Genomic DNA, 72,089 nt, shown 5'->3' with positions numbered 1-72,089 from the left:
CACTTTTTCTCCACTTTTTCTCAACTTTTTTCTCCACTTTTTCTCCACTTTTTCTTCTCTTATGCTCCACTTTTTCTCCACTTTTTCTCCACTTTTTCTCCACTTTTTTCTCCACTTTTTTCTCCTCTTAATCTCCACTTTTTCTCCACTTTTTCTCCACTTTTTCTCCACTTTTTTCTCCACTTTTTTCTCCACTTTTTTCTCCACTTTTTCTCCTCTTATGCTCCACTTTTTCTCCACTTTTTCTCCTCTTAATCTCCACTTTTTCTCCACTTTTTCTCCACTTTTTTCTCCACTTTTTTCTCCACTTTTTTCTCCACTTTTTCTCCTCTTATGCTCCACTTTTTCTCCACTTTTTCTCCTCTTAATCTCCACTTTTTCTCCACTTTTTCTCCACTTTTTTGTCCACTTTTTCTCCACTTTTTCTCCACTTTTTTCTCCACTTTTTCTCCACTTTTTCTCCTCTTATGCTCCACTTTTTCTCCACTTTTTCTCCTCTTAATCTCCACTTTTTCTCCACTTTTTCTCCTCTTATGCTCCACTTTTTCTCCACTTTTTCTCCACTTTTTTGTCCACTTTTTCTCCACTTTTTCTCCACTTTTTCTCCACTTTTTCTCCACTTTTTCTTCACTTTTTCTCCACTTTTTCTCCACTTTTTTCTCCACTTTTTCTCCTCTTATGCTCCACTTTTTCTCCACTTTTTCTCCTCTTAATCTCCACTTTTTCTCCACTTTTTCTCCTCTTATGCTCCACTTTTTCTCCACTTTTTCTCCACTTTTTCTCCTCTTATGCTCCACTTTTTCTCCACTTTTTCTCCTCTTAATCTCCACTTTTTCTCCACTTTTTCTCCACTTTTTCTCCACTTTTTTCTCCACTTTTTCTCCACTTTTTCTCCTCTTATGCTCCTATTTTTCTCCACTTTTTCTCCACTTTTTCTCCACTTTTTCTCCACTTTTTTCTCCACTTTTTTCTCCTCTTAATCTCCACTTTTTCTCCACTTTTTCTCCACTTTTTCTCCACTTTTTTCTCCACTTTTTTCTCCACTTTTTTCTCCACTTTTTCTCCTCTTATGCTCCACTTTTTCTCCACTTTTTCTCCTCTTAATCTCCACTTTTTCTCCACTTTTTCTCCACTTTTTCTCCACTTTTTCTCCACTTTTTTCTCCACTTTTTCTCCACTTTTTCTCCTCTTATGCTCCACTTTTTCTCCACTTTTTCTCCTCTTAATCTCCACTTTTTCTCCACTTTTTCTCCACTTTTTCTCCTCTTATGCTCCTTTTTTTCTCCTCTTATGCTCCACTTTTTCTCCTCTTAATCTCCACTTTTTCTCCACTTTTTCTCCACTTTTTCTCAACTTTTTTCTCCACTTTTTCTCCACTTTTTCTCCTCTTATGCTCCACTTTTTCCCCACTTTTTCTCCACTTTTTCTCCACTTTTTTCTCCACTTTTTCTCCTCTTATGCTCCACTTTTTCTCCACTTTTTCTCCACTTTTTCTCCACTTTTTTCTCCACTTTTTCTCCACTTTTTCTCCTCTTATGCTCCACTTTTTCTCCACTTTTTCTCCACTTTTGTCTCCTCTTATTCTCCACTTTTTCTCCACTTTTTCTCCACTTTTTCTCCATTTTTTTCTCCACTTTTTCTCCACTTTTTCTCCACTTTTTTCTCCACTTTTTCTCCTCTTATGCTCCACTTTTTCTCCACTTTTTCTCCTCTTAATCTCCACTTTTTCTCCACTTTTTCTCCACTTTTTCTCCTCTTATGCTCCACTTTTTTTCCACTTTTTCTCCACTTTTTTCTCCACTTTTTCTCCTCTTATGCTCCACTTTTTCTCCACTTTTTCTCCTCTTAATCTCCACTTTTTCGTCCCTTTTTCTCCTCTTAATCTCCACTTTTTCTCCACTTTTTCTCCTCTTATGCTCCACTTTTTCTCCACTTTTTCTCCACTTTTTTCTCCACTTTTTTCTCCACTTTTTCTCCACTTTTTCTCCTCTTATGCTCCACTTTTTTTCCACTTTTTCTCCACTTTTTTCTCCACTTTTTCTCCATTTATTTTCCACTTTTTCTCCACTTTTTCTCCACTTTTTTCTCCACTTTTTCTCGTCTTATGCTCCACTTTTTCTCCACTTTTTCTCCTCTTAATCTCCACTTTTTCTCCACTTTTTCTCCACTTTTTCTCCACTTTTTCTCCTCTTATGCTCCACTTTTTCTCCACTTTTTCTCCACTTTTTCTCCTCTTATGCTCCACTTTTTCTCCTCTTAATCTCCACTTTTTCTCCACTTTTTCTCCACTTTTTCTCCACTTTTTCTCCTCTTATGCTCCACTTTTTCTCCACTTTTTCTCCACTTTTTCTCCTCTTATGCTCCACTTTTTCTCCTCTTAATCTCCACTTTTTCTCCACTTTTTCTCCACTTTTTCTCCACTTTTTCTCCACTTTTTTCTCCACTTTTTTCTCCACTTTTTTCTCCACTTTTTCTCCTCTTATGCTCCACTTTTTCTCCACTTTTTCTCCTCTTAATCTCCACTTTTTCTCCACTTTTTCTCCACTTTTTTCTCCACTTTTTTCTCCTCTTAATCTCCACTTTTTCTCCACTTTTTCTCCACTTTTTCTCCACTTTTTTCTCCACTTTTTTCTCCACTTTTTTCTCCACTTTTTCTCCTCTTATGCTCCACTTTTTCTCCACTTTTTCTCCTCTTAATCTCCACTTTTTCTCCACTTTTTCTCCACTTTTTTGTCCACTTTTTCTCCACTTTTTCTCCACTTTTTTCTCCACTTTTTCTCCACTTTTTCTCCTCTTATGCTCCACTTTTTCTCCACTTTTTCTCCTCTTAATCTCCACTTTTTCTCCACTTTTTCTCCTCTTATGCTCCACTTTTTCTCCACTTTTTCTCCTCTTAATCTCCACTTTTTCTCCACTTTTTCTCCACTTTTTCTCAACTTTTTTCTCCACTTTTTCTCCACTTTTTCTCCTCTTATGCTCCACTTTTTCCCCACTTTTTCTCCACTTTTTCTCCACTTTTTTCTCCACTTTTTCTCCTCTTATGCTCCACTTTTTCTCCACTTTTTCTCCACTTTTTCTCCACTTTTTCTCTACTTTTTTCTCCACTTTTTCTCCACTTTTTCTCCTCTTATGCTCCACTTTTTCTCCACTTTTTCTCCACTTTTTTCTCCTCTTATTCTCCACTTTTTCTCCACTTTTTCTCCACTTTTTCTCCATTTTTTTCTCCACTTTTTCTCCACTTTTTCTCCACTTTTTTCTCCACTTTTTCTCCTCTTATGCTCCACTTTTTCTCCACTTTTTCTCCTCTTAATCTCCACTTTTTCTCCACTTTTTCTCCACTTTTTCTCCACTTTTTCTCCTCTTATGCTCCACTTTTTTTCCACTTTTTCTCCACTTTTTTCTTCACTTTTTCTCCTCTTATGCTCCACTTTTTCTCCACTTTTTCTCCTCTTAATCTCCACTTTTTCTCCCCTTTTTCTCCTCTTAATCTCCACTTTTTCTCCACTTTTTCTCCACTTTTTCTCCTCTTATGCTCCACTTTTTCTCCACTTTTTCTCCACTTTTTTCTCCACTTTTTCTCCACTTTTTCTCCTCTTATGCTCCACTTTTTTTCCACTTTTTCTCCACTTTTTTCTCCACTTTTTCTCCTCTTATGCTCCACTTTTTCTCCACTTTTTCTCCACTTTTTCTCCACTTTTTCTCCACTTATTTTCCACTTTTTTTCCACTTTTTCTCCACTTTTTTCTCCACTTTTTCTCGTCTTATGCTCCACTTTTTCTCCACTTTTTCTCCTCTTAATCTCCACTTTTTCTCCACTTTTTCTCCACTTTTTCTCCACTTTTTCTCCACTTATTCTCCTCTTATGCTCCACTTTTTCTCCACTTTTTCTCCACTTTTTACTCCTCTTATTCTCCACTTTTTCTCCACTTTTTCTCCACTTTTTCTCCATTTTTTTCTCCACTTTTTCTCCACTTTTTCTCCACTTTTTTCTCCACTTTTTCTCCTCTTATGCTCCACTTTTTCTCCACTTTTTCTCCTCTTAATCTCCACTTTTTCTCCACTTTTTCTCCACTTTTTCTCCTCTTATGCTCCACTTTTTCTCCACTTTTTCTCCACTTTTTTCTCCACTTTTTCTCCACTTTTTCTCCTCTTATGCTCCACTTTTTTTCCACTTTTTCTCCACTTTTTTCTCCACTTTTTCTCCTCTTATGCTCCACTTTTTCTCCACTTTTTCTCCACTTTTTCTCCACTTTTTCTCCACTTTTTCTCCACTTATTTTCCACTTTTTCTCCACTTTTTCTCCACTTTTTTCTCCACTTTTTCTCGTCTTATGCTCCACTTTTTCTCCACTTTTTCTCCTCTTAATCTCCACTTTTTCTCCACTTTTTCTCCACTTTTTCTCCACTTTTTCTCCTCTTATGCTCCACTTTTTCTCCACTTTTTCTCCACTTTTTCTCCTCTTATGCTCCACTTTTTCTCCTCTTAATCTCCACTTTTTCTCCACTTTTTCTCCACTTTTTCTCAACTTTTTTCTCCACTTTTTCTCCACTTTTTCTCCTCTTATGCTCCACTTTTTCTCCACTTTTTCTCCACTTTTTCTCCTCTTATGCTCCACTTTTTCTCCACTTTTTCTCCACTTTTTCTCCACTTTTTCTCCTCTTATGCTCCACTTTTTCTCCACTTTTTCTCCACTTTTTTCTCCACTTTTTTCTCCACTTTTTCTCCACTTTTTCTCCTCTTATGCTCCACTTTTTCTCCACTTTTTCTCCTCTTAATCTCCACTTTTTCTCCACTTTTTCTCCACTTTTTTCTCCACTTTTTTCTCCTCTTAATCTCCTCTTTTTCTCCACTTTTTCTCCACTTTTTTCTCCACTTTTTTCTCCACTTTTTTCTCCACTTTTTTCTCCACTTTTTCTCCTCTTATGCTCCACTTTTTCTCCACTTTTTCTCCTCTTAATCTCCACTTTTTCTCCACTTTTTCTCCACTTTTTTGTCCACTTTTTCTCCACTTTTTCTCCACTTTTTTCTCCACTTTTTCTCCACTTTTTCTCCTCTTATGCTCCACTTTTTCTCCACTTTTTCTCCTCTTAATCTCCACTTTTTCTCCACTTTTTCTCCTCTTATGCTCCACTTTTTCTCCACTTTTTCTCCTCTTAATCTCCACTTTTTCTCCACTTTTTCTCCACTTTTTCTCCACTTTTTCTCAACTTTTTTCTCCACTTTTTCTCCTCTTATGCTCCACTTTTTCCCCACTTTTTCTCCACTTTTTCTCCACTTTTTTCTCCACTTTTTCTCCTCTTATGCTCCATTTTTTCTCCACTTTTTCTCCTCTTTTTTCTCCACTTTTTCTCCACTTTTTCTCCTCTTATGCTCCACTTTTTCTCCACTTTTTCTCCACTTTTTTCTCCTCTTATTCTCCACTTTTTCTCCACTTTTTCTCCACTTTTTCTCCATTTTTTTCTCCACTTTTTCTCCACTTTTTCTCCACTTTTTTCTCCACTTTTTCTCCTCTTATGCTCCACTTTTTCTCCACTTTTTCTCCTCTTAATCTCCACTTTTTCTCCACTTTTTCTCCACTTTTTCTCCTCTTATGCTCCACTTTTTTTCCACTTTTTCTCCACTTTTTTCTTCACTTTTTCTCCTCTTATGCTCCACTTTTTCTCCACTTTTTCTCCTCTTAATCTCCACTTTTTCTCCCCTTTTTCTCCTCTTAATCTCCACTTTTTCTCCACTTTTTCTCCACTTTTTCTCCTCTTATGCTCCACTTTTTCTCCACTTTTTCTCCACTTTTTTCTCCACTTTTTCTCCTCTTATGCTCCACTTTTTCTCCACTTTTTCTCCACTTTTTCTCCACTTTTTCTCCACTTTTTCTCCACTTATTTTCCACTTTTTCTCCACTTTTTCTCCACTTTTTTCTCCACTTTTTCTCGTCTTATGCTCCACTTTTTCTCCACTTTTTCTCCTCTTAATCTCCACTTTTTCTCCACTTTTTCTCCACTTTTTCTCCACTTTTTCTCCTCTTATGCTCCACTTTTTCTCCACTTTTTCTCCACTTTTTCTCCTCTTATGCTCCACTTTTTCTCCTCTTAATCTCCACTTTTTCTCCACTTTTTCTCCACTTTTTCTCAACTTTTTTCTCCACTTTTTCTCCACTTTTTCTCCTCTTATGCTCCACTTTTTCTCCACTTTTTCTCCACTTTTTCTCCTCTTATGCTCCACTTTTTCTCCACTTTTTCTCCACTTTTTCTCCACTTTTTCTCCTCTTATGCTCCACTTTTTCTCCACTTTTTCTCCACTTTTTTCTCCACTTTTTTCTCCACTTTTTCTCCACTTTTTCTCCTCTTATGCTCCACTTTTTCTCCACTTTTTCTCCTCTTAATCTCCACTTTTTCTCCACTTTTTCTCCACTTTTTTCTCCACTTTTTTCTCCTCTTAATCTCCACTTTTTCTCCACTTTTTCTCCACTTTTTCTCCACTTTTTTCTCCACTTTTTTCTCCACTTTTTTCTCCACTTTTTCTCCTCTTATGCTCCACTTTTTCTCCACTTTTTCTCCTCTTAATCTCCACTTTTTCTCCACTTTTTCTCCACTTTTTTGTCCACTTTTTCTCCACTTTTTCTCCACTTTTTTCTCCACTTTTTCTCCACTTTTTCTCCTCTTATGCTCCACTTTTTCTCCACTTTTTCTCCTCTTAATCTCCACTTTTTCTCCACTTTTTCTCCTCTTATGCTCCACTTTTTCTCCACTTTTTCTCCTCTTAATCTCCACTTTTTCTCCACTTTTTCTCCACTTTTTCTCCACTTTTTCTCAACTTTTTTCTCCACTTTTTCTCCTCTTATGCTCCACTTTTTCCCCACTTTTTCTCCACTTTTTCTCCACTTTTTTCTCCACTTTTTCTCCTCTTATGCTCCACTTTTTCTCCACTTTTTCTCCACTTTTTCTCCACTTTTTCTCCTCTTTTTTCTCCACTTTTTCTCCACTTTTTCTCCTCTTATGCTCCACTTTTTCTCCACTTTTTCTCCACTTTTTTCTCCTCTTATTCTCCACTTTTTCTCCACTTTTTCTCCACTTTTTCTCCATTTTTTTCTCCACTTTTTCTCCACTTTTTCTCCACTTTTTTCTCCACTTTTTCTCCTCTTATGCTCCACTTTTTCTCCACTTTTTCTCCTCTTAATCTCCACTTTTTCTCCACTTTTTCTCCACTTTTTCTCCACTTTTTCTCCTCTTATGCTCCACTTTTTTTCCACTTTTTCTCCACTTTTTTCTTCACTTTTTCTCCTCTTATGCTCCACTTTTTCTCCACTTTTTCTCCTCTTAATCTCCACTTTTTCTCCCCTTTTTCTCCTCTTAATCTCCACTTTTTCTCCACTTTTTCTCCACTTTTTCTCCTCTTATGCTCCACTTTTTCTCCACTTTTTCTCCACTTTTTTCTCCACTTTTTCTCCACTTTTTCTCCTCTTATGCTCCACTTTTTTTCCACTTTTTCTCCACTTTTTTCTCCACTTTTTCTCCTCTTATGCTCCACTTTTTCTCCACTTTTTCTCCACTTTTTCTCCACTTATTTTCCACTTTTTCTCCACTTTTTCTCCACTTTTTTCTCCACTTTTTCTCGTCTTATGCTCCACTTTTTCTCCACTTTTTCTCCTCTTAATCTCCACTTTTTCTCCACTTTTTCTCCACTTTTTCTCCACTTTTTCTCCACTTATTCTCCTCTTATGCTCCACTTTTTCTCCACTTTTTCTCCACTTTTTACTCCTCTTATTCTCCACTTTTTCTCCACTTTTTCTCCATTTTTTTCTCCACTTTTTCTCCACTTTTTCTCCACTTTTTTCTCCACTTTTTCTCCTCTTATGCTCCACTTTTTCTCCACTTTTTCTCCTCTTAATCTCCACTTTTTCTCCACTTTTTCTCCACTTTTTCTCCTCTTATGCTCCACTTTTTCTCCACTTTTTCTCCACTTTTTTCTCCACTTTTTCTCCACTTTTTCTCCTCTTATGCTCCACTTTTTTTCCACTTTTTCTCCACTTTTTTCTCCACTTTTTCTCCTCTTATGCTCCACTTTTTCTCCACTTTTTCTCCACTTTTTCTCCACTTTTTCTCCACTTATTTTCCACTTTTTCTCCACTTTTTCTCCACTTTTTTCTCCACTTTTTCTCGTCTTATGCTCCACTTTTTCTCCACTTTTTCTCCTCTTAATCTCCACTTTTTCTCCACTTTTTCTCCACTTTTTCTCCACTTTTTCTCCTCTTATGCTCCACTTTTTCTCCACTTTTTCTCCACTTTTTCTCCTCTTATGCTCCACTTTTTCTCCTCTTAATCTCCACTTTTTCTCCACTTTTTCTCCACTTTTTCTCAACTTTTTTCTCCACTTTTTCTCCACTTTTTCTCCTCTTATGCTCCACTTTTTCTCCACTTTTTCTCCTCTTATGCTCCACTTTTTCTCCACTTTTTCTCCACTTTTTCTCCACTTTTTCTCCTCTTATGCTCCACTTTTTCTCCACTTTTTCTCCACTTTTTTCTCCACTTTTTTCTCCACTTTTTCTCCACTTTTTCTCCTCTTATGCTCCACTTTTTTTCCACTTTTTCTCCACTTTTTTTCCACTTTTTCTCCACTTTTTTCTCCACTTTTTCTCCTCTTATGCTCCACTTTTTCTCCACTTTTTCTCCTCTTAATCTCCACTTTTTCTCCACTTTTTCTCCACTTTTTCTCCACTTATTTTCCACTTTTTCTCCACTTTTTCTCCACTTTTTCTCCACTTTTTTCTCCACTTTTTCTCCTCTTATGCTCCACTTTTTCTCCACTTTTTCTCCTCTTAATCTCCACTTTTTCTCCATTTTTTCTCCACTTTTTCTCCTCTTATGCTCCACTTTTTCTCCACTTTTTCTCCACTTTTTCTCCTCTTATGCTCCACTTTTTCTCCACTTTTTCTCCACTTTTTCTCCACTTTTTCTCCTCTTATGCTCCACTTTTTCTCCTCTTAATCTCCACTTTTTCTCCACTTTTTCTCCACTTTTTCTCAACTTTTTTCTCCACTTTTTCTCCACTTTTTCTCCTCTTATGCTCCACTTTTTCTCCACTTTTTCTCCACTTTTTCTCCACTTTTTTCTCCACTTTTTCTCCTCTTATGCTCCACTTTTTCTCCACTTTTTCTCCACTTTTTTCTCCACTTTTTCTCCACTTTTTCTCCTCTTATGCTCCACTTTTTCTCCACTTTTTCTCCACTTTTTCTCCACTTTTTTCTCCTCTTATTCTCCACTTTTTCTCCACTTTTTCTCCACTTTTTCTCCATTTTTTTCTCCACTTTTTCTCCACTTTTTCTCCACTTTTTTCTCCTCTTATTCTCCACTTTTTCTCCACTTTTTTCTCCACTTTTTCTCCTCTTATGCTCCACTTTTTCTCCACTTTTTCTCCTCTTAATCTCCACTTTTTCTCCACTTTTTCTCCACTTTTTCTCCACTTTTTTCTCCACTTTTTCTCCTCTTATGCTCCACTTTTTCTCCACTTTTTCTCCTCTTAATCACTTTTTCTCCACTTTTTCTCCACTTTTTCTCCACTTTTTCTCCACTTTTTTCTCCACTTTTTCTCCTCTTATGCTCCACTTTTTCTCCACTTTTTCTCCTCTTAATCACTTTTTCTCCACTTTTTCTCCACTTTTTCTCCTCTTATGCTCCACTTTTTCTCCACTTTTTCTCCACTTTTTTCTCCTCTTATTCTCCACTTTTTCTCCACTTTTTCTCCACTTTTTCTCCACTTTTTCTCCATTTTTTTCTCCACTTTTTCTCCACTTTTTTCTCCTCTTATTCTCCACTTTTTCTCCACTTTTTTCTCCACTTTTTCTCCTCTTATGCTCCACTTTTTCTCCACTTTTTCTCCTCTTAATCTCCACTTTTTCTCCACTTTTTTCTCCACTTTTTCTCCTCTTATGCTCCACTTTTTCTCCACTTTTTCTCCTCTTAATCACTTTTTCTCCACTTTTTCTCCACTTTTTCTCCACTTTTTCTCCACTTATTCTCCACTTTTTCTCCACTTTTTCTCCACTTTTTCTCCGTTCTTTTTCTATGGTCGGTCTACCCATTAGCTCTGCCATGCATACTGTAGCTCTACACCTACTGCACATGTTACTTTATGATTGACATCTCTTTCGTACCAGAGCTGTCTAAGTCTACTCTGACCCCATATTTGTCATTACTATATTGTCCTTGTACTGTATTATGACATTTGTATCATGTGTTTCATTTCTTGCTGTGTTGCAATTTTTTTGCTGCATCCCAATTGTACCTCTACATTGTTCGAGTTTATGTTATTGTTCTCTCACTCTTATGTGATACTGATTATTGTCATTTTTCATGATTACATGCAGATAAGTCCAATCTGACGAAGGCTCAGGCCGAAACGTCATTTGTAACTTGTTTTGGACAAAAACATATATGCTTATGAAAAAAAATGTTTTCTTAATACGGACCAATAAAGAGTGATTTTGCATTACTATCCGTTGTGACTTACTGACTTAGTATGGGAGATTTAGAGTGCCGAGGTTACTCACTAATTTTATCTATTATTACCTCTGAGCACCTATATACCAGTGAGCAGAGCTTCCTCTACAGTAGTTCTCCTGATTAGGCATGCCCTTACCTCATGAGCAGGGCATTGCAGCTTTGGTAGCAACCATTACGACATGGACTCTGCTGCTGTGGACCCGGGGAGAGTGAGTGCAGATTCATTGCACCCACACTCCTCACATGAAGGGTCCGCACTCCTAGAAAATGGGGGATACGTTCCCTGAGTGTCTCCCCTCCATATTCTAGACGGTCCAGAGTCGTCGTGGGACCCCTTTATTTTTTTTCTTACAATAAATTGGTGAAAGAGGAAATGTTTTGGGGACTGTTTTTTCAAATAAATTTCTTTTGTCGATTTTTTTTTTTGTTAGTACTGACAGTTTATGATGTTGGTTATCTAATAGACGCCATGACATCACAAACTGCTGGGCTTGATCTCAGGTGACTTTACAGCTAGTATCAACCTGATTTATTACCCCGTTTGCCACTGCACCAGGGCACGGGATGAGCTGGGGTGAAGCGCCAGGATTGGCGCATCTAGTGGATGCGCCACGTCTGGGGTGCCTGCGGCCTGCTATTTTTAGGCTGTGAAGGCCCAATAACTATGGACCTTTCCACCCTGAGAATACCAGACCACAGCTGTCCGCTTTACCTTGGCTGGTGATCCAATTTGGGGGGGACCCTACTTTTATTGTGTAATTATTAATATTTATAAAATAATTATAAAAAAGAGCCTGAGGGGACCTCCACATTGGATCCTCAACCACGGTAAAGCTGCCAGCTGTGGTTTTCAGGCTACAGCCGTCTGCTTTACCCTAGCTGGCTATCAAAAATGGGGGGACCCAACGTCATTTTTTTTTAACTATTTTTTAAATAGAAAAAATTAATGGGCTTCCCTGTATTTTGATTGCCAACCAAGGTAACGGCAGGCAGATGGGGGTGGCAACCCATAGCTGTCTGCTTTATCTGCGCTGAGAATCAAAAATACTGCGGAGCGCTACGTCATTTTTTTAAAGATTTATTTTTACAGCACTGTGATGTCCAGCAATCAAAATACAGGGAAGCCCATTTTATTTTTAGTTATTTAAATAAATAATTAAAAAAAATATATATGGGCTCCCGCTGCATTTTTTGTATTGCTAGCTAAGGGTAATCCAAGCAGCTACTGGCTACTAACCCCCACTGCTTGGTGTTACCTTCACTGGCAATGGAAAATCCAGGGAAGCATTTTTTATTTTTTTTGCCAAAAAACTACAAAAAAAGGACGTGAGCTTCGCCATATTTTTGTATGCTAGCCAGGTATAGCAGGCAGGTGCTGGAAGAGTTGGATACAGCGCTAGAATATGGTGCTTTTATGAAAATGCCATTTTCTGAGGCGGCTGCAGACTGCAATTCGCAGCAGTGGGGCCCAGAAAGCTCAGGCCAACCTGTGCTGCGGATTCCAATCCCCAGCTGCCCAGTTGTACCTGGCTGGACACAAAAATGGGGCGAAGCCTACGTCATTTGTTTTCTAATTAATTCATGAAATAATAAAAAAAGGGCTTCCCTTTATTTTTGGTTCCCAGCCGGGTACAAATAGGCAACTGGGGGTTGGGGGCAGCCGTACCTGCCTGCTGTACCTGGCTAGCATAGAAAAATATGGCGAAGCCCACATAATTTTTTCAGGGGGCAAAAAACTTCTGCATACAGTCCTGGATGGAGTATGCTGAGCCTTGTAGTTCTGCAGCTGCTGTCTATCTGTATGGAGAAGAGCAGACAGCAGCTGCAGAACTACAAGGCTCAGCATACTCCATCCAGGACTGTATGCAGAATTTTTTTGCCCGCCAAAAAAATGACGTGGGCTTCGCCATATTTTTGTATGCTAGCCAGGTACAGCAGGCAGCCACGGGCTGCCTCCAACCCCCAGTTGCCTATTTGTACCTGGCTGGGAACCAAAAATATAGGGAAGCCCGTTTTTTTTAATTATTTCAGTTATTTAATGAAATAATTAAAAAACAAATGACGTGGGCTTCGCCCCATTTTTGTGTCCAGCCGGGTACAACTAGGCAGCTGGGGATTGGAATCCGCAGCACAGGTTAGCCCGAGGTTTCTGGGCGCCTCTACTGCGGATTTCAGTCCGCAGCCGTCCCAGAAAATGGCGCTCTCATAGAAGCGCCATCATCTGGCGCTGTATCCAACTCTTCCAACAGCCCTGGAGCCGGGTGGCTTGTTGGGTAATCATGAGTTAATACTGGCTTTGTTTTACTAGCCAGTATTAAGCCAGAGATTCTTAATGTCAGGCACGTTTGACCCGGCCATTAAGAATCTCCAATAAAGGGTTAAAAAAAACACCACACAGAGAAAAAATACTTTAATAGAAAAAAATACACAGACACATTAGAGACTCCATCTTTATTACCCCCTGTCAGCCCTCCACGATCCTGCTCTTCTGTCTTCTTTCTTTCTAGTGTAGTAGTAGTGACGATTGTAGTGAGGATGAGGTTCACCAGCCCATCACTTGGGGCTGGGGAACCTCCATCCTCACTACAATCCTCACTAGTGTAGTAGTAGTGACGATTGTAGTGAGGATGAGGTTCACCAGCTCATCACTTGGGGCTGGGGAACCTCCATCCTCACTACAATCCTCACTAGTGTAGTAGTAGTGACGATTGTAGTGAGGATGAGGTGCACCAGCTCATCACTTGGGGCTGGGGAACCTCCATCCTCACTACAATCCTCACTACAATCGTGAACCAGCGTGCAGCCTTCACTCCGTGAGTGATCAGTGCTGGCTGTCAGCGGTAACAGCGGTAACGCTGACAGACGCGTTACCATAGCAACGGTGCTCTCGGAGCCGCGGTTAGCTCCGTTGCTATGGCAACGGTGATCTCCGTTAATGACCGGCTGTGTCAGCCGGTCCCTAACGGAACGGGGAGTCGACCGTGTGCTAGAGCATGTCGCCGGTACACGGCGATACACATATGTGCACCGTGTACCGGAGAGATGCACTCGCAGGTCCTACATGACGTGTCATAGTCATGTGACCAGTCTGTAGCCAATGAGATAATAGCCACGTGACTGGTCACATGGCTATTTTGACGTCACGATAGGTCCTGCATCTCTGCTGGCAGTGCAGGTCACCGGGAGGATTAAGCGATCATCGGATGGAATAGCGGCAGGAGACAGAGTGCAGAAGGGATCGCGGGGACCGGTTGGTGTTATGGCAATGTTTATTAACTGTTTGTGTACATTTATAATGCATTTTTATGTGTTTGTGATTGCCTCCCATTCTAGCCTATACGTTCGAGTTCGGTTCGTCGAACGTTCGACGAGCCGAACTCGAACGGGACCCCCGTTCGGCGAACCGGCCTCGAGCCGAACCGGGACCGGTTCGCTCATCTCTACTGGTTAGCAAGAGTAAAGACCCTCATATACATTCGATGAAAGTAGGTCAAGCCCACCAATACCGTTATGATCGGCCAACAATCTAATGTATATCGAGAGCCTCTTGATTGTCCTACAACAGATGATTTCAGGAGAGAGAAGGATCTTGACTGTTGGATTTCCAACACCCATTTGTTTTGTTCTCCCCCAAGATATGTGACTGCCAGAGATGTTTTGACAGAGGCTTTCTCAGAGAAGAAAGGTGTGCTTGGCCCAGGTGATGTTTATGGGGGAGTTGGGATAGATTGCTTGGCTGACAACTATGTTATGGAAATGAGGGAATAAAGGGGGCTTTACACGCTGCGACATCGCTAGCGATGTTGCTGGCGTTCGCACCCGCCTCCGTCATTTGTGCGTCACGGCCAAATCGCTGCCCGTGGCGGACAAATCGCTAGTACCTGTCACACATACTTACCTTCCTAACGACGTCGCTGTGGCCTTCAAACAGCCTCTTTTCTAAGGGGGAGGTTCGTGCGGCATCACAGCGACGTCACGCGGCAGGCGTCCAATAGAAGCGGAGGGGCGGAGAGCAGCCACATGAAAGTCATGCCCACCTCGTTGCCGGAGGGCGCAGGTACGGTGTTGTTCGTCGTTCCTGGGGTGTCACACGTAGCGATGTGTGCTGCCTCAGGAACGACGAACAACCTGCGTTCAAAATCAGCAACGATATTTGGGAAATGGACAACGTGTCAACAATCAACGATTTGGTGAGTATTTTGCATCGTTAGCGGTTGCTCGTATGTGTCACATACAACAACGTCGCTAACAAGGCCGGATGTGCGTCACGAATTGTGACCCCCAACGACATCTCGTTAGCGATGTTGTTGCGTGTAAAGCGGCCTTTAGTCTCACTTGCCAACTCGTCCAAAATGTCCAGAAGAAAAAGTGGAGACCTCCCAGATTGTGAAATTTACTCTAAATTTCAGAAACCTCATGGAAAGGAAGAGCCCGGACTGCTGACCCGAAGGGGCTTAAGGGAGGGCTACATGACTAGGAGGGATGCCAGGCCATAGGGTTAATAAGGGGTTAATGGAGAAAGTCAGTTTGGGCGCGAAATTTGGGGGTGGTGCTAAGGGGCAGTTAGGATCAGGGGTCAGTGTGATTGGTCAGGGGGTGGTGGCTATAGGGGGTCGTATATAGGGCAGGTCAGAGGGGGGTGGGCCATTCCTACCTGGACGTGACTGGAATCGTTGTGGCTGGATCCCGAAGATGGAGGACTTCATGGCACAGATGAAGAGAATGGCGGAGCAGCGTGGACAGCGTTGGATGGACGAGCAGCTCCTGCGATGGTCCGGCGTCGGCGAGGAAGAGGGGACCCCCCTGCCTCCGAAGCGGCAGCGAAGAACTCGGCCCCCGGAGCGCCTCAACCCGGAGATGACGCCGAGGAGCCGGCAGCGGAGACGGAGCCCGAGTGGATGTGCGGCGGTGGATCCGGGAGCCGGGACGTCGCGAGGCCCCGGCCGGAAGTCGGGCCGCGGGCGCCAAGGCAACGGGGCGGTGAGCGACACGGCCGGCCTCCCCTCCTCTTCCGGGTCGCGGCGCACGGCAGTGACGCGCGCGTCGCGGCCGCGTGACCCGGCGCGGTCACCTGACCCGGCGCGGTCACCTGACCCGGCGCGGTCACGGGGCCCGCTGCGCTCGCGTGACCCGGCGTCCCCCTGTGCTCCGGCGGCCTCACCTGACCGAGCGCGCTCACCTGACCCGCCGCGGTCACGTGGGGCGGCGCGGTCACGTGGGGCGGCGCGGTCACGTGGGGCGGCGCGATCACGTGGGGCAGCGCGGTCACGTGGGGCGGCGATGTCACCTGACCGGGCGCTGTCACCTGACCGTGCGCGGTCATGTGACCCCGCGTACTCACCCGTCCCGCCGCGTCCTCGCGATCCGGCAGGCTCGCCTGACCCGGTGCGGTCACCTGACCCGCCGCGGTCACGTGGGCCGGCGCGGTCGCGTGGGTCGGCGGGGTCGCGTGGGTCGGCGGGGTCGTATGAGCCAGCGGGGTCATGGGGGCCAGCTGGGTTGCGTGGGCCAGCGGGATCGCGGGGCGCAGATGAGGCCACAGTGGCGGCGGCGGCAAGGTCTAGGAGCAGAGCGGGGCCCATGCAGGAGCATGGGGTCCCAGTGGCGGCGGGGGAGTCCGTACGGAGACGGCCCGGATCAGCGGGGCCCGGCCTGGGATCGCAGCGGAGGGACAACGATGGGACGGCGTCGGGATCAGCTGGAGCACGCGGGGATGCCGGACGGCATGCCCCAGGCGGCGTTTATGTGGCGGAGCCAGCGTCTGGATCGTCGCGGAGGATGGATGGTGCTGCGGGCGGACGGGGCCTAAGGTCGAGTCTGCCGGACGGCGGGCTCCCTGGGCCTGGGTCCAGTGAGGACGAGGAGGCAACCCTGGAGGAGGACGTCGCGGAGGACGGCAACGGGGACCAGATCGTGGAGGTCGGCGAGGCGGCTGGAGTGCGACGCGGAGAACATGTGACGGCTGTTTCGGGATCTTCTCGGAGTCAGCCTGGTAAGACCACGGTTTCTTCTATTTCTCGTGCACCTGGTTTGGCTATGGATGGTGTGTCTGGTGATACGGATGGCGTGCAGGGCGTGAATGTGGTTGGTGGTACGGGTGGTTTACTTGGTGGCCCGAGTGGCGGGCGGGTCGTGAATGTGGTGACGGGTGACGGCAGTGTGGCATCCGAGTTGTTGAGGTTGGTTAGGGGTTTGTTTGCCCCTGTGGGGGGCCCTAGCTTGGTGTGGCAGGGAGCGACGGGGCAGGAGGTTGCGACTCCTGCGGTTGGAGGGGTTGCTAGTGGCAATGCGGTTGGTGAGCCGGTGGTGGCGGCTCCCGCGGCCCCAGCTGCGGCTCCCGCTGCCGCAGCTGCGGCTGCAGTGGACATTGTTCGATTGGATGACAAGGCGAGAGGGGAAGTGTATGTTTGCTTTGATGGCCCGTTGGGGGCGCATCTGAAGCAGGAGACCAGGGAAAAAATATGGAAGGATGAATATGTTGAAATATTCTCATTGCTTCCGTTGGAAAAGTTTAATCTGGATCGGGTTAAACCGGATGAGAGCAAAAAGGACGAGGAAGAACGGCGGCGTTATCGCCTTATTCCCCGCACTTTTCAGAACTGGTTGCAGGCCTTTGTGATACTGGCCGGTGTGGTGGGGGAAAAGGCTCCGGATAACTGTACAGCGCTTTTCTGTTATCTGGATTCTATCTGTGAGGCGTATAGGACCTATGGGGGGACTGCTTGGCTAAGATATGACGAGCAGTTTCGCCAGAGGAAGGCGGTCAGACCCAGTTTACGGTGGGACCACAAAGAAATTAGTCTATGGATGCGGCTGATGGCTGCGCCGAAGTCGGCATCACAGTCCTTTCCAGGGGGCACCGGCGGGGGATCATTTGGCACCTCGTCGGGGCCCAAAAAGGGCGTTTGCTGGCAGTTTAATGAGAAGGAATGCCGGTTTGGGTCTTCCTGCCGATTCAAGCACGAGTGTTCGGGCTGTGGTGGCGCCCACAGTCACCTTAAGTGCTTCCGGAAGGGAAAAGGAAAGGCCGCGGAGTCTTCGTCAAAAAGGGAGGACCCCGGTGAGGGTAGATCGGATGGCGCCGTTTCTAAGTAGATACCCGGACCGGGGATCGGCGGAATTGTTGAGTGACGGTTTTAGTTTTGGTTTCAAGATACCGTCAGTGGTTAAGACGGGAGAGATTCGTTTAAAAAATTTGCAGTCGACGCGCCTACATGGTGAGGTTGTTGCGGATAAGTTACGGAAGGAGGTGGAGCTAGGACGGATGGCGGGGCCTTTTGATGCCCCTCCATTGCCGGACTTGGTTGTGTCCCCGTTGGGGTTGGTCCCAAAAAAGGAACCTAACAAGTTCCGGCTCATCCACCATTTGTCCTATCCTACTGGCCGGTCGGTGAACGATGGTATTGATCCTGAGCTGGTTTCGGTTTCGTATGTCCGTTTTGATAAGGCTGTGGAATGGTTAAGGAAGTTGGGCTGTGGTTCGCTGTTGGCGAAAACGGATATAGAAGCGGCCTTCCGCCTGTTGCCGGTGCACCCGGACAGTTTTCACCTGTTGGGGTGTTGGTGGGAGGACAAGTTTTATGTAGATTGTTGTTTGCCTATGGGCTGTTCAATTTCATGTTCTTATTTTGAGAAGTTTAGTTGTTTCTTGGAATGGGTAATTAAGGAGGAGGCAGGTCTAGATTCAGTGTTGCATTACTTGGACGACTTCTTGTGCATGGGGCCTGCGGGATCCTCGCAGTGTTCCCTTTTGCTTCGGACAGTGGAGCAGGTTGCTCGCCGGTTTGGCGTTCCGTTGGCGCCGGAGAAGACGGAGGGTCCGGTTACGGTTTTGAAATTCCTGGGTATCGAGCTGGATACGGTTGCCATGGAGTGCCGCTTGCCGGAGGACAAGCTGGTGGATTTGAGGCGTTGTGTTCAAGGGGCCATTGAGGCCAAGAAGATTCGTTTACGGGATTTGCAGTCCCTGTTGGGGAAGTTGAATTTTGCGTGTAGAATATTGCCGATGGGGAGAGTTTTTTCCCGTCGCTTGGCTCAAGCCACCACCGGTGTGTTGCACCCTTTGCATTTTGTGCGTTTGAAGGTGGAGCATAAGGCGGACCTGAGAGTGGGGTCCCGTTTTTTGCAGCTGTACAATGGACGGTCATTGTGGCTTCGTGAGGTGGTGTCAAATGAGGAGTTGGTGCTGTATACGGACGCGGCGGGATCCAGTGGATTTGGCGCATATTTTGGGGGGAGATGGTGTGTCGGCAGGTGGCCTGATTCGTGGCGGGTTTGCGGTCTGACTAGGAATTTGGCCCTGTTGGAACTTTTCCCTATTGTCGTGGCCTTAGAGGTTTGGGGACAGGATTTGAAAGACAGGAAGGTGTGTTTCATGTGTGACAACCTGGGGGTGGTTCAGTGTGTTAACAAGTTGACAGCTGATTCCCCCCCGGTAGTGGATCTCTTGCGTCACTTGGTGCTGAAATGTTTGGAGTTGAACTTGTGGGTCTGCGCTGTACATGTGCCGGGGGTGCTGAATTCTGTGGCTGATGCTTTATCTCGCTTCCAGTGGGACCGCTTTCGAATGCTGGCGCCGGACGCGGAGCAGCAGGAGACCGTATGGCCCGTCTGGTTGTGGGACCTGGTTTGCAGCCGGCCTGGGAATTGATCCGACATTCGGTGGCACCCAGTACGTGGCGCAGCTATAATTCAGCGTGGGACCGTTGGCTCGAGTTGGTTGATGAGGTGGGAGGTCATGTATCTGAAGGTGACAGAGTTTATTTAGTTTTGTTTATGTTGGGCAGGGCTAAGGAAGAAGGCCTTTCGTGGTCGGCCGTGGCGGGCAGGTTAGCGGGCATTTCCTTCTTTTTCAAGTTATTGGGCTGGAAGGACGTTACGAAGGATTTCTGGGTGCGCCAGGTGATGAAGGGTTACCGGAGGGCGGGGGCGCGCCGAGACCTTCGGCGCCCGGTATCTTTTGAGCTGCTGGGCAAGCTGTTGTCGGTGTTGCCTCGGGTGTGCTGTTCGGAGTATGAATGCCAGTTGTTCGGGACCGCTTTTGTTTTGGCCTTCTTTGGGGCGTTTAGAATTAGCGAACTGGTGAGCAGAAACACGAGGAGTCACGGAGGTTTGTTGCTGGAGGACGTGGAATGCGGTATGGATGTGGTGCGGTGTTGCTTGAGACGGTCAAAGACGGACCAGCTGGGTAGAGGTAGGATGGTGGAACTATGGGGTGTACCTGGTTTAGCGGAGTGCCCTGTCAGATGGCTGTCGGCGTTTTTAGAGGTGAGGGGAGCTCGCCCGGGGTCCCTTTTGTCCCACCAGGACGGGTCAGCCTTGTCGAGTTACCAATTTGTCTGCATCTTTCGGAGGTGCCTGCAGTGTTGCGGTCTCAACGAGGCTGAGTTCGCGTCGCACTCCTTTCGGATTGGGGCGGCGACTCAGGCGGCTCGTTGGGGTCTGGGCGCGCAGGCTCTCCGTAAGATTGGACGATGGGACTCGGCCAGGTTTCGATCTTACGTCCGGCCGAACTTGTTGTGAGCTATGGGTGGGGAGGGGGGGGGGGGTCGGGGGCTGTATTGGTTTGGTAATCATTACCCATTTTCTTCCTTGTGCCCCCCCCCCCTCCCCCTCTCCCCTGTTGTGTTGTCACCTTTTGTTTTGTAGGTTTCCCATTGTTGGTGTGGGTGCTCGGCCACTCATACGTGTATTGGGGGGCGTTCCGTGCGGGAATACGACCGGACGGCCGCCAGTTGGGGGTTCCCAGAGAAAAGGCTACTGTGCGATGGATCGGGGTCAGGGGCATGCTGTGGAGTGAGGTGTTGCCTACCTGGCGCCACCATTCGCAGCTGGACAGAGCACCGGACGTGGTAGTACTACACGCGGGTGGGAATGACCTGGGTCTCCGGGCTTCCAGGGACCTGATACAAGACATAAAATGTGACTGCCTGCGGCTCCTGTCTTCCCACCCGGGTCTAGTAATTGTCTGGTCGGATATGGTTGCGCGGCTGACATGGCGGCACGCCAGGTCGGTGGAGGCAGTAAACAGGGCGCGAAGTAAAGTGAATCGGGAGATTGGGCGGTTCATTTCCCGGGTTGGGGGTGTCTCTGTTCGGCACCCGGAGTTGGAAGCGGCGTCCGCCGACTTGTTGCGCCGGGACGGGGTCCATTTAAATTCGGTGGGAAATGATATTTGGGCCTTAGGGCTGATGGAGGGGCTTGAGAAGGCTTTGTTGGTGTGGGAGGACTCGCGCGCACAAGGGGTCATGCGAGCTCGCGGTGGCGGAAAGGAGGGGGGTGTCTGAAGGTGGGGGTTTGCACAGAGGAGAGGACGGAACCCAGTGCCGGAGCGGGTTACCTCTAGCGGTGCAATTGTTTGGTAAACGGGTCCTTGCTGGGTTGAGTCTCAGCGGGACGTAGTGGGGGCAACATCTGGCTTGGGCTCTCGAGTCGGTGTGTTGCGGCTGAGGGTCAGGAGACAGGCTGATGTTGCAAAGAACATTTTGGTTAACCTTCAGGTACCCCCCCCTTCCTTTTCGGGTTCTTCAATGAAGAGTTGTATTGTTACATGGCTGATGTTTATGTTATGAATAAATGGGGCTGCTGTGGCCTTTATATTCCAACGTCACACAGTGTTTGTGTTTATTTTAGATAAGAACCCTAGGGGGTAGGGTGTTGTTGGGGAAGGTCACAGGCCTTCAGTCAGACATTCCGGAGTCAAGGAAGAGCCCGGACTGCTGACCCAAAGGGGCTTAAGGGAGGGCTACATGACTAGGAGGGATGCCAGGCCATAGGGTTAATAAGGGGTTAATGGAGAAAGTCAGTTTGGGCGCGAAATTTGGGGGTGGTGCTAAGGGGCAGTTAGGATCAGGGGTCAGTGTGATTGGTCAGGGGGTGGTGGCTATAGGGGGTCGTATATAGGGCAGGTCAGAGGGGGGTGGGCCATTCCTACCTGGACGTGACTGGAATCGTTCCCGCCCGCCCGCCCTAATTGTGGAGTCGACATCGATGAAGAAAAGAAGGAAGATCGTATTTGTCGCAGCGGCGGAAAGGAGGGGGGTGTCTGAAGGTGGGGGTTTGCACAGAGGAGAGGACGGAACCCAGTGCCGGAGCGGGTTACCTCTAGCGGTGCAATTGTTTGGTAAACGGGTCCTTGCTGGGTTGAGTCTCAGCGGGACGTAGTGGGGGCAACATCTGGCTTGGGCTCTCGAGTCGGTGTGTTGCGGCTGAGGGTCAGGAGACAGGCTGATGTTGCAAAGAACATTTTGGTTAACCTTCAGGTACCCCCCCCTTCCTTTTCGGGTTCTTCAATGAAGAGTTGTATTGTTACATGGCTGATGTTTATGTTATGAATAAATGGGGCTGCTGTGGCCTTTATATTCCAACGTCACACAGTGTTTGTGTTTATTTTAGATAAGAACCCTAGGGGGTAGGGTGTTGTTGGGGAAGGTCACAGGCCTTCAGTCAGACATTCCGGAGTCAAGCATCACTCCCAGGTTTCCTGTGTATAATGCTGGCATGCCTCCTCATCAGACGGAGCCGCCATATGTAGATGTAAGCTCAGGGAGAGGGACCTGAGAAGTGTCCTGTTAAAGGGCATTATTGTTTAGCCCTTTCACAAAACTATTTAAAAAAGTTTCAGAGTATGGAATAAGTGCAAAGCTTGTGAAGGCACAGAATGCACAATTTGTCATGCACACTTGCTTTGTTCAAAAACATGTCCCCCTAAGTCAATATAAAGGGCAACTTTTAGTTTAGTACCTCTCATTTCTTTGAGCAATTGTTAGACCTCTAGACTTGCCTCTGGCTGCATTGGAGTGATTCTATCACTGTATTTTTACTTTTGTAATGTTGATGCTCAATTTTAATGCTATATGTTCATCTATGTTCCCCTACCACATGCAAACTTTGGTGCAGCTTTATAAATACAGCTCACACTGGTGTTTTTCTGTATAAAAGTCTAATTTTGTAAGCTAAATGCCTACATACATAGAGAGTATTAGGCTATGTGCGCACGTTGCGTAATTACATGCAGTTACGCTGCGCTTTGTAGCGCAGCGTAACTGCATGCGTCCTGCGTCCCCTGCATAATCTATGAAGATTATGCAGGGGCCGTGCGCACGTGGCGTTTTAGAGCGCAGCGCTTCGGCTGCTGCCCGAAGCGCGCTTTCTAAGAAGTGACATATCACTTATTCCGTTCGCTTTGCCGGCAGCCCCTGCTCTGTCTATGGGAGGAGCTGCAGGCAGAGCGCATGGAATCGGCTTTTTTTTTTTTTCACTACGGACATTTTCGGCAGCGATTTGAAGCGCACGTGTGCTCTTCAGATCGCTGCAGAAATTTCTGCAGGGAAGTACGCAACGTGCGCACATAGGCTTATACTCCAATAATTTCAGTGGGACCTTCCATAAGACAAATACAGTCAGCTAGCTTTAGTTTGTCCCCTTTTATCTGTTTTATCTGAGAAATATACAGTGAAGGAAATAATTATTTGATCCCTTGCTGATTTTGGAAGTTTTCCCACTGACAAAGAAATGAACAATCTATGATTTTAAGCAAAAAGAATCTATGATTTTAAGGGTAGGTTAATTTTAACAGTGAGAAATACAATATCCAAAATAAAATCCAGAAAATCAATGTTGATTCCTCTCCCCACTCAGGACAACCTTCCTTGTTTCTGTGAAGCCCCACAGGTGGTGTGTCGGTGTCGGTGCGTTACCTTCAGGGACTCCACGTTGCTGGATCTCCGTCACTGGTAGGAAATCTTCTGTTTTGATCGTGACGCCACTCTCAGTATTGCGGTCAGTGGGGACCGCCACTGCAGGTTAGGGGACGCCTGGGGCTGATGGTGTGTGCAGTTAGTTGGAATAGCCCCCTGAGAGTGAGGCAAGCCCCAGGGCCCAGTGTAGGTTTGTAGTACCACAAGGCGCAGAATGACCACACAGGCAGGAATGTCTTTCAAGGGCTTTACTCACATTTGATGGCAGGGTGAGTAGCCCGGGCGTAGCTGAGATGAACCAGGTGGGAACCAGGTATCCTTCAGGCTGACTTTATGAGGGTGACTACTGACTCGCCTTCCTTAGCCCTTGGTGGTTTGGGGTGACCCCGACTTTGAGTCCCTATGGGGGTCACCCAGGGAAGATGCTGCAGCCTCTCTCCCCCTTTTGTTTGCCGTTTGCTTGTTCCCCGGACCAGGCCACTCCAGCTGCTTGCCTCCTGTGACCTATGGGCCCTCACTGCGGTTACGTGGCTGCGGCTTTTGTGGTGTTGTGGTGTGGGCTTTGAGAGCCCCACACCGGCAGGTTTAGCAGAAGAAAGCTGGATCTATCTTCGCTCCGGGATCTGCCGCCCGGTTGGGCCTGGTGCTCTCTAGCAGTCTCCTTACTTCCCACTCCGTTGCACTCCCTAGCTGAAGCTGGCTTTCAGGTAGCACTCCTAGTTGACCGTTCTCCCCCGTCTGTAGCCACTGCGCGGACGCTGTCAGATTGCACAGCTCCAGGGATCTGCTCCTCACTTGAGCTCCCTGGACTCTACACTGAACTGGCTCACTGCTCCTCCTCTCCTGTTCTTGCCTACGCCACCTAGCAACCAGACTCTCCACCACACCCCTTGAGAGGAGATGGAGGCTCTACCCCCTCCACTATTCCAGTGAAGGTGAAGGCTTGCCCCCTCCTGGGATCCCCAGGGGTCCTCTCATGGGTACATGTGTGAGACCTGATCACTATGCGCCTGTGTTCCACACCCCAGTCAGCCTTCTGGATTACCTGTATTGTACTGTCCCCAGCATGGGTGCAGTACTCAGTGGTGCCTGACCAGGTCAGGGGCGCCACATTCCCCCTTAGTTATCACCAGCACGTCCTCGGGCTGCAAGACAACATTTTAAAATGCATAAAACATTAAAACATGTAAAACATTTTTAAAACCACCAGGTATCAGACATCACCACCCTCCACCCACAAGTCCGTTAACCCACCCAAAACCCTCTCAGGAGGCAGGTCACCGGTCCTGTTGGTAACCAGGTCTGGGCCATCCGTTTCCCCAGACCTTTCCTCCAATCTTCCTCTCCCGTTGGCCGCGACTTCAGCCACTTCTGGCAGGATGTAGAGGCGGCTTTCATGGGCTGGTGGTTTCAGGGTATACCTGGCCTGGTGGATCCGCGCCGTCAGCCTCTTCTGGCAGGATGCAGAGGCGGCCTCCACAGTTGGTGCTGACCAGGTACCCTCTTTGTGGTGGTGAGCCAAGGCCCCATAAACAGGCGTGCTCTCTGGTCGCAAGTGAGCCAAGGCCCTATATACGGACGGGCCCCTCCTGGTTGCAGACGAGCCAAGCCCCTAAACAGGCTGGCCCTGGTGGTGGTGCCACTGGTGTAACTATTTACACTGCGAGAGTTTGTGGCTATAGCAAGTTCATAGCCTTAAAGTTTATTTCTCACAATAGTTTTTGTGGGCACATGCTTAAACAATAACGTTGCAACTTTTCAACTTGTCAAACTTTCGGTACTTCTTTCTTTACTTTACTCCTCTTTACCAGGGCTTTGGCCTATTGGGCTACGGCACCTGCTGCTTTCTTGCTCCTTGTCATCCTCTGAGGTAGTTTCATCTGTAGGCTCTTTGTCTTTTCTTTCTTGATCTTCATCTGTTTCCTTTTCTGCATCTGTTTCTTTATCTCTGTCTTGTCTTTCTTCTTTGGGACATGGTGCTACGTCTAAGGCATAGTAGCCCCTTTCTCCTTGATGCAAGGTGAACTGTACTGCGTCTCCAATTTTCAAATTTCTGCCTGAATGTCCTCTGGGCAGGTGGGCTTGAACATCTCTCCGATTCACAAATATGCCCTCTTTTATTCCTCTTGCTACAATAAAGCCGTATCCGCTTTTCAAATTGAAGTCCTCTACTACTCCTCTGCAAAGGGGTCCTCTGACCTGGGCTCTGGACTTTCTCAGTAACCTTTTCTCCCGTAGGTCTCTGGCTGTGACTTCTCTCTGCTCTGGAGACTGTGGTGCAGGGGAAAACTGGGTTCTACTGCGGCGCTGTGTCTTGCGGCCTGAACTCTGCGTGGTACAGCTTGCAAACTCCCAGGTGAGACTTTTAGGCAGATCTTCGTCAGCAGACGGTGTCAGGTCTTCCTCATCCCAACGTGAGTAGGGTAACATCTCCGGCTCTGAGTATTGCTCCACTGCTGGTGGCTCCGGAGTCAGCTCCTCAGCTTCCTGGCCTCCTCTCCCCCTTAGTTCTTCGCTGCACTCTGGTTGTGGCAGTGCTGGGGATGGGCTTTCTTCAGCTGGTCTGGGCGGTGGACTCTCTGGCGCGGCTGCAGGGGTTGCCGGAATCTCCTTGGGGGTATACGGAGGGAGCAGATACCGATCCACCATCTCCTGTGGAAACTGGGCCTCTAGGTCAGCCTTCAGCTTCCAGTATTCGGGGTCCTCTCCTATCAGGGTCTTCCTAGCAGGGACCTCCTTGGACTGGGGAGCGGTGTCTGCTCTGGCCTTGCAGGCCGGGGAAAATAGTGATGCAATCTCTTGGCGGGCCGCGCCCTGTATGGCGGCGGCCTGGTCTTGGCGGGCCGCGCCTGGCATGGCGGCGGCCTGGTCTTGGCGGGCCGCGCCTGGCATGGCGGCGGCCTGGTCTTGGCGGGCCGCGCCCTGGCTGGCGGCGGCCTGGTCTTGGCGGGCCGCGCCCGGCATGGCGGCGGCCTGGATCAGTGTCGCTGTTGCAGGGGGCTCTGTGCAGGCTGGGCTGGACGTCGCTGCAGCGATCGGAGCTTGGCGGGCCGCACCCGGCGGGGCTGCGGCCTGGTTCAGCATCTCACTTGCGGCGCGGACGAGTGTCGCTGCTGCGGTGGGGTCTTGGCGGACTGGGCTCAGCAGGGTGGCAGCCTGGGTCAGTGTCACACCTGCGGCACGGATCAGTACCGCAGTGGTAGTCGGACCTTTGCGGGCCAGGCGGGGCATGGCTGCGGCGGCCTGGATTTGGCGGGCCGCATCTAGCGTGGCTGCGGCCTGGTTCGGTGGCGCCGCGCCGGGCGCCTCTTCCGGGACCGCGGGCGTGGCAGCAGGGGTCGGGGCACTTGCGCTGGCCGGGGCATCACTCGACTCACCCATCTGTGGCAGCATCGGGGTCTGCGTCGTCGCCGCTCGGTCTGACATGCGTCGCGCGGCTCCCTCCTCGTAGGTCCGCACCGCCGCAGCCATCTCCAGGAGCTCCGTGCGTTCTTCCCTAAGCTGTCGCACAATCCCGGCCTCCAGCCGGTCGCAGAAGATGGCAAGCTCCCGGCACCACCAGGCAGCAGAGCCTGGCTCTGGGTATCCACGTCTGGACTCCATTTTCTCTAACAAGCTGCTGGCTTCTTCTCTGCTCCGCCGTCTCTGGACGCTTCCGCTTTCTTCATCAGCGAGGTCAGGACTCTGCAGGGGATCTCTGGGTAGCCACACCTCTTCGTGGGCGGTAACTTCTTCCAGCGCGGGCTGCTGTTGTTTTTCAGCGCGCTTTTCATGGTGGCAATATGGCGGCGCTTCCAATTTTTCAAGCGGACCGCCCAGGCACATGGTCACCTGTCTGAACAGGTCTAGTCCTTATCCTGTTCGTGACGCCAGATGTGAAGCCCCACAGGTGGTGTGTCGGTGTCGGTGCGTTACCTTCAGGGACTCCACGTTGCTGGATCTCCGTCACTGGTAGGAAATCTTCTGTTTTGATCGTGACGCCACTCTCAGTATTGCGGTCAGTGGGGACCGCCACTGCAGGTTAGGGGACGCCTGGGGCTGATGGTGTGTGCAGTTAGTTGGAATAGCCCCCTGAGAGTGAGGCAAGCCCCAGGGCCCAGTGTAGGTTTGTAGTACCACAAGGCGCAGAATGACCACACAGGCAGGAATGTCTTTCAAGGGCTTTACTCACATTTGATGGCAGGGTGAGTAGCCCGGGCGTAGCTGAGATGAACCAGGTGGGAACCAGGTATCCTTCAGGCTGACTTTATGAGGGTGACTACTGACTCGCCTTCCTTAGCCCTTGGTGGTTTGGGGTGACCCCGACTTTGAGTCCCTATGGGGGTCACCCAGGGAAGATGCTGCAGCCTCTCTCCCCCTTTTGTTTGCCGTTTGCTTGTTCCCCGGACCAGGCCACTCCAGCTGCTTGCCTCCTGTGACCTATGGGCCCTCACTGCGGTTACGTGGCTGCGGCTTTTGTGGTGTTGTGGTGTGGGCTTTGAGAGCCCCACACCGGCAGGTTTAGCAGAAGAAAGCTGGATCTATCTTCGCTCCGGGATCTGCCGCCCGGTTGGGCCTGGTGCTCTCTAGCAGTCTCCTTACTTCCCACTCCGTTGCACTCCCTAGCTGAAGCTGGCTTTCAGGTAGCACTCCTAGTTGACCGTTCTCCCCCGTCTGTAGCCACTGCGCGGACGCTGTCAGATTGCACAGCTCCAGGGATCTGCTCCTCACTTGAGCTCCCTGGACTCTACACTGAACTGGCTCACTGCTCCTCCTCTCCTGTTCTTGCCTACGCCACCTAGCAACCAGACTCTCCACCACACCCCTTGAGAGGAGATGGAGGCTCTACCCCCTCCACTATTCCAGTGAAGGTGAAGGCTTGCCCCCTCCTGGGATCCCCAGGGGTCCTCTCATGGGTACATGTGTGAGACCTGATCACTATGCGCCTGTGTTCCACACCCCAGTCAGCCTTCTGGATTACCTGTATTGTACTGTCCCCAGCATGGGTGCAGTACTCAGTGGTGCCTGACCAGGTCAGGGGCGCCACATTTCTCTCTGTACTCCAACCATTCAATATATAAGACAGAAGTAAAAATGTAGATGATCCCATACACTGACTGATTGGCTACAGTTATAAACCTCATGACTCACAGTAAAGGGTGCTTTACATGCTGCAACATCGCTAGCGATAGCTAGCGATGTCGTGCACAATAGCACCAGCCCCCGTCGTTCGTGCGACATTTGGTGATCGCTGCCGTAGCAAACATTATCGCTACGGCAGCGTCACACGCACATACCTTTTCAGCGACGTTGCTGTGAACGCCGAACAATCCCTCCTTCAAGGGGGAGGTGCGTTCGGTGTCATAGCGACATCACAGCGACGTCACTAAGCGGCCACCCAACAGCAGAGGAGGGGCGGAGATGAGCGGCCGGAACATCCCGCCCACCTCCTTCCTTCCTCATTGCCGGTGGTCGCAGGTAAGGAGATGTTCGTCGTTCCTGCGGCGTCACACATAGCGATGTGTGACGCCGCAGGAACGACGAACAACCAGCGGCATGCACTACCAATGATATTATGAAAAGGAGCAACGTGTCAACGATCAACGATTTTTGACGTTTTTGCGATCGTTGATGTTGGTGTCACATGCTGCGATGTCGCTAACGGCGACAGATGTGCGTCACTAACGACGTGACCCCGACGATATATGGTTAGCAATGTCGCAGCATGTAAAGCACCCTTAACTATGTGCATAATCTCTAGTGTATCCTATGTGATGCATCTTTACACTGCAAGTCCTGCCTCCTGCATGGTAGAATTGACAAGGGGAAAGCTATCACAAGCAGGAGCCGGTGAGGTTGACACTGAGTTGACACTTTATTTATGTAACACAGCAAAGAGTGTAAATTTTAAAGTGCTAAGAACCCCAAAATAATGTCACTGAGCAATACAAATCATCTTGAAAAAAAAACACATAATGACATAAATATAGAAATACACATATATATTCTAAAACTGGATGGAGACGTTGCAGTAGCCTTGAAGCTTTCAAGCACCCAAATGAATCTCCCGTCCTATGTGATCAGACCAGAGCTATAAGTTGCATGATTGATGGGGGTGTAAATATGAAAACAGGTCAGTCAGGACTTCTATGGTAGATTTGGAAAATTATAATAGTAGATTACTGTGGAAAGTGTCATCTGTCAATAATTTTGGATTTAAGGCATTTTTCAGATACCACAACAGTTGTGTTTTCAAGGCTTATGACCAAAATGTCACAAGTGTCTCACAGCTTGATGTGATCTCAGGGTGACCTGGGATCAGAAGGTGACTGTGCATTGCTGTTCACAGATAAGCTTTAGTGCCCGCCCATCATTTATCCTGAGTTGGAGTGTAATTAATTCCATCCATTATTGAAGGGGTTAAGGTACATTTCTATCCTGCAGTGATCTAACAGGTAGTTGCAACCTCAGCTGCAGCCACTGTCTTCTGGTATAAATATCCAATCCTCCCTCCTCTTTATGCTGGCTACAGCTCATTCCTATGCTGACCATGTGAAATGAGCTTATCGCTGCATAGCTGTGGTGCAGTTACTATTGCAGCTGCAAAGTTTCCTATGGAAAATCCAAAGAGTGCTTTTTGTTGTGCCTTTGCCCTCCTATTTGTCTTATCTTCCACGTGTAGTCCTATTTTAGTAGCCAGACTAGCATCTCATTGGCCTTCACTATTCAGGGTGAGTTCAGGGCCAATGAGGGCCCATGCACCTGATCGGCGTATGAGGGGAAGGACCCATCTAGGGATGTTAGGGAGTGCAGGGATCAGCCTCAGGTGAGTGTTAGGAGGTGACTCCACTCCCTTTCCCTAGCACCAGGGCCTACCATATAGTTTCCCTGGTGTACCCATTATGTTGTGTCACTCGCCGAGGGTCCTCTCCTTCCCTGGCGTGTCATTACCCACTGTGTTCACCGCTCACTGGAAGTCCACTTGTACCTGGCTTGACAGCTGTAGTAACATCGTAACACAAAAGTGGTTTGTCGGAGCTTGGCTGAAGAAGAGGGCAAGTTAAAAACCTAGACTTGCTTGAAAAATTCCACATTGTGATAATGGTTACTGAATTGTGATAGAACTTCACTCAAGGAATGAAAGTTAAGAGACAAGGGTGAGTAAATACTCCTTTACTTCAATTGTTCCAATCACAATAATGGTTTCCATTTGACCATGTTTCGAAGTTTTCTGGGGAAAAATTAGTTATCTATCCATAGGTCCAATAAACACAAATAATCAGCAGTACGAAGGAGAATGGGTTCTCCGATAAGTTCTGTAGGGCTGGTAAAGTGTATTTAGGGGCAGTGATACAGCCATATATGCAGTGTTGTCTTTTATTGCTGCTCAGTCACTTCATTTTGCAGATCATTGGGGCTTCGGAATCCCCCAGAACACACCTATATGAACAATCCGTAACATAGGCCACCAATGTTGTCTCTCATAAAATGTTTTCGACTTTCCTTATATTTTGAGCAGTGAAGAAAACAATATCATTAAAGTATTCTTCTGTGTAGTAAACTCGTGGTAGCTGATTTCTTCCATTAAACAGATAAATACCGTATAAATGATCAATAAATAAAGAGGAAACCGTTCTCTTTTCTACAATCTCCATTTATTGGTGTGAAAGTATTATTTGTCAGCTTGATTACTGGAGCTTTCAAGAGATCACAGAAAATGCCTGACAGAGCATTATATCTGACAGCATGAAGGAGACGGGAGAAGCCATCAATAGAAAACATTGTTAGACTATTAAAAAGTACAGCAGCCGAGACAGAACAAGTGTCACATAGTTTGATTAGTTGGTCGTCAACAACACTAGCTCGCCCGAAGTTGGGAAGCGTTTCCTGATCAAAATTTAGGTCAAAAAGTAGGATTGGAGAAGTACAGATCACAGACAACTGAAAGCAAAAGTAAGCATGAAAGGAGACCAAACTCTTTGGAATAAGAGATTATATACCACCTTTAAAGGGAACCTGTCAGGTCCAATATGGAACCAGAACCGTGAGCAGTTCTGTGTGCATATTGCTAATCCCTGCCTAATTGTCCCTGTATCTAGTTGTATACATAAAGAGATCTTTAGAAAATGTATTTCTAAAGATCCTTTATCATATGCTAATAAGGCCATGGACTAGTCGCAAGAACGTTACTTCCCCCAACTAGTCCACCTTCTTAGCATGGTATACCCACAGGGACGTGCTAACATGCTACTCAATGCAGCATTAACAGTGGTGATTTGAGTACCTATATCCGCTGTTTCCGATGTTCAGAAGTCCCTGCCACTTCTGGTCAAGCGCACTAGACCTCGTTGAAGCCAGGACGCATACTGCGAATGACCGGAAGTGTCCGGGACTTCTGAACAGCGGAGATAGCGGACACAGACACAGGTACACACGTCACCACTGGTGATGCTGCATTAAGTAGCATGTTAGCCCGTCCCTGTGGGTGTACTACCATGCTAAGAGGGCGGACTAGTCGGGGGAAGTAACGCCCTTGTGACTAGTCCCTGGCCTCATTACCATATTATATAGGATTTTTAGAAATAGTTTTTCTAAAGATCTCTTTATCTATGCTACTAGATACAGGGACTGTTAGGCAGGGATTAGCAATATGCACACAGAACTGCTCGTGGTTCTGGGTGCAAATGTGCCACCCCTGACCTGGTCAGGCACCACTGAGTACTGTACCCATGCTGGGACAGTACTTCCAGGTAATCCTAAAGGTCGGAATGAGGTGTGTACACACAGACACATAGCAACCAGGTCTCCAACACCATTAGATGGGGCCCTTGGGCAGTCCCTGGAGGGGTCTGGCCTTCAATTCTTGTCAAGGGGTGTAGTGGAGGGCCTGGGAGCTAAAATGCAGAGACAGAAAGGAAAGGAGTGGAGCGAGCCAGTCTGGTAGTGGTTAGCGGCGGTTGCTATGAGACGCAGACGCGCGCTCAAACTAGTCAGACCCTCCACGTGAAGTAGCCGTTAGCAGGGGAGAACGGTTACCAGTCAGTCAGAAAGACAGAGAGAGAGAGAGTCAGTCGAGTACGGAGACTGCCGGTGACTAGGCACGTACAGGGTACAGGTCCCTTGAGTAGACCAATTTATTTGATCTGCTAAACCTGCCGGGTGAGGGTACTACAAGTACCTTACCAACCAACAGAGTCCAAGGCTCAGCAGCAACGCAGGGACCCATAAGGAGGCAGAGCCAAAAGCCATCTCACCTGGTCCACGCTGCCGGCAAACGGTCAAAAAGTGGAGAAAAGGCAGTAGCGACTTTCCTGGACAGACCCCACGGTACTTTCAGGGGTACTTAAGTCAGGGGTTATCCGAACAAAGAGTGCTAGGAAGGCGAATTAATGGTTGCCCTCAGACCGGCCTGAAGGAGCTCCTGGTTCTTACCTGGTTTATCGTAGCATCGCCCGGGTTACCTCACAATAACATCATCAGTGAGTAAAAAAGAGTTGAAAGACTTTCTGGACTGAGACTGAGTTATTCTGGGACAAATTGTTTTATACACCTGAGCCTCTGGGGCCAGCCTCACTCATGGGAGGCCACACCACCTGACTGCAGACCTCCATCAGCCCCAGACGCTCATTAAAACTGCAGTGGCGGTCACCCAAATTCCTGACCGCAAACCGTGAGTGGCGTCATGATAATAAAAACTTACTTACCCTGTTGCCATATATACAGAAGAAGGTCCTGTGGCGTCCCTGAAGCTGGAGCGGCATGCCTTGGGGCGACACACATATTGCACCTCACAGGTTCACTTTAAGGACTCACTCCCATGAGCGTATAATGACCAAGTGCTATCCAATGTTTTGTCAGATAGCCCTCTGATCAATATTAAACTATGAGGCAGTGCCGATTTGGCATGAGAAAAAAATTGCTGCATACTGCGAGTGGCAACGTTTATCGGACAGCATGCACCCATGCGTATGTTCAAATCATAGTACTGTAGTCGTATAACATCTTAGTGCAGTCTGATATAGAAATGGAGAAGATGGAGAAATTAAGTTTCCATCTTCTCAGCACCTGTGATTTAGAATCAGATCATGGTAAATTACTCTTGGCTCACTCTCTGGTCAGTGTCTGAGCCGAATGTCATTGCCATAATCAAGCTGATTCTCTTGCATGAGAAATATATGGCCGTCTGACCTCACCCTGAGGGTATGATTCCACTAGAGTGTGACTCGTGTGAGTCTCGCATTGGTATCACCCGGCACGGTGCACACTCTCCCGACAGGAGCGCCTCAGCTGCATAGAAATACATGCAGCCGACCTGCTCCTGTCAGGAGATTGTGCGACATGTCGGGTGATACCAATGCGAGACTCGCATGAGTCATACGCAAGTGAAATCATACCCTAAGAAGAAGAGTAGTACAAATTTCTGGCTAGTTTCATTTTTTAACCTGTCACCTTGAAATAGGGTTAATCTGAAGGTAAATAGCATTACAAGGCTGCCTGGATGCCAATGGGTTGTCATGACAGAGCAAGATCAGCTGATGACCCCTGGCGCCGTCACGATTTACTTCCTGTGAATGCTGACAGAGCACTGACACTCACAGGAGATCAGCAATTCTGCTGATCAGAGGGCTGCTGAAGCATCTTCTGATCAGAAGCGATCAAACAGAGCAGGCATAATGTTCCCTAAGGGGACTAGTAAAATGAATAAAAAATATAAAGAAGAGTTTTAAAAAATATTAAACAAAAAAAAGTTTAAATCACCCTCCTATTGCCGCATTGAAAATATAACAATAATTATAAAAAACGCACATCGCCGAGTTCAGAAATGCCTGATCTATCAAAATATAAAACAAATTAATCTGATCGGTACACGGCATAGCGAGAAAAAAAAATTACAAACACCAAAACTACGTTTTTTGGGTCGGCACAACATTGCATTGAAAATGCAATAACAGGTGATCAAACCATTGTATCTACACAAGTATGGTATAATTAAAAACGTTAGCTCAAAACGCAATATATAAGCCATCACTGAGCCTCAGATCCCGAAAATTAAGAACGCTACGGGTCTTGGAAAATGGTGACAAAAGCGCTATTCATTTGAAAAACTTCAGAATTTTTATTGCAATTTTTTGCAATTTTGCAATTTCACAGCACTTTTTTCCCCGTTTGTAAGTACACTGTATGGTAAAATGAATGGCGTCCTTCAAAAATACAACTCATCCCGCAGAAACGAAGCCCTCATATGGCAATATTGACAAGAGAATAAAAAAAGTTATGACTCTTGGAAGAAGGGGAGGAAAAAACGGGTGAAGGGGTTAAACTTTTGCCCTGGGCCCCACTTTGTCTAAAACCTACACTGATTGTACTGAAACTATAGCATACAGCCTAATAAGTGACACAACCCTATATATATACACCGTATATATATATATATATATATATATATATATATATACAAATATATATAATCTGAGCGCAACATAACATAGGGCACAAAAGCCTGTAATCAGGCTTTTGTGCCCTGTTATGTTGCGCTCAGATTATATATCAAAAGCCTGCTGACTGATTCCTTTTAAACTCTACAGTAGAGCAGGGAGACCTGCTCTTGCTGCCCAACTGCTTTCTGTTCTGTAGACCACATGTCTTTTTAGGCCTGTGGTCTTCAGAGTGGCACGGTGGGGCACTGGACACATTCCTGGGAGATTTTATATATATATATATATATATATATATACGGTGCGACAGCACACTGTGATTAATACATACATCAAATATTGCTGAAAACGTTAAAAACATAAGTTAGAGATTTTTTTATCAAAGAGTGCAAAAGCAATCCAATCGCATCAAGGTGTACCTTTTATATGGGTGGTCCTTCAACACTATTGCCTCTCCATGTGCCAAAACAGCCTCATCTGAATGAAAAGTGAACCACGCATGGATCGCAATTAAAACCTTAGTACTTTACATTTTTGAACGCTTATAGCAATATTTCATGTATTTATTAATCACAGTGTATATATATATATATATATATATATATATATATATATAATATACACATACAGTGGAACCTTGGATTAAGAGTAACTTGGTTTGAGAGCGTTTTGCAAGACAAGCAAAGCTTTTTACAAATTTGTAACTTGGTTTAAGAGTAGAGTTGAGCGGATCGGTCATAATCCGGGTCCGGCGGATCCGGATCGGGTTGCCGCCGAAGTCCGGATCCAGGACGAGAGAGAGGACAGAGGACAGAGGAGGGAGGACAGAGGAGGGAGGAGGGAGGAGAGAGAGGAGGGAGGACAGAGGACAGATTGCATTGTTGGGTCTGGTGTCTCATGTTCCTCTTGACAAAACACATGAATTTGAGGCTTAAATCACATTTTTTGTTCGGCTTTACAGGCTCTTTGTTTTCTTGCAGATTTAACCTCCATGCGGTGTATGATTATGAATCAGCTAAGATGAGCTCAGAATAAAGCTGAATAAAAGAGTTTCAAATTCCATGTCAGTTCGTCATAGCAATCTGACTGACAGATTGTCAGTTAAAAAAGCACACCCATCAAAATATTTATCCTCTTAATGTATTGAAATCATCATTGTCACGTCCTCACCAGAGTCCGCTGTTTTGCTTCAGTCCCCAGGCGCCACCGTATTCCCGCCGTGGGCAGTGCTGGTGATAGGGGAGGAGTCGTACTAGGGGCTCTGGTGGGCATAGGCTTCGCCCATCCACTAAGCTGGGTTTCCCTGTGACCTGCAGAACCACTGGCTGACTGTGGTGGCATATGCCTTGCAGCTGAAGTTACCACCTTTCAGCCACAGGCAAAGGATGGCACCACACCCTTCTTATTCCTTCTCCTGTCTGCTAGTCGCTGCCATATATAGTCTTATAGTATTCTGCTGGTCTCTGGTTCACACCCTGCTCCTGAATTCTGATTCCCGTGTTTTCGCCTGTTCACTGACGACTCTTCTGCCTGCCATGTTTTGTACTTTGCTCCTGTCTCTAGTTTGACCTTCGCCTGGTTTCTTGACTACGCTCTTGCTTGCCGTTTTTGATCCTTTTTGTACCTCCTGGTTTTGACCCTGCCTGACTACTTCTCTTCTCTGGATTGCAGTCTTCTATAAGTAGCGATTTCTTGGACCCTGTAGTAAGTCCAGATCCTTGTATAGGGGTTAAAGGGTTTTGGGGTTCTCGGGATTCTGTCGACTGGGTAGCTTACCTTTAGTCTGTCTGTGACAGCCATCCTGAGGCTGTAGTTCCGGGCAGACATCACAATCATATTATGTAGCACTGTATACTTACATTTGCTCATTTTGCCTTTCTACCAGTTAATTCTTCTCTTTCCATTAGGTGTATGACATTACATGATTAAGAACAGACTAGTTGAATCCTTTTAAGCTCAATGTAGAAAGTAAAAATCTTTTTGCATGAGACATAAATCACTGCAAAAGTCAATGGCATGGGGAGGAGTGGAGCAACTAGGTCAGGAGTTGATGAGGTGAATGATGTATGCAAGGACAAGAGACTTCCTATTTCTATACTGAGCAAAGAAAAAAGAAGAAATTACTGGGTAGAAAGGCCAAATGAGCAATCGTAAGTACACAGTGCTACATAATATGATTGCAATATATTAAAAGGATAAAAAAATATTGATGGGAGTGCTTCTTTAATTAATTCTGGAGCCAGCAGTAGACAGTGCTACCTGGAGGCTGGAACAGGCAAATGGTGCAACATTTTTCGTGAAACCCAACTGCAAAAAGGATTTTTATCCCGTTACATTTATTTACATATGAAAAGTAAAGATATCGGGCACAAAGATACCTAAATGGACAGACCACATTAATAATTTAGGGAACCCACTGGAATGCATGCAGCTGCCCTTTGCTGGGGTTTGCATCACTACTATGATATAGGGATTTTACTTCCCCTTGAAAGTCTCTGAGTGGAGCATTCTAGCAGACGGATGATTAGTTTGCACGCTCCGTCACTCCGGGAAGAAACAGTTTCACTCAGCGACTGCCAAGCCAGGAAGTCCGTGTTCTGAGCTCATTAATCAATATTTCATCAGCAGATCATTAATCACTGTTATCCTTTTATTAGATAAGAGTTTTTCATTTAATTCTAATTTTACTTTTACATGTGAAAATGAATAGACAATTAAAAAAAGACTCTAATATATCAAGACTTCAGCATCACAAGGGTTAAAAGGGTTTGACGCTGTAATATGGCTGCACAACTGTCTTCCTCAATCTGTCATCTGTTTGTGCATGAGTGTGACGCCCTGGACTATCAGGTCGTCACAGAGTATTGTACAATCTGCCCTTCTGTGCAATATCCACCTCCTCCTTGGTTATGTCCCAGCTATATGGTGTTGCCAACAACAGCTAGTAAAGTCCTAGGTACACTCTGCACCACACCCACCAGACACACTAGTGGACGGCCTGAGGGGAATAGGGTCACCCACTTGGGGGGTTGGTTAAGGGGAGGTCAGGAGTGTCAAGAGTAGGTCAGTAGAAGTGTTGGAAGTGAAGGAGAGAGGAGGTCAGGAGCCGGGCTCCTTGGAAGCCACTAGGTAGCAGACGGTGGTCTAGACCTAGTAAGAAACTGGACCCCCGGTCGGGCAAGAATCCTGTTTGATGCCCCACCCCCCCGCCCTGCGATCATGTGGCCGCTCATTCATATATGATTTGCACATTTAGTCATGTGCAGACGAGTTGCTCTTCCTAAGGCCTAGCACACACGGGGAGAAAAAAAAAGAACAGAGCGAGTGGAATATGATAAAATCGCATTCTACTTGACCAATTATTATTATTATTTATTTATAGAGCACCATTGATTCCATAGTGCTGTACATGAGTACATGAGAAGGGGTTACATACAGAATACATACACAAGTTACAGTAGACAGACTAGTACAGAGGGAAGAGGGCCCTACCCTTGCGGGCTTACATTCTATAGGATTTTGGGGAGGAGACTGTATGTGCCCGCTGTATGTTCCCACTCCCATGAGCAATTGTTTTCTCAGCTCTAATCGGCCGAGAAAACAGTCGCACCATGCTGTGAGTGGAATGCGAGACTGTTTCACTCACACCCATACAAGTCTATGGGGTGAGAGAAACATCGCACTGCACTCGCGTTACACCGGTGTAACACAACTGCTGTGCGATCAGCTGGCAATGGGGGAGTGAGGGAAAAAAATTCCAGTCCTTCCCTCCACAGCGCCGGCCCTCCTCACTGCAGCTGTGGTCTGATTGCACGATCGGACCACAGTCACATGACCCTCGGCTCCCGCTGTGCTGCGAGCGTAAGCTGAGTGTCATGCGAGGACTCGCAGTAATCCCCATGTGGCTTCAGCCTCTCTTAAATGGGTTGTCCGACATAACAAAAATTTTTGAGTTTAAGCTAATCTGTGCTGTATTGTCATATAAAACACCCCTACATTGTTATTTTTTGTTTTCTAACTTTTGTTCCTCTTGAATTATCCCTTTATTCTCTGCAGCTCTTTGTTTACATTCAGCACAAGCAAACTGACCACTTCCTGTAATGAACCTCCCAGTCACAGCTGGCACCCCGCCCGGCCTCAGTGTCCATCCCCACCCTCTGCTCGCCCCCTGCACCCCACACCACATCGGGCTCTGCACCCCACACCACATCAGGCTGTGCACCGCATACACACACACACATCAGGCTGTGCACCGCATACACACACACACACATGAGGCTGTGCACCGCATACACACACACACACATCAGGCTATGCACCACATACACACACACACATCAGGCTGTGCACCGTATACACACACACACACCAGGCTGTGCACCGCATACACACACACACACACATCAGGCTGTGCACCGCATACACACACACACACACACATCAGGCTGTGCACCGCATACACACACACACATCAGGCTGTGCAGCGCATACACACACACACACACATCGGGCTGTGCACCGCATACACACACACACCAGGCTGTGCACCGCATACACACACACATCAGGCTGTGCACTGCATACACACACACACACACACACACACACTGAACATATACAGAGCACACACACACACACACACACACACTGAACATATACAGCACACACACACCGAACATATACAGCACACACACACACACACACACACACACACACTGAACATTTGAAGTCTCTAATACATTAGATATATGGTGATATACTGTATATTAGACATACACACTTAGCTCAGAAATAAATACCTGCTGCTTAGTTGCCCCTGTAAGCTCAGGTGCTGCACAATTTCCTAACGTGCCCTTCTCCTGTTAGATGGAGGTAGAAACCGGGCACTAAGGGGTTAATGTGTGGCCAATCAGCGCTGGCTTGATTCTCCTCTTCTGTCTCCTCTGCGGTGCTAGAGCTGAACACACATGGAGTGCACAGGATGCAGGGGCGTAACGACCGCGGTCGCAGAGGTCGACCTGCGACCGGGCCTGCAGGGTTATAGAGGCCCGTCATCCGCTCTGCAGAGCCGGCTCCTCTCTGTAAGAGAGGAGATGCGCTGTGTAGTGGCCGACTACCAGGGGGCCGGCCTGTGAGTGAGGGGGGCCCGGTGTCAGTAGAGGGGCTCTCTGACCTGCTGCAGAGCAGAAGTGCTGCTGCACAGAAGATGGAATCCATCCTGACAGGACCTGCGATGATGTCACACCCATGTGACTGTGTGGGAGGAGACACAGGATTGCCGGCAGAAAGCAAAGATACTGATTCCTGAAGGAGATTTGGACACATGACTGGTAATGAGAAAAGAGGGGACATGAGTGGGGTGCAGGGTGAGTGGCATATGAGGGCTGCAGACTGTGACAGAAGGATCTGAAGGGGTGCAGATTCTTTGAGAGGGGTAAGTTTGGGTACAGGCTGGGTGAGATATATGGGGCAGGGTGTGTTACATATGGGGGTGTAGTGTGTGTGACATATGGGGGTGCAGGCTGTATGGGGAGCAGGGTGTGTGACATATGGGGGTGCAGGCTGTATGGGGAGCAGGGTGTGTGACATATGGGGGTGCAGGCTGTATGGGGAGCAGGGTGTGTAACATATGGGGGTGCAGGCTGTATGGGGAACAGGGTGTGTGACATAAGGGGGTGTAGTGTGTGTGATATTAGTGGTGCAAGCAGTATGGGGAGCGGGGTGTGTGACATATGGGGGTGTAGTGTGTGTGATATGGGGGTGCAGGCTGTATGGGGAGCGGGGTGTGTGACATATGGGGGTGCAGGCTGTATGGGGAGCAGAGTGTGTGACATAAGGGGGTGTAGTGTGTGTGATATGAGGGGTGCAAGCTGTTTGGGGAGCAGGGTGTGTGACATATGAGGGCAGGGGCGTAACTACCGAGGTTGCAGGGGTCGGAAGGAGAAGAGAGGTACTTGTTTTTTTATTTTGCTGGCTGCATGACACATGGAGGCCCTGGAGGGGCTGGCTGCATGACACATGGAGGCCCTGGAGGGGCTGGCTGCATGACACATGGAGGCCCTGGAGGGGCTGGCTGCATGACACATGGGAGGCCCTGGAGGGGCTGGCTGCATGACACATGGAGGCCCTGGAGGGGCTGGCTGCATGACACATGGGAGGCCCTAGAGGGGCTGGCTGCATGACACATGGAGGCCCTAGAGGGGCTGGCTGCATGACACATGGAGGCCCTGGAGGGGCTGGCTACATGATACATGGAAGCGCTGGGGGGGCTGGCTGCATGATACATGGAAGCACTGGGGGGGCTGGCTACATGATACATGGAAGCGCTGGGGGGGCTGGCTGCATGATACATGGAAGCGCTGGGGGGTTGGATGCATGACACATGGAGGCCCTGGGGGGGCTGGCTGCATGACACATGGAGGCCCTAGGGGGGGCTGGCTGCATGACACATGGAGGCCCTGGGGGGGCTGGCTGCATGACACATGGAGGCCCTGGGGGGACTGGCTGCATGACACATGGAGGCCCTGGGGGGGGCTGGCTGCATGACACATGGAGGCCCTGGGGGGGCTGGCTGCATGACACATGGAGGCCCTGGGGGGGCTGGCTGCATGACACATGGAGACCCTGGCTGCATGACACATGGAAGCCCTGGGGGGCTGGCCGCATGACACATAGAGGCCCTGGGGGGGGGCTGGCTGCATGACATATGGAGGCCCTGGGGGGGCTGGCTGCATGAAACATGGAGTCCCTTGGGGGGCTGGCTGCATGATACATGGAGGTTTATGGGACTGCATAATAAACATGAAGGACACCTTATACATGGACTATAGGGGTGTATTATACATGGAGGTCTATGGGGATGCATTATACAACGTGAAGGACACCTTATACATGGGTTAGGGGTGTATTATACATGGAGGAGTATGGGGCTGCATAATACAATATGAAGATTTATGGGGCTGCATTATAATACATGGAGGACTATGGGGTGAATTATAATATATGGAGGACTATGGAGCCTACCTTACACACGGACTATGGGGGTGCATTACAATATATGAAGGGTTATGTGGGACCCTTTATACTATATGGAAGGCTATGTGGGGGCCATTATAGTATTTGGAGAACTATATACAAGGGGGGACAAAGATACAAGCATGGGATGGAAATGTTTTGTGCTGAGGCTCTTTCCCTGAGCACCTAGCTTTCCCATGTTCTGCTATACATCTTCTCTCAGCACCCAGCTTTCCCATGCTCTGTTATGGGAAAGCTGGGTGCTGAGGGAAAGCTGTATGGCAGAGCATGGGGAAGCTGGGTGACGAGGACAAGATGGATATCAGATCATGGGAAAGCTGGGTGCTGATAGAGGGATTTCAGATCATGGGAAACCTTGGGTGCTTAGGGTAAAAGCCAAGTGTCAGCGTCATTATCCTGTACCCCGAGAAGTGACAGTGTCATTATCCTGTACCCTAAGTGTCGGTGTACGTGGAGGGGGGCCTCGGTCCAAATTTTGTATCAGGGCCCATCAAACTCTAGTTACGCCACTGCTGTGGAGTTTTTCTTGCTCTTCCTCTCCTGCTGTGGATGTGGAGCGGCCTCCATCTTCCTGCTGTTCCCTCAGCTCTGACGTCCTCTCCTGCAGAATCAGCTGCTGCTCTTTGGCTGCGGCCTCCATTTTCTCCCCTGGCTCTTAGCAGGGGGAGGGGCAGAGGGTCCTGCAGATCTGCACGGGAACATAGGAGGGTCTCTTACTGGTTCCGGGGCTTATCGGCATTCAGGAGTTTCCTGGTGAATTTCGGACCCCAGACATATATAATACTTTATAGCATGGTCCTCCAGCTTAGTTGCGAGGGCCCCCTCCCCTTTGTGCCCCGGTACCACAATTGCACAGGCTATGTCAGTCACTGCACTATCCTCACCACCCCTCGTTCCCTTGGTCAGCTTCCTCCCGTCCTGCGCTCTGTTGTTTCATGTCAGCAGCGCGCAGTGATGACGTCACCACGCTCTGTGAGCGCAGGCACAAAGGGAGAATGATGAAAAATGGAACTGAGCGCTCCTCTCCATTTTTCTTCACTGCTGTGTGCGATGACAGCTGAGGGGGGCCCGGGTCTCTTTGCCGCCGCTGACACCGGACCCCCTGACTCACGGGTGTATACCGACAGCGTGGTCCACCACTGATTAGCGCTGCTCCTCTCTTACAGAGAGGAACCGGCTGCTGATCTGCAGGGCGGGCCCCATCAGTCGCGACCTCTGCGACCGCGACAGTTATGCCCCTGTGTTCAGTACAGACCCCGAACTTTACTGTTTCGGGTTCGCCTATCACTAGTCTTCAGTGTGTAATATTTCCTCAAGACGTTGAACCTTTAAATGAAGATAGCTGCAGGTTACTGTGACTCAAGGTTACATTTCTCCTTCACTGATAGTCACGCAGAAAGCTTACTGGTTACTATTCATGTAAAAGCCATAATATACTTGTTGGTTACAACACTGAGGTGCTCCACATAATCTTAACAATGTCAATACACACAAGGTGGCATCCTGTGAGCTGCAAGCCAGCATTCATAGGAGATCATGATTTCCGCTGTACAGAACAGTGCTCATGCACTGCTGTGTATAGCACAAGTGATAAGACAATTGCAGTTTAAAGCTCCCTAAGGGGAAGTGAAAGTGGGCCCCTCGCCCGGGAAGAGGTGATTTACTCAGTGAAGCATCACATCCGATGTACAGAATCTTCCTGACTGCACAGGTTATAGCGGAGACGTCACCCGCCTTCTCATATGATTTGCCCTTGTAAAGAGGGGGTTCAGGGATGATTTATTTTTTTAACAGCAACTTTGGACCTTTGCTGCTGCCATGGGACAATCAAATACGGTAAATTGCTGACCCCCTCTGGCAACGAAAGTGTGCCGCCCCGGGGCTCGGCCGACTGCCGAGCCGCTCGGATCCATGCTCGTCGGTGGGTGGCTCGAGCTCCTCACGGACCCGGGGGTCACGTCGCTCTGAAAGGGGGGATTGGCGCGACACGTAGGGGCTTTGGTGGGCAACAGTATGGTCCCAATGGGGACTTTTCAACTTGGTAGCCGGGATCCACTACCTTTACTCAGCATCTTCATACTCCACCGGTCGGGGGAGAGGGGTTTCATCCTCTGAGGCAGACTATACCTCGCCCTCGTACAGCTCCAGCACACAGCAAGCGCGGCGGGAGAGGGCCATCTGGTACCCATTCCTGCCCCACCGCGGGATGTAAGTAGCCTCCATGTCGACAGTACCAGTGGCCTCATCTTCCGAGACCGGCTCCGTGTCGGCCTCTGAGCCACTATCATCTGACTCCAGGCGGCTGGTGGCGGGGTCTCGTGGACCGGGTCCCATCTCCATCTTGGCCGGGGCAACGCCCTCTCGGCGGCAGGCGGGTCGCCGCCTGCTGTCGCACGGGAGGTCGCTACCGGCACTTCCAAGTCTGCCACTCCTTCAGCCCATGCGGGGACTAGAGCTTCCTGCTGGCCGACAGTTTCTCTAGCATCTGGGTCCTCGCGGGGCAGCACTGCGAACTCCGCTACCGATACCGGTGGCAGCGGGCTGAGCGGGAAAGCAGCGGCCGGAACGGGCGACGGGGGAGGCAATATAGGGGCCGGGGGTAGGCCGGGTCCCTCAGCCACAGCGGCCGGTCCCTCAGGGACATAGGGGCGTGGGTCACCTACCAGCTCCGCTAAAATGGTCTCCACTCCATGCGCTCGCGCGACCACAACCAGCTCCTCCATTTCAGCTGTCCATCGTTCCATCAGGAGACGCACTTGGGCTCAGTTGCAGCAGCACAGCAGTATCATCCGAGCCTTTAACCACGCCGCTGTTCCAGGCGCGGGCTCCGGGAATTCTGGCTTGCCTGATGGGGCAGACATGATGCACTGTCGGGGTCCAGAAACCACACGGGTGGCAGAGTCCTGGAGTCCCTGCCCTTTATCCCTTCGGTCACATGGGACAGGGTCTTTACCCGCCCCCCTTGTTCTTTTCGGGGCACTTTGCTTTCTTTCTGCACCGCTCTGTTCTCAGGGGGCGGGACTTCACTTTCGCGCCCTTTTGCTTGGAGAAGACGGCTTGGGCGGGAAACTTCGCGCCACAGGACAGTGACAAGATGGCGGATTCTGAAATAACCACTGACGATAACTTCAAAGCACACTTCACAGGTAAGTGGATGGGTTCAATCCTGTTTGTGACGCCAGAAGAGCCGATGTGTATCGCCCTGGGGCTCGGCCGGCTGCCGAGCCACTCGGATCCGTGCTCGTCAGTGGGTGGCTCAAGCTCCTCACGGACCCGGGGGTCACGTCGCTCTGAAAGGGGGGATTGGCGCTACACGTAGGGGCTTCGGTGGGGAGGTCCACGGCCGTAGCCGCGGTTGTTTGTAGGGGATTTGAGTTCGTGACGCCACCCACGGGTTGTGGTGAATGAATGGACACCACCGTTGCCGTTGACTAGGCTCCCGGGGACAGTGTTGCGCATCTTGGTGTTGACCCCTCCGTGGGTAGGGGGATGATGGTCCCGGGGGCCCGAGGGAGGTTCTGAGGCGGGGGATTGGATGCGTGATAGCGTGTCGGTGCGGTGCGCGGCCCTAAGACACTGTTGTACTCACTATTACAAATACGCTGGAGTCTCTGGTAAACCAAACAAGATGGTGGAGTGTGCCCGCAGCCGGCTGCGCTTTTCCCCTTTTTAGGTTGGTGGTTTCCGCCTTTCTCCTGCACTTCACTTTTGTAGAAATGATGACTCCTATGCCTGAGCAACGGTAGTCCGCTCCACAGCCTGGTGTGTGCCGGTAGAGCCCTTTTGCCCGCAGATGCTGGCCCGTCGGGTCTCGATGCCTGGGCGGTGGCTTTGTACCCCTATGGTTGGGATGTTGTCTTCAGTCGGGTCTTAGGTGGGAATGGGCCTAAAGTCCAGTCCTTAATCAGTTGATTTGACTCAGCCCGGTTGTTTCTGGGCCTCGTACTGGGTCTGAGTACCACTCCTGGTGCTCCAGTTTCCAATCGGTTCCCCGGTTCGGTACCGGCGGGCCACCACCCGTCCCCGGTCCTTACGGTTCCACCGGCTGTAATCCCAGCTCCTGTAGGCGGCCACCACCGTCTGCCTCCTTGCCAGAGGTGACTGGGCTCCAACCCAGACACCTGGTGTTAGACTATAGCAGACCTGGGAACAGGTTTGCACTTGAACTCCACTCCACTGTCAAAGCTAATCTCTCACGTTCTCCTGCCTCAGGGCCTGTGAACTCCTCGGTGGGTGGAGCCAACCACCTGGCTCCGTCCCCCTGGTACGAACATCAAAGCCAGAGGGAGGTGACAAGGTTTTTGTAGTTTGGCTGCTGTCACCTTATTAAGGGGGGTGGGGTGGTGTTTGTGTAAGGGCCTACCTGGCTAGTCCAGGGCGTCACAAAAGTGTGACGCCCTGGGAAAGCCAGGGGTCACAGGTCACAACACCACACGCACCCCACATTCCCTGCAGGTACACCAAGCTAATCCAAAATCCTTGTTGCCTTCCTCCAGGGGCTGATGTCCACACCAGGGGGTGGGCCAGGCGGTTGGCTCCGCCCACCAAGGAGTACACAGCCCTGGAGGTGGGAGGAACCAAGGGTTGAGCTCAGGCAGAGCTTGAGTGAGGAACGGAGTTAAGCTAGGGAAGTGGAGGAGTAAGGACAGAAAAGTGACAGTAGTAAAGCCTGAAGTTGGTCCGGGTGTGTGCCCCGGACTGTGACAGCAAGGTCAGCAGACGGCGGTGATAGTCTGCAGGGGGACTGCTCGGAGGTTGCTGGAAGGACCGCGGACGGGTGGTGAAACGGCGGTACCGGAGCAGTATACGAAGAACAGTCAGCACCAGGGCAGGGGCCTTTCGGATCCCGGCAAGGCTAGGAGTCGCCATAATTTGCCAAATCCGTCAGTGAAGGGGACGTCTGTCTCCTAACAACCAAGTCCCGATTGAAGGCAACAGTCCGACCGATAAGGGGAGACACCGCCACCGCCAAGGCACCAGTTTCCCAGGGCCAGCGCCTGCGGGCAAGAGTAGAGCTCCTTCGGCCCAGCTTGAAGCCGAGGAGTGGGTAACCGGTGGGAACCCATCGCTACCAAAGAGACTTTCATAGGTGCAGGGAAGAGACCGTCACCGCTAACTGCAGGGAACATCAGCACCGTGAACCGTCCGAGGGACCCGTCCAACCAGCCGTTTGTTTACCGAGAACTGTGTCGTGTTTACTGGCTGAGTGAGTACCTCCGTGCCGTGCGGCACAGCGCTGCCCCTGCGCCCCTGCACCACCACAGGCTCCATAGCCCGCCTGTCCACCATCCAACACCCCATCACTGGGCCCCGGGATCACCAACCCCTACCCACGGAGGGGCAACACAACAACTGGCTGCTCCATACCATCACTCCCGGGCTTCCCATACAGAGCAGCGGTGGTGTTAACAAATCACCACAACCGTGGGTGGCATCACGGACAATAAACTATCCCAAATCCCAATCCCCTTTCACTCACGGGCGAGGAGCGCCGCTCGAGTCCCCGGGATCTGGCCCATCACTCGAGCCACCGAGCAGCGGCAGGCCGCAGCAGCAGCCGCAGCGGCAGCCGGACCCGAGCAGTGGGAGAGCGCGGCGTCCCCTCCTCCGCCCGCGACAAAAGCATTAAATAACATTTCTTTCTAGTATCAGTGGGGGTCTCCATTAGGCAACCAAAAAATGAAAACTATGTCAGTTGTCAATAAAGTAAAGTGAAAAGTGATTTTGTGCAATACATGTGATGAAAGGCAAATAGCTGCAGTGAGACTCGTATATAGGAAAGTACAACTTCTAAAATAGCGAAACTGGAGTATATTGTATATAAATGCAACCTCTGGTGGGAACGTCATGGCGTCCGTATATGTTTGGTGGCAAATATAGAATTTTACATTGTGATCACCAGGAGTAACAACTTTGGCACAAAGCAGCGCTCTCTGCCAACAACAAAGCGAGATCTTATTTAGGACCCGACCCCACAAGCAAACAAAACATAAAGGGAATCTGTCACCAAATTTGTCCCCTATGAGCTGGGGCCAGTACCAGTGAGCTGTTATAAACAGCATTCCAGAATACTATATATAAGAGCCCAGGCTGAACTGTAGAACATAAAAAAGAGCTTTTATTATATTCACCTGTGGGGTGGTCCGGTCTGATGGGCATCGCTGGTCTCTGTACGGCACCACCTTGCTTATTTCAATCGCCGTCCTCCTTCCAAGCTCCAAGTGGATGATGCGTCCTACATCAGAGTTCTCCATTGTTTTTCTGCACACACGCACTTTTCTATGCCCTGCTGAGGGCAGAGCTAAGTACTGTAATGCGCATGCACGGGGAAAGGTCAAAGACCGCCCACGTATGCGCACTACAATACTTTATCCTGCTCCCAGCAGGGCAGAGAGCAGGAGCGCAATGGAGGACTCTGTGGATGACGTAGGATGTGTCATGCACACGGGGCTGGGAAGGAGAACGTCGATCGCAGTAAGAGGATGCACCGGACTTCATCCCACAGATGAGTATAATGAAAGCTATTTTTTACGTTCAACAGAGCGGCCTGGGCTCTTATATATAGTATTCTAGCATTCTGTATATAAGGGCTCACTGGTGGTGGCCGCAGCATATAGAGAAAAAAACACTTGACAGGTTCCTTTTAAATTTTGAAAGACTGATCATTCATAGTCGTGTCAGCTAGAACTTTCCCGGGGTGGGGAAATAAAATTGTACTTTTAGCCAGAAATACTTCTTCTAAAGATTACTTTATCTATGCTAGCAGGGTCAGACTCTAAATTGACTCTAGAGGTCCACACTATAGCTACCATAAACATTTTTATTACTTGTTCATTTTCGGCTTCTCTCACTATAACATGCGCCTATTCACAAACTCTACAGTGCGCAGAAGAGAACTGTACTGTGCACTGCGCTATATCACAGGATTTATTGTAGCATCTTCTTTATTGTAGTTAATAATGGAATCTATTATTCACAATCTTACACATCTTACAATTTCTTACACACGGACATTCCTTGTCCTCGGTAACCACCGAGTCCATCAGCCAAACAATATTCAATGTGAAGCAAAATGTTATCTAGTATCTTCCAATAAAAAAGATTACTAAAATTAATCCTCCTATGTGGCCATCTATCCACCCATGTAGGGTCTGTCCCAACTGACTTGGGAAATCTCCTATAAGCGTCATTATGTGGAGGTGTGAAGCATTACCACTCCAATACACTTTTCCATTTGGAGACTCTGGTGAATATTTGTCTTTTCTTTCCACCTTCACACATTTACATAATTATCAGGTAATGATCGGCCGAGAGTGTATTACGCCCTTGAGGCTTCAGTCGCCACAGAGGTACTGCACCTCAGCCAGAGGTGTGGTATCCCATCCTGGGTATGGAGGAGGTCACCACCGGTTCACATAAAGCACAACATCCTCACTCTAACACCTCATCAGACATGGCAAGGGCATGATTATACCCGAAGCCAAGCCGGTTGGTGGAAACTTACAAGTGGGAATAGATTCAGTCAGTGGTGGAGTATGGAGAAAGAAGGAAAGGAGTGGTGGAGGAGCGAAGACCCGAGGCCTGGAGCTGGTACCGCTCGGCCCAGGTACAGACAGAAGGGGTCCTAGAGACCACGGGAGATAACCTTCTTTGGTCTTGTTCCACATATAATCTACAGGTGGAAGGACTTGGTCACAACATGGGGACTAGTCCCTAGGCTAGACGAGAAGAACCTATGTACTCCACTAGCAAAACCAGCAGCTGAGGTGACTTCACGCTCACTATGGTTTCCAAATTAGTTTTACATGTTGGATAAACCCTTTACTAGTCCTGTGTATTCTGACAATACTGCTGCGTAGGCAGAGCAGGCTTTTTTTTTTTTTTACATATATTTACATTGAGGCCCCTCCTGTAGTACTATCATCAAATATAGAGGCTCCCCTGAAGACTAATTACAAATGGCCAAAGATAATACCATTGCCACTGGGGGTACAGGATACTGACACTGGGGGTACAGGATACTGACACTAGGGATACCGCATACTGACACTAGGGATACAGGGTAATGACACTGATATTAGGGGTACATAAAACTGATACTGGGGGTACAGGATACAAACACTGGAGTACAGGATACTGACACTGTGGGTACAGGGTAATGACACTGACACGGGGTACAGGATAATGACACTGAGGGTATAGGATAGTGACACTGACACTGGTGGTACAGGATAATGACACTGACACTTGGGCTACAGGATAATGACACTGACAATGGGGTACAGGATAATGACGCTGACAGTGGGGTACAGGATAAGGATACTGACCCTGGGATACAGGATAATGACACTGACATTGGAGGTACAGGATAATGGACACGGACACTGGGGTACAGGATAATGACACTGACACTGGGGTAAAGGATAATGACACTAACAATGGGGTACAGGCTAATGACACTGGATACTCGGTACAGGAAAATGACACTTGATACTCGGTCCAGGATAAGACACTCTATTCTTTTCCTCAGCACCCAACTTTTCTATGTTCTGATAGCCATCTTGTCTTCAGCACCCAGGTGTCTTATGAGATCAGAGAATGGGAAAGCTGGGAGCTGAGGACAAGATAGATATGAGAACATGGAAAAGCTGGGTGATGAGGAAAAGAGCCTCATTTTCTCAGCTCAGCATTCAGCTGTCCCAATGCCATCCCATGCTCTGACTGCTGCTATCCCTCTTTCCCTAATCCCTCCTGATATATGGTGACAGTGTGGACTTCACTCACGTCACGCAGCAGGGACTGGTGCACACACCCTGCACCCCCAAATCACACACATACTGCACCCCCCAAATCACACATATGTCTCACAGCCTGGCTGTACCCCAAATTACCCCTCTCTCAAACACACTGAAACCCCATAATCCACACACCCTGTATCCCTTAACACCCCTATGTCACAGTCTGCACCCCTCATATGTCACTCACCCTGCATCCCCCCATCCCTCATTACCGGGCACATCTCCTTCAGTGTCTCCTCCCACACGGTCACATGGGCATGAGTCATCACTGGTCCTGGCTGCTGAATCACTAAATGCATTTTCTCCCTCTCTGAAGGAGCTTCTGTTCTGCCCCTGCCGCGCTGACAGCTAATAAGCTCCGTGTGCCCCTCCAGGTGAGGAAAGCCCCCTCTGCCTCCCCTGTAGCTACTGGCTGTATCATCTGACTGCTACATACAATATCATCACCTGCCTTGACCACAGATCATGTGAATACACCCGGCAGGGGCCCCTGCAGGCTGCCAGAGACAGCTTAGATTGAAGACAAGGTCGGGGACTACGGGGGTTTCCCCAATACCTCGGCAAGCCAGATCGACGCTGTATGCTAGTGTATACATTGACGGTTAGGCAGGGATTAGCGGTCTGCACCCAGAACTGCTCGTGGTTCTGGCTACATATTGGACCTGACAGGTTTAAAAACAGGCGTGAGTCAGCCATGCTAATCACTGCACGGGCTCAGGAATACGTCCAGAAATCATTCGCTGTGAACACAGTTCGCCGTGCAGTCCACAATGGGAAGGTAAAGCTCGATCATGCACAAAAAAACAAATATATCAGCACAATCCAGAAATGCTGATGTCTTCTCTGGGCTAAAGCTTATTTCAGATGGGCTGAGGTTGAAATGGAAAACTATTCTGTTGTCAGACGAAAATGTGAAATTCTTTATGGAAACCTCGGACACTGTGTGCTGCGAACTGAGGAGTTGAGGGACCATCCAGCTTGTTATCAGCGCACAGTTCAAAATCCGCCATCTCTGATGATATGGGGTTACATTAGCACAGCAGCGGACAGCGCACTCATAAAAAACACCATCAATGCTGAGCACAATATGGAGAGTTTCTTTACATTTTAGACAGCGTCCCAACTTATTTTGGAACTGTTGTATTTCAAGGGTCACAAATAGGGATGGGCGAACCCGAACTGTAAAGTTCGGGGTCCGTACCGAACACATGGTGTTCGTGCACACGACCCTGTACACGAGCTTTCCTGGGAAGGTCGTGTTGGGCTATATGCGCACCTTGCCATTTTTTGTGACTACAAAGATGCAATGTTTTTGCCACGTTTCGGCGCGTTTTTGATCTCTACGTTTTGCTGCGTTTTTCCAATGCATTGCATGGGTGGAAAATGTAGAAAAGAATTGACATGATCATTTTTTTTTTTCAGCTTAAAAATGCAACTAAAAAAAAAAGTTGTGTGCGACAACAAAAATGAAAACTCATAGATTTTACTGGGGAAGCAAAGTCATGCAGTTTTGAGTCGAAAAATGCACCCGAAAAACGAGCAAAACGCTGCGAAAAATGCACTGTGCGCATTTAGCCCTGCAGTTCGGGTCCAGAGGTTGTAAAAAAAAAATCATGTTATTAAAAAACATTCATACTTACAGGTCCTGCGACGCGTCCTGCAGACTCTGCCTCCCACCGCTTCCGTGTCTGTCCGAATATTGCTGTGCCACCCGGTGAGCACCTCTGGCTAAAAGGACCTGCCGTGACTGTGACATCATACCCATGTGACCAGTCACGTGTGAATCTTGTGTTACCTCATTGGCTACAGACTGGTCACGTGAGTATGACGTCATCAAAGGTCCTGGTGCGCTGTGATGCAAGTGTCATCGCATCACGCCGCACAATCTCCGGACAGCTGCGGGTCATCTGCGTTTATTTCCCTGCAGCTGAGGTGCTCCTGTGGAGAGAATGGGGAGATGCAATGCGAGATGTAAGTGCAATCATCCCCTCACTGTCAGCTCTGCTACATCGCTCTGTGCAGAGTGATGTAGCAGAGCTCATATGGGTCTCTTTGCTTCTCACTATGTGTAGACACTGTCTGTGCACAGTGATGAAGCATAGTTGATATTGCTTTTTGTTTGCTGATCACTGTGTATAGACTGTGTCTGTACAGAGTCATGAAGCAGAGTTAACATTGCTATCCCAGTGGATTATGTCGGACTAAGGATTTTTTTTAAAAGTAAAGTTGGAGTCTCTAAATGTTTTTTTTGTTTTATTTCTAATAAAAAAAAATTCTGTGTTGTTTTTTTTTTTTAACTTTCCTAGAAATTCATGGTGGCCATGTCTAATTTGGCGTGACACCACGAATTTCGGGCTTAGTACCATCTGAGAATACAAAACTGGTATTAACCCCTTTATTACCCAGCGTGCCACCTGGCACCAGGGCCGGTGAACGAGTCGGATAACACGACTGGAAATGGCGCTAAGAAACAATATGCGCCATTTCCAGGGGTGGCTGCGAGCTGCCAAGAATCCCAGCCCCCAGCTGCCTGGCTTTTCCTGACTGGCAATCAAAATACGGCGGGAGCCCATGCATTTTTTTTTTAATTAGTTTTTAAAATAAAAAAAAAATGAATGGGCTTCCCTGTATTTTGATTGCCAGCCAGGTAACGCCAGGCAGATGGGGGTGGCAGCCCATAGCCGTCTGCTTTATCTACGCTATGACTAAAAAATACTGCGGAGCGCTATATCTTTTTTTTAATGATTTATTTATTTTTACAGTATTGTGATGTCAGGCAATCACAGACCCGACACAGAGAATGGGTGCCTGTGATTGTCTGTTAGAGGAGGGGACAGCTATGTAGTCTTGTAAATTTCTCTTTTATTCTATAAATTATTGACAACATGTCTCCAAATTTCCAAGCAAAAAATTGTATGTTTATTTTCTGAAATAAAGAGAGAAAAAGAGGGCGCTCCTGTGTGGAACTGTAAAATGACAGTGAATAGGGGTGTATATTACACACTCACCTGATATTGTTGTATGACAGGTACAACGCTGTTAAAGGTGCTGAAGGGGAATTAGATGGTTCACCATTCCTCATCAGCGGAGATCCCGTCCTGTTACACCCGCAGGAGTCCTTGCTTCAGCGGCCGCTCACACGATCGGTACCCAAAACCACGTGTAGCACACAGCCGTCAGACCAGCGTCAGGCAGCAGTTCCTCCTCCGGGTCAGATGGTCCTGTGATCACGTTAACGGTGATGAACCAATCCCTTAGTATAGCATTGATATTCCTATTCTAGCTGCAGCAGCCCCGAGAGCTCACAGAGGGAGATGCAGATAATGGGATTAGTAAAAAAAATTACGGTAATGGCAACGCTGCTAAGAATGGAGATGGTGAAATATAATGAAGGATTTATTGAATAAGATTAATATGCCACAACGCGTTTCGGGGACACATCCTCCCCCTTCCTCAGGTAGCAGTGAATAATCAGGATAATCAACCTTATATACATAAAAAAAAAAAATTCAACAATCAAATTAGATTCCCCATCAAGGTGGAATCATTATAATAATCAATTAATTAATTAATTAAAACGACTCCCCATGCAGGGTTAATACTGGCCCATAGAGTATAGGGAACGACTACATAAATTCATAATAAAAGGTAATAATAAATAATAAAATACACAAATGGTACTGGTATGATAAAATTACTATAATACAGCTGTAAAATGAATTGAATGTTGTCATCATATAAATGGCTTATAAAAAACTAGATGGTCACTAAGGATTAATATTGTCAAGGTCCCACTCTATTCCCTTTAAAACTTCTGTAGTCCAACAGGAATTGATTAAAAATCTGTTAATATAACAAGGTTTTTTTTTATATAAAGGGATTTTTTATATAGAAAAAATGTTCAAAGGACTATAATTATATGATTACCTGTGACACATTTAAGAAGTTAGTAATAAGAATGTATCAAGGTTTTTTTTTGTATGCTAAAATTTTTTAAAACAGAAAAAAAAAAAAAATTATATACAAAAAAGAAAAATAAAAAAAAAAAGACAGGCATTATTGAAACATCCACCTTTTTTAAAACCTAGAATCTTCCAGTAGCCACCTCCCTAACTGGATTAGGAACATCCCCTATGGCCAATATCGGCGTATTAGAAAGAACTGTACCAATATACAGTGCTGGCCAAAAGTATTGGCACCCCTGCAATTCTGTCAGGTAATGCTCAGTTTCTTCTTGAAAGTGATTGCAATCACAAATTCTTTGGTATTATTATCTTCATTTAATTTGTCTTCAATGAAAAAAAATAAAAAAAAATGTCATAAAGCCAAATTGAATATAATTCCACACCAAACATAAAAAGGTGTGGACAAAAGTATTGGCACTGTTTGAAAAATCATGTGATGCTTCTGTAATTTGTGTAATTAACAGCACCTGTAACTTACCTGTGGCACCTAACAGGTGTTGGCAATAATTAAATCACACTTGCAGCCAGTTGACATGGATTAAAGTTGACTCAATCTCTGTCCTGTGTCCTTGTGTGTACCACATTGAGCATGGAGAAAAGAAAGAAGACCAAAGAACTGTCTGAGGACTTGAGAATACAAATTGTGAGGAAGCATGAGCAATCTCAAGGCTACAAGTCCATCTCCAAAGACCTGAAAGTTCCTGTGTCTACGGTGCGCAGTGTCATCAAGAAGTGTAAAGCCCATGGCACTGTGGCTAACCTCCCTAGATGTGGAACGAAAAGAAAAATTGACGAAAGATTTCAACGCAAGATTGTGCGGATGGTGGATAAAGAAGATCGACTAACATCCAAACAAGTTCAAGCTGCCCTGCAGTCCGAGGGTACAACAGTGTCAACCCGTACTATCCGTTGTCATCTGAATGAAAAGGGACTGTATAGTAGGATAGCCAGGAAGACCCCACTTCTTACCCCGAGACATAAAAAAGCCAGGCTGGAGTTTGCCAAAACTTACCCGAGAAAGCCTAAAATGTTTTGGAAGAATGTTCTCTGGTCAGATGAGATAAAAGTAGAGCTTTTTGGGAAAAGCCATCAACATAGAGTTTACAGGGAAAAAAAAGAGGCATTCAAAGAAAAGAACACGGTCCCTACAGTCAAACATGGCAGAGGTTCCCTGATGTTTTGGGGTTGCTTTGCTGCCTCTGGCACTGGACTGCTTGACTATGTGCATGGCATTATGAAGTCTGAAGACTACCAACAAATTTTGCAACATAATGTAGGGCCCAGTGTGAGAAAGCTGGGTCTCCCTCAGAGTTCATGGGTCTTCCAGCAGGACAATGACCCAAAACACACTTCAAAAAGCACTAGAAAATGGTTTGAGAGAAAGCACTGGAGACTACTAAAGTGGCCAGCAATGAGTCCAAACCTGAATCCCATAGAACACCTGTGGAGAGATCTCAAAATGGCAGTTTGGAGAAGGCACCCTTCAAATCTCAGGGATCTGGAGCAGTTTGCCAAAGAAGAATGGTCTAAAATTCCAGCAGAGCATTGTAAGAAACTCATTGATGGTTACCGTAAGCGGTTGTTCGCAGTTATTTTGGCTAAAGGTTGTGCAACCAAGTATTAGGCTGAGGGTGCCAATACATTTGTCTGGCCCATTTTTGGAGTTTTATGTGAAATGATCAATGATTTGATTTTTGTTTCATTCTCTTTTGTGTTTTTTTATTGCAAGCAAAATAAATGAAGATAATAATACCAAAAAATTTGTGATTGCAATCATTTTCAAGAATAAACTGAGTATTATCTGACAGAATTGCAGGGGTGCCAATACTTTTGGCCAGCGCTGTAGAATCATTTAGAGCTGAAGCAAAACCACTACGGAATAGATTTGCGAGTAAAGGTTACACCAAAAAAATACTAGTTGATGCCTTTCAAAAAAGTCTAAAACTGGATCAGGAGAAATGTTTGGCTAAAATTGAAGAAAAAAAAAGAAAAAATGGTTTCTGAGGAGGGAAAGACTAAAGCGGGCTTTACACGCTATGATATCGTTAATGATTTATCGTCGGGGTCACGTTGTTTGTGACGCACATCCGGCGTCAGTGTGTGACACTTATGAGCGACCTTAAACGATCGCAAAAGTGGTCAAAATCGTTTGCCGCGGAGAGGTTTTCCTGAAACAAAAAATCGTTATAGCATACATCACTATGTGTGACACCGCAGGAGCGACGAACATCTCCTTACCTGCGTCCACCGGCAATGCGGAAGGAAGGAGATGGGCGGGATGTTACGACCCGCTCATCTCCACCCCTCTGCTTCTATTGGACGCCTGCCGTGTGACGTCGCTGTGATGCCGCACGAACCGCCCCCTTAGAAAGGAGGTGGTTCGCTGGCCAGAGCGATGTTGCAGAGCAAGTAAGTGCGTGTGACGCTGCCGTAGCGATAATGCACCATCTCCATTCTTAGCAGCGCGGCCGGTACCGTGATTTTGTTTACTAATTCCAGTATTTATTTTCTGAAAATAGTAGTTTATAGAATAAAACAACAATTTGACATTTTACTCAAAAATATATCTGTAAAGAGAAAAATCAGAGAAACTGAAAATTTTGCAGTGGTCTCTTACAGTTAGGTCCAGAAATATTTGGACAGTGACACAATTTTCGCGAGTTGGGCTCTGCATGCCACCACATTGGATTTGAAATGAAACCTCTACAACAGAATTTAAGTGCAGATTGTAACGTTTATTTGAAGGTTTGAACAAAAATATCTGATAGAAATTGTAGGAATTGTACACATTTCTTTACAAACACTCCACATTTTAGGAGGTCAAAAGTAATTGGACAAATAAACCAAACCCAAACAAAATATTTTTATTTTCAATATTTTGTTGCAAATCCTTTGGAAGCAATCACTGCCTTAAGTCTGGAACCCATGGACATCACCAAACACTGGGTTTCCTCCTTCTTAATGCTTTGCCAGGCCTTTACAGCCGCAGCCTTCAGGTCTTGCTTGTTTGTGGGTCTTTCCGTCTTAAGTCTGGATTTGAGCAAGTGAAATGCATGCTCAATTGGGTTAAGATCTGGTGATTGACTTGGCCATTGCAGAATGTTCCACTTTTTTGCACTCATGAACTCCTGGGTAGCTTTGGCTGTATGCTTGGGGTCATTGTCCGTCTTTACTATGAAGCGCCGTCCAATCAACTTTGCGGCATTTGGCTGAATCTGGACTGAAAGTATATCCCGGTACACTTCAGAATTCATCCGGCTACTCTTGTCTGCTGTTATGTCATCAATAAACACAAGTGACCCAGTGCCATTGAAAGCCATGCATGCCCATGCCATCACGTTGCCTCCACCATGTTTTACAGAGGATGTGGTGTGCCTTGGATCATGTGCCATTCCCTTTCTTCTCCAAACTTTTTTCTTCCCATCATTCTGGTACAGGTTGATCTTTGTCTCATCTGTCCATAGAATACTTTTCCAGAACTGAGCTGGCTTCATGAGGTGTTTTTCATCAAGTTTAACTCTGGCCTGTCTATTTTTGGAATTGATGAATGGTTTGCATCTAGATGTGAACCCTTTGTCTTTACTTTCATGGAGTCTTCTCTTTACTGTTGACTTAGAGACAGATACACCTACTTCACTGAGAGTGTTCTGGACTTCAGTTGATGTTGTGAACGGGTTCTTCTTCACCAAAGAAAGTATGCGGCGATCATCCACCACTGTTGTCATCCGTGGACGCCCAGGCCTTTTTGAGTTCCCAAGCTCACCAGTCAATTCCTTTTTTCTCAGAATGTACCCGACTGTTGATTTTGCTACTCCAAGCATGTCTGCTATCTCTCTGATGGATTTTTTCTTTTTTTTTCAGCCTCAGGATGTTCTGCTTCACCTCAATTGAGAGTTCCTTAGACCGTATGTTGTCTGGTCACAGCAACAGCTTCCAAATGCAAAACCACAAACCTGTAATCAACCCCAGACCTTTTAACTACTTCATTGATTACAGGTTAACGAGGGAGACGCCTTCAGAGTTAATTGCAGCCCTTAGAGTCCCTTGTCCAATTACTTTTGGTCCCTTGAAAAAGAGGAGGCTATGCATTACAGAGCTATGATTCCTAAACCCTTTCTCCAATGTGGATGTGAAAACTCTCATATTGCAGTTGGGAGTGTGCACTTTCAGCCCATATTATATATATAATTGTATTTCTGAACATGTTTTTGTAAACAGCTAAAATAACAAAACTTGTGTCACTGTCCAAATATTTCTGGACCTAACTGTAATTTTTGCCAGAGCTGTATATATATATGTGGAATGAAAGACTTAAAAAAGTGTGAAACAACTGAAAATATGTCTTATATTCTAGGTTCCTCAAAGTAGCCACCTTTTGCTTTCATTATTACTTTGCACACTCTTGGCATTCTCTTGATGAGCTTCAAGAGGTAGTCACCGGAAATGGTTTTCCAACAGTCTTCAAGGAGTTCCCAGAGATGCTTAGCACTTGTTGGCCCTTTTGCCTTCACTCTGCGGTCCAGCTCACCCCAAACCATCTCGATTGGATCAGGTCTGGTGACTGTGGAGGCCAGGTCATCTGACGTAGCACCCCATCACTCTCCTTCTTAGTCAAAAAGCCTTTACACAGCCTGGAGGTGTGTTTGGGGTCATTGTCCTGTTGAAAAACAAAATGATGGTCCAACTAAACGCAAACCGGATGGAATAGCACGCCACTGCAAGATGCTGTGGTAGCCATACTGGTTCTGTATGCCTTCAATTTTTAATAAATCCCCAACAGTGTCACCAGCAAAGCACCCCCACACCATCACACCTCCTCCTCCATGCTTCACGGTGGGAACCAGCCATGTAGAGTCCATCCGTTCACCTTTTCTACAAAGACATGGTGGTTGGATTCAAAGATGTCAAATTTGGACTCATCAGACCAAAGCACAGATTTCCACTGGTCTAATGTCCATTCGTTGTGTTCTTTAGCCCAAACAAGTCTCTTCTGCTTGTTGCCTGTCCTTAGCAGTGGTTTCCTAGCAGCTATTTTACCATGAAGGCCTGCTGCACAAAGTCTCCTCTTAACAGTTGTTCTATAGATGTGAAGGTGTGTCCAAACTTTTGGTCTGTACTGATTATACACACACATATATATATATATATATATATATATATATATATATATATATAATGTACACAATATTTAGTTATATAAAAATAGATAATTTAAAAAAATGACGTAGCCCTCCACAGCGCACATAAAGCAGATGGCTACAGGCTACCACCCCCAACTGCTTGGCTTTTAATCAAAATACAAGGAAGCCCATTTTTTTTATTAATTTTTATGTTTTTTAGTTATTTAAAAAAATAATTTAAAAAAAAGTGTGGGCTCCCGCTGCATTTTCTATTGCTAGCTAAGGGTAATCCAAGCAGCTACTGGCTGCTAACCCCCACTGATTGGTGTTCCCTTCTCTGGCAATAGAAAATCCAGGTAAACCCTTATTTTTGTATGCTAACCAGGTACAGACGGCAGGTACAGGCTTCCTTCAACCCCCAGCTGCCTATTTATACCTGGCTGGGAACCAAAAATATAGGGAAGCCCTTTTTTTAAGTATTTCCTGAAATAATTAAAAAACAATGACGTGAGCTTCACCCAACTTTTGTGTCCAGCCAGGTACAACTAGGCAGCTGGGGATTGGAATCCGCAGGGTGGCCCAAGCTTTCTGGGTACCCCACGCTGCGAATTGTAGTCCGCAGCCACCTCAGAAAATGGCGCTTTTGTAGAAGTACTATCTTCTGGCTCTGTATCCAATCCCTCCAGCAGCCCTGGTGCCGGGTGGTACCTTGGGTAATAAGGGGTTAATACCAGCTTTGTTTTACCAGCTGTTATAAAGCCTGAGATTCTTGATGTCAGGGCAAGTTTGACCTAGCCATTAAGAATCTCCAATAAAGTGTTAAAAAAAAAAAAATATCACACACAGAAAAAAACACTTTATTATAAATAAATACACAGACACACTTGGAGACTCCATCTTTATTACTCCCTCTCACGCCTCCACGATCCTGGTCTTTCTTCTTCAACTGATTTAGCACTGCTATATCAGACAGCACGGGGGGGAGGAAGACGCTTCTGCTCCCTGTGCTGTGTAATCGAGCAGATGCTGCGGGTTGATAAGTGGTGATGTCACAGCTGCCACTGTTGACATAGTAATATAACAAGCGGGTTACTATAGCTACGGTGATCTCAGATCACCTGATTCCCAGTGCCGCTAATAATCGGCTGTGGCATGAGTGTGGCAGCCAATCCGTGCATGTGGGCTGACTCTGTAAAGAGAGCTGACATGCAGGGAGGGGGAGCTGAGCATTTGCCCAAGCATCTCGCCGGTATTCGTCACTCGCCGAGTATATTGAGTACTGAGATGCTCGGGCGAGCACCTAGTAGTGGCGAGTACCGAAACACTGACACGGCAGGACCTTGCATTATGTCATAGTCATGTGACCGGCACAGCAATGATCGGAAGGAAAAGCGGCGGGAGACAGAATCTGCAGGACGCGTCGCGGGACCTGTAATTATAATGACTATGTTTATTATTAACTGTATTCTTTATTTTACAGCCCCCCCCCCCCCCGCCCCATCCCATAACTGTAAAGTCCAAGTTCGGGGTTCAGACGCAAGTTTGCGTTATCTCAGAACAAGAACTTTACAAAGCATTTGGGCGAGTCTCCCAAACACTGAACAGTGGGGGGGTTCGCCCATCACTAGTCACAAATAATCCTTTATACAATACAGCAGCATGGCAGTTACACAGAAAGGGCAAAAAAGCTAAATATGGCTGAACTAAAAAACATTGTAAGGCCATATGCACACTTTGCTTTTCTGCTGCTTTTTTCATACTGCTTTTTAATCAATACTGCAAGAAAAAACGCATGCCAGCAAAGTGTATGACAATCCTGACTTGCTGTTCATATGTCGCTTCTTAGAATACAATAGAGATCCATCAAGGAAAAAACATAATCTCAATTAAAGAGAAAGAGGGACCACGGAAAAAACCATCCAAGGCGAACCGTGGAAATGGATGCAAACCACAAAAATCATTGCAAAAACAGGAGGACAAAGTGGATCATATGCAAAATATTAAGTGTATTTAATAGGTAGTTCAAAAGTATAGATACAAAAAGGTACCGTGGAGAAGATAAAAGGCATGAGGGTTAGCCGACACAAAACACCTTATGGAGATTAATATTAGTACATGGTAACAAACATGGAAGGCTGCACAGGCAGATAGAGTGGTACAGAGCAGTACAATAACGGTAAGTAGTAAACACAAAAACATACCCAGTACAGCCAAAATACCAAAAAATCAAAACATAAAGTGCCAGCAGTGCAAAGGACAAAGGTCTGGAGACCCCCCCTAGGAAGGGTAACGCGCGTTTCGCGTCTTTGGAGTAACACGCTTCATCAGACCGTGAGGGGTAAAGATTCCACCGTTACCGGAACTTTATGAAAGGACCAGGTGATCGGTCACATGGTGTTCACCAGCAAATGGATGGTGAGAATAGCGGCGCATGCGCAGTCAGCGCGGGCGGCCAGGAGAGCGCGCACGGCATCAGGCAGAGTGCGCACGAGAGAGGGCGTAGCTCCCAGCCGTGCACGCCGCTACCTTGGAGACGCCGCCGAGCAAACCAGGACGCCAAGCGCAGACCGCACATGCGCACAGCACACCATACATGTCAGAAAAGTATAAACTGGAGATGTGTACTATACACGTCACTGATTTAAGAGCAGCCGGACATAAGCAGTAAGCCATAAACAGGTATCATATCGAAAGATAAAGGATTGTATAAATCCAGTAATAGGCATCATAGTGAATATCCATGGCAATTGCATTCAGAGTCCAAGGCGTTCAAAAATGTTGCTTTCAGGCTGACAATGATGGCTGCATACCGGTCAAGAAAACGGAGGAAATGGACTATAAAGAAAAAGACGATATGAAAGAATTAATGAAAAATAAGAACAATTGAAAACATGAAATTTTGGGACACATGCCAGTCCTAAAAAAAAAAAAAAAAAAATATATAAAAAATATAAAAAAGGTGAGGGACGGGCATGCGTACCAAAAAGAGGGGGGGGGGTGAGGGGAGAACTACAGGAAAGGGGCGAAGCTCAGGGACTCATTCAAACCAGCCGGGGTCATAGAGCCCAAAATGGTAATCCATTTCGTTTCTCTTTGAGCAAGAATTTTTGTATTTATACTTTTGAACTACCTATTAAATACACTTAATATTTTGCATATGATCCACTTTGTCCTCCTGTTTTTGCATATGTCGCTTCTTGCAGATTTTGTTGCAGAAAAAATTAGCAGCATGTCAATTGTTTCTGCATTTTCTTCTGCATCTGATATAATCCCCTGCAGAGCTCGAGCTCGATCACTACAATGGATTATATCTATCAGGGCAGCACTCGCAGCACTGATGCTTCACCTCACACACCATGAATACGGTATGATTTGTGAGGCTCTCCATAGCTCGATAACCCGGGGTAATGATGGCAACGACCCAGGGTTGCTATGGCAGCAATCGGGTCCCTGTGATCACATAACAGGGACCTGATCGCCAGGGAGAGGTAGGCGATCCCTCTCCCTGCTTCCTGAATGCTGCTATCGCATTGATTGCAGCATTCAGGGGGTTAAACTGCCAGGAGCAGCGCAGGCACTGCTCCGGGTACTAAGAGTTGGGTCCCTGCTGTAACATCAGCCAGAGACCTAGTGGCGATCACGTGGCTAAAGTGCCAGAACCCCCGCAATCACCAAGACAAAAAAAATCATGAAAAACACATGAAAAAACTTGCAAACGATAAAAAAAATGTGCATTTTTTTCTGCTGCCTGACTTTTCCCTGCTAAAACATGTTTTTTTATGTATAGAAAATCTGCACACAAAAAGTAACCTGTGCACATAGCCTCAGATCAGTATCATACATAGAGGAGAAAGTTTGGTACTAAAACACCAATCCTCACACTGTGAATATTGGGGGTTGTGAGCGTGAATCTGCATAGAGGGGGGGAATAGTGATGAAGGGACAACACGACCTCAGAGCGGAGCGTGAAGGTGGCTTCCTGCAGAGTAATGTGTATGAATGTGACAGTCTGGAATACAGTAATATCTGCTCTTCACTTAGTATTTTATTAGAATAGATACGACGGAAGGACAATTATCACCAGAACATAGGAGGCGGCTGATGGAGTGATCTTTATTTATCAAGGTCTAAAAATGAATTCACTGATCTGTCAGTTCTGAGCTCGGTGGTGAACTACTTGTGCCAGCCAGTGTCCGTGATGTCTGATGACTCACACTGTAAGGTGCCGGGCTCCATGACATGGTAAATAACTGGTGTGCAGCAGCGGTACAACAAACAGCGGCAGAGCAGTCGGAGAACTCTTACAGGTATCCAATTAGGTCTGTGTCGTGGTCAAATAGGAGACGTAAGATGGTAGTCATGGGGGTCTTAGCAATCCATCAGCACCTGCAATCTCATCAGTGGGAGTCATTGAGTGTAGAGAAAGCCCTCTCCTGACTAACCACCTAGATGTGGACTTCAGCATATGAGGAGTTAAGGTGCCATGATCTCTACATAGATACTATATTTTCTATACAAATACATGTGAGGTTCTTGGCGCACAATGTGATCAAATTGTGCGAGCCCATCTGCCAACGTCAAGGCGACCTCTTCAGATGGGTCCCTACACTAACTTATCACTAAATTACTAACTAACTGGGGCTAGGACAAATCTGAGATTATTACTACCATTTTTATTATTATGGCACTATTACTTTTTATATGTTCACCTATTGTTATTTTATTTTATTTTTTCTTACCCTTGTTGTTCTAAGTGTTGTATTAAAAACTCCTAATAAATAATTCCTAATGTTTTTGATCCAAAAGAAGGCAAAAGCCCCCATGACACCTTCAGCCAATCTGTGCCACAGGGGAAAAATTCCTTCTCGACCCCGAGAAAAGGCGATCAGTCCTAGGACCCTGGATCAAAACTAATGATACTATGTGTAGTGAAGTAACTAATATTGCAGAGCTAATTATACTGGTTCTATAATGTGTACAGAGAGTAGCTATTATACTAGTCTTATCCTGCTTTCTTATTACAGTGTTATTCTAAATAATTTTTTTCTAATTTAATGATTTCTAAAACTATTAACCCTTTCACGACCGGCCGATTTTTCGCTTTCCGTTTTTTTTTTTCGCCATTCTTTTTCTGAGAGACGTAACTTTTTTATTTTTCAGTCAATATGGTCATGTGAGGGCTCATTTTTTGCGGAACGAGCTGTACTTTTAAATGAAACCATCAGTTTTACCATATTGTGTACTAGAAAATGGCAAAAAAATTCCAAATGCTGAAAAATTGCAAAAAAAGTGCGATAGCACTATGGTTTTTGAGATATTTTATTCATTGTGTTCACTATATGGTAAAACTGATGTGTGGGTGTGATGCCTCAGGTTAGTGCGAGTTCGTAGACACCAAACATGTATAGGTTTACTTTTATATAAGGGGTTAAAAAAAAATCGGAAGTTTGTCCGAAAAAAGTGGCGCACGGTTTACGCCATATTCCGTGACCCGTAGCGTTCTCATTTTTCGGGATCTTAGGCTCAATGACGGCTTATTTTTTGCGTCTCGAGCTGACGTTTTTAACGGTACCATTTTTGCGCAGATGCTACGTTTTGATCGCCTCTTATTGCATTTTGCGCAAAAGTTGTGGCGACAAAAAAACGTCGTTTTGGCGTTTGGAATTTTTTTGCCGCTACGCCGTTTACTGATCAGATTAATTGATTTTATATTTTGATAGATCGGGCGTTTCTGAACGCGGCGATACCAAATGTGTGTATATTTTTTATTTTTTTAACCCTTTAATTTTCAATGGGGCGAATGGGGGGTGATTTGAACTTTTAGGTTTTTTTGTTTTTTTTTAATTTTTTAAAACTTATTTTTTTACTTTTTTTTTTTATTTTACTAGTCCCCCTAGGGGGCTATTGCGATCAGCATTCCGATCGCTCTGCAGTATCTGCTGATCACAGCTGGAAGGCTGTAAACAGCAGATACGCTGTCTTTCTCTTTTGCTGGGCCCCGGGCACAGCGAAAGTGAAACCAATTCATGTGTAGTACAGGAGTCATCACATGACCCTGTACTACCATGACAACTATCGGGAGTCACGTGATCGCGTCACGTGACTTCCGGTTTCGGCGGTAAGTAAAACTTTACCGCGATTGCGCTTATAATGGCGCTGTCATGTATTGACAGCGCCATATAAGGGGTTAATCGGCACGAGCAGATAACGATTCTGCTCGTGCCTAGCAGGCACACATCTCAGCTGTGAAAATCAGCTGAGATGTGTGCCGATCGCGGCATGCTGCCGCCGGAGGACCGCGGGCAGTAACATTATGTCATTTAGGACGTAATTTTACGGCCCGCGGTCGTTAAGGGGTTAATAATAACTATCCCCAAGCTGTTGATCCAGAAGAAGGCAAAAACCCCCATGACACCTTCAGCCAATTTGTGTCACAGGGGAAAAATTCCTTCTCGACCCCGAGAAAAGGCGATCAGTCCTAGGACCCTGGATCAAACGTCTGTTCTACCTACTGCTATCACTACCCTGATTTCATTAATAATTTTACTACTTTCTTATTATTACTCATGTTATTACTATTATTATTATTTCTAGTTTTTTATTAATACTCACCACCGCCGTTCATTCGAGAGGTCCCAGCAGCATGGTCCATATGAGGTTTCTTCTTCCTCCCAGGAACCTGTTCACATATTGGCGGTTGTCGTCTTGCTGGATTCTTCTTTCTGGTGTCGTCCTTCTCTCAGGAATCTGTCTTTCTCGTGTCGTTCTTCTCTCAGGAATCTGTAGATTTAATCTGTCCAATTTCAGTTTTTTTACTGACGGCTTTTTCACTTGTTCTTCTTCATCCAGGTCTTTGCAGAGGTCTCTCATGGTCTTTATTTCTTCTTCTCTCTTTCTCTTCTCTCTGGTCTGGATGGTCTTGGATGGTCATGGATTTTCTTCTTGCCTGACTTGATATCTCCTTTGGGCCATTGGATTAGTCGGCATCAGGTGCTGGGAAGACAAGAGATTAAGTTAGAAAGATGAATATGAACATCCAACTACACAACCCCCTTATAAAAAAAACAGTGATGTTGCCCTCAGTTTTCTCACTGACCTCCTTTTTGAAGAGGGGTGATGGCAGCATCATCATACAATGCGACAATCTTCTCAGCTTCTCCTCAGGTGTGACGTAAGCTGTAGGAAACAGAACCAGATATTAGGATTAGTGATGAGCGAGCATGCTTGTCACTACTCGGTACTCGCACGAGTATCGCTGTACTCGGGCTGCTCGGCGGGGACCGAGTAATCTCAGTTGCAGGGCTGCAAACATTGTGACCAAAAGTCCTTCTCAGGACTATTCTAGTTGTATACAGGCAGGCAGGGTATAGCCAGGTCGGAGTACAGTAGCAGAGTCCTTCTCAGGACTATTGTTGCTATATACAGGCAGGGTATAGCCAGGTCTGAATACAGGCTAGTGACCAAAAGAGTCCTTGTCAGGACTATTGTACCAGTATACAGGCAGGCAGGGTAGTGGTGACCGTATACCAGCCTTCATCATATCTGGGGCTGGTGTACACAGTGTAAAACAGTCCAGATAGTGTCTGACTTGTCTGTAATTGTCGCTCCCCAAAAAAACCTGTTAGGTTCTTATTGCGTCCGTGCTTGGTTTTTAAAACCGCACGTGTGTGCCTGTTGGTGGCAGCGTACAGGTGCACTTGTGTGCAATTTCCAGAAACTTTTATATAACGCACAAGTAGTGAATATACACGTCAGCAGTGCACAGCATTGCAAAATGCGCAAGGGCATTGGCAAGGAACAAGGAAGTGGACGTGATGGTGGTGCAGGCAGAGGCCGAGGTCGTGGGCAAGCTCTAATTTCGCCACAACAAAGGGCCACATCTAGTCGCTCGCACGTCCTGTCCCAAATTCTTGGGGACCGCAGCAGTACACCGCTCTTGAACCAAGACCAGTGTCAACAGGTTGTTAGTTGGATAGCAGATAATGCTTCCAGTCAGATTGGCACCACCACAAACACTCTTCCACACGGTCAAGTGTCAGTAGCCGTGATACTGCACCGCACATTTCTGAACCTGATCCTCCTTCCTACCACCAGGCTGAGTACACGTCCTCCTCGGACATTAATGATCCCACACTTGGACACTCGGAAGAGCTGTTCACGTTTCCATTCACACATTCTGGCCTCTCGCCAGCTCATATTGAAGTGGGTCATGAGGAGATCGTCTGTACAGATGGCCAAATATTTGAGCAGCCACGTTCTCACGAAGTTGGCAACGTGTCTCAACAAGTGGTGGACGATGATGAGACACAATTGTCAGCAAGTCAGGAGGAGGAGCAGGGTGCGGAAGAGGAAGACGACGTGGTGGATGATCCAGTAACTGACCCAACCTGGCAGGAGGATATGCAGAGCGAGGACAGCAGTGCACAGGGGGAGGGAGGCGTAGCATCACAACAGGCAGTAAGAAGCAGGGTGGTGGCCCCAGGCAGAAGTCAGGCAACCGTTCCCCGGAACAACACGACGACACAAGGTGCCTGTACAAATGTTAGGTCTTCCCGAGTCTGGCAGTTTTTTAAGTTGGATCCAGATGATTCAAAAAAGGCCATTTGCAACACCTGCCGTGCCAGCATCAGCAGGGGTACCAAAACTAGCAGCCTGACCACCACCAGCATGATCAGGCACATGTCAGCCAAGCACCCGACTTTGTGGGAAGTACAACAGAGTCGAGGAGCAGTGCTTGCTGATGTCACTGCTACGTCTTCGCTGGTTGTGCATGCGAGCCAATCCTCTGTCCATGCTGCCTGCGAACAAGCCTCCTCCACTCCTGCACCTGCAGTTGCCTACGCAGAAAGAACACCATCATCAAGCACGTCCTTGTCCCAGCGCAGCGTTCAGTTATCCATTCAGCAAACCTTTGAACGCAGGCGCAAATACACTGCCAACACCCCACATGCCACAGTTCTAAATGCTAACATTTCGCGACTGCTTGCGCTGGAAATGTTGCCTTTTAGGCTGGTGGAGACAGAAGCATTCCGTGACCTGATGGCGGCAGCTGTCCCACGTTACTCGGTCCCCAGCCGCCACTATTTCTCCCGGTGTGCCGTCCCCGCGTTGCATAACCACGTGTCACAAAACATCACACGTGCCCTGAACAACGCTGTTTCACCCAAGGTCCACCTAACCACAGACACGTGGACAAGTGCTTGTGGGCAACTCGTTGACGGCACACTGGGTTAATATTGTGGAAGCTGGGACCCAGTCTGAGCGAGGGACGGAACACGTCCTTCCCACACCAAGGTTTGCAGGCCCTACCTCAGTCAGTGTTTCACCCACACTCTACAGCTCCGGAATGTCATGCTCTTCAGCCTCCTCCTCCTCCTGCGCATCCTCATCCACTGTGCCCTCCACACCAGTCACAAGCTGGAAGCACTGCAGCACTGCCTCGGCGAAGCGGCAACAGGCTGTGCTGAAGCTAATCTGCATAGGTGACAAACCCCACAATGCAGAAGAGCTGTGGACAGCTCTGAAACAGCAGGCAGATCACTGGCTCATACCTCTGAACCTAAAGCCAGGAAAGGTCATGTGGGACAATGGCCGGAACCTGGTGGCGGCTTTGAGGCGAGGCCAGCTGACACATGTTCCATGCGTGGCCCATGTGCTCAACCTCGTGGTTCAGCGGTTTATAAAGTCATACCCAGAGCTGTCTGATCTGCTGGTAAAAGTTCGCCGCCTGTCTGCACATTTTCGAAAGTCACCTACTGCTTCAGCCGGCCTTGCCGGCTTTCAGCGCCGTTTGCATCTTCCGGCTCACAGACTGGTGTGTGATGTCCCCACGCGTTGGAATTCAACTCTGCACATGTTGGTCAGGATATGTGAGCAGAAGAGGGCAGTTGTTGAGTACCTGCATCACCTAAGCCGTCGGGAAATGGGTCAAACTCCACACATAACACCTGAGGAGTGGAGATGGATGTCAGACCTATGTACCATCCTCCAAAACTTTGAGGACTCCACCAAGATGGTGAGTGGTGATGACGCCATTATTAGCGTCACCATACCGCTACTCTGCCTTCTAAAACGGTCTCTGCTGAAAAACAAACATGATGCATTGCAGGCGGAGCGCGATGAGTTGCAGCAAGAAACAGTAGTGGGTGTGGGTGATAACACACAGCCCAGCCTCGTCTCATCACAACGTGCAGTGGAGGACTATGACGAGGAGGAGGATGAAGACATGGAGCAACTCTCCGGCCAAATTGAGGATATGACATGCACACCAGTCATATCCTCGGTTCAGCGTGGCTGGCCAGAGGACAGGGTAGATGAGGAGGAGGAGGAGGAGGAGGAGGACAGCATGTTCAGTCATCTTGTTGGTCAGGCTACTGAAGTCCTGGCTGTTAAGAGTCTGGCGCACATGGCTGACTTTATGGTAAGCTGCCTGTCTCGTGACCCTCGCGTTAAGAACATCTTGGCCGACAATCATTACTGGTTGGTAACACTGTTAGACCCACGCTACAAGGAGAACTTTTTGTCTCTTATTCCCGTGGAGGAGAGGTCAACCAAAATGCAGCAGTTCCGGAAGGCCATACTCACGGAAGTAGGCAAAGCATTCCCCTCACAAAACGCTAGCGGCATAGGTCAGGAATCAGTGGACAACCGAGGCGTACAGCCGAGAGAGGCACAAGTCCAATCCGCCAGAGGTAGGGGAACAGTCTTTAAGATGTGGGACAGTTTTCTCAGCCCCTCACGTACCACAGCCCCTGAGGTGCGGGGTAGTGCCACAAGAAATCCTAAGTTTGCCCAGATGCTGAAGGAGTACCTTGCAGATCGAACAACTGTACTCCGACATTCCTCTGTGCCTTACAATTATTGGGTATCCAAGCTGGACACGTGGCATGAATTGGCTCTCTACGCCTTGGAAGTCCTGGCCTGCCCTGCTGCTAGCGTTTTGTCAGAGCGTGTTTTTAGTGCCGCAGGTGGAATCATTACAGATAAACGCACCCGCCTGTCAACTGAAAATGCTGACAGGCTGACTCTGATCAAGATGAACAAGGGTTGGATTGGGCCAGACTTCACCACACCACCAGCAAATGAGAGCGGAATTTAAAGTTTGCCATGTACCTCCACTCACCCATGGGTACACACTTCTGGACTTTGGATAATCGCTGGACTGCTCCTCCTTCTCCTCATGCGCCACCATGATGATGACCGTTACAAATTGCAATACTTAGGCCTTTGTTTCAGGTATACCCCCAGTGGTAAATTTTTTCGCCCATTCTTTGCAGAATGGACATTACAACGACAGGAGACCCGCTCCTTTGCAATGGGAACAATGTTTTGAGGCCCTCATGCACGTCTCTACCCAGGGACAACATGGAGCCTCCCAATTTTTGGCTGCCCTGCCTAAGGGCTATACTATAATACACCCACTTCCTTAAAATGGACACTTAATGTTTTGAGGCCCTCATGCACGTCTCTACCCAGGGACAACGTGGAGCCTCCCAATTTTTGGCTGCCCTGCCTAAGGGCTATACTATAATACACCCACTTCCTTAAAATGGACACTTAATGTTTTGAGGCCCTCATGCACGTCTCTACCCAGGGACAACATGGAGCCTCCCAATTTTTGGCTGCCCTGCCTAAGGGCTATACTATAATACACCCACTTCCTTAAAATGGACACTTAATGTTTTGAGGCCCTCATGCACGTCTCTACCCAGGGACAACGTGGAGCCTCCCAATTTTTGGCTGCCCTGCCTAAGGGCTATACTATAATACACCCACTTCCTTAAAATGGACACTTAATGTTTTGAGGCCCTCATGCACGTCTCTACCCAGGGACAATGTGGAGCCTCCCAATTTTTGGCTGCCCTGGCAAAGGGCTATACTGAAATAGACCCACTTCCTTACAATGGGCACTTCTGGTTTACAGGCCATCATGCACGTCTCTATCCAGGGACAATGTGGAGCCTCCCAATTTTTGGCTGCCCTGGCAAAGGGCTATACTGAAATAGACCCACTTCCTTACAATGGGCACTTCAGGTTTACAGGCCATCATGCACGTCTCTATCCAGGGACAATGTGGAGCCTCCCAATTTTTGGCTGCCCTGGCAAAGGGCTATACTGAAATAGACCCACTTCCTTACAATGGGCACTTCTGGTTTACAGGCCATCATGCACGTCTCTATCCAGGGACAATGTGGAGCCTCCCAATTTTTGGCTGCCCTGGCAAAGGGCTATACTGAAATAGACCCACTTCCTTACAATGGGCACTTCAGGTTGACAGGCCATCATGCACGTCTCTATCCAGGGACAATGTGGAGCCTCCCAATTTTTGGCTGCCCTGGCAAAGGGCTATACTGAAATAGACCCACTTCCTTACAATGGGCACTTCAGGTTTACAGGCCATCATGCACGTCTCTATCCAGGGACAATGTGGAGCCTCCCAATTTTTGGTTGCCCTGCCTAAGGGCTATACTATATAATACACCCACTTCCTGACAATGGACACTTAATGTTTTGAGGCCCTCATGCACGTCTCTATCCAGGGACAACGTGGAGCCTCCCAATTT

Source organism: Anomaloglossus baeobatrachus, chromosome 5 (assembly GCF_048569485.1).
Source record: "Anomaloglossus baeobatrachus isolate aAnoBae1 chromosome 5, aAnoBae1.hap1, whole genome shotgun sequence".
Taxonomy (NCBI): domain Eukaryota; kingdom Metazoa; phylum Chordata; class Amphibia; order Anura; family Aromobatidae; genus Anomaloglossus; species Anomaloglossus baeobatrachus.
Note: the sequence above shows the minus strand (reverse complement) of the source record.